Genomic DNA, 72,089 nt, shown 5'->3' with positions numbered 1-72,089 from the left:
ATGTACCTGTCCAGTTTTCTCAGCACCAGTTATTGAAGAGGCTGTCTTTTCTCCACTGTATATTCTTGCCTCCCTTATCAAAGATAAGGTGACCATATGTGCGTGGGTTTATCTCTGGGCTTTCTATCCTGTTCCACTGATCTATATTTCTGTTTTTGTGCCAGTACCATACTGTCTTGATTACTGTAGCTTTGTAGTATAGTGTGAAGTCAGGGTGCCTGATTCCTCCAGCTCCGTTTTTCATACTCAAGATTGCTTTTGCTATTCGGGATCTTTTGTGTTTCCATACAAATTGGGAAATTTTTTGTTCTAGTTGTGCGAAAAATGGCAGTGGTAGTTGGATAGGGATTGCATTGAACTTGTAGATTGCTTTGGGTAGTAGAGTCACTTTCACAATGTTGAGTCTTCCAATCCAAGAACATGGTATACCTCTCCATCTAGTTGTATCATCTTTAATTTCTTTCATCAGTGTCTTATAACTTTCTGCATACAGGTCTTTTGTCTCCTTAGGTAGGTTTATTCCTAGATATTTTATTCTTTTTGTTGCAATGGTAAATGGAAGTGTTTTCTTAATTTCACTTTCAGATTTTTCATCATTAGTGTATAGAAATGCAAGAGATTTCTGTGCATTAATTTTGTATCCTGCTACTTTACCAAATTAATTGATTAGCTATAGTAGTTTTCTGGTAGCATCTTTAGGATTCTCTATGTATAGTATCATGTCATCTGCAAACAGTGACAGCTTTACTTCTTCTTTTCCGATTTGGATACCTTTTATTTCTTTTTCTTCTCTGCTGTGGCTATAATTTCCAAAACGATGTTGAATAATAGTGGTGAGAGTGGGCAACCTTGTCTTGCTCCTGATCTTAGTGGAAATGGTTTCAGTTTTTCACCGCTGAGGACTTTGTTGGCTGTGGGTTTGTCATATATGCCCTTTATTTTGTTGAGGAAATTTCCCTCTATGACTATTTTCTGGAGGTTTTTTTTTTTATCATAAATGGGTGTTGAATTTTGTCGAAAGCTTTCTCTGCATCTATTGAGATGATCCTATGGTTTTTCTCCTTCAATTTGTTAATATGGTGTATCACACTGATTGATTTGCGTATATTGAAGAATCCTTGCATTCCTGGGATAAACCCCACTTGATCATAATGTATGATCCTTTTAATGTGCTGTTGGATTCTGTTTGCTAGTATTTTGTTGAGGATTTTTTCATCTGTGTTCAACAGTGATATTGGCCTGCAGTTTTCTTTTTGTGACATCTTTGTCTTGTTTTGGTATCAGAGTGTTGGTGGCCTTGTAGAATGAGTTTGGGAGTGTTCCTCCCTCTGCTATATTTTGGAAGAGTTTGAGAAGGCTAGGTGTTAGCTCTTCTCTAAATGTTTGATAGAATTTGCCTGTGAAGCCATCTGGTCCTGGGTTTTTGCTTGTTGGAATATTTTTAACCACAGTTTCAACTTCAGTGCTTGTGATTGGTCTGTTCATATTTTCTTTTTCTTCCTGGTTCAGTCTCAGAAAGTTGTGCATTTCTAACAATTTGTAGATTTCTTCCAGGTTGTCCACTTTATTGGCATATAGTTGCTTGTAGTAATCTCTCATGATTCTTTGTATTTCTGCAGTGTCATTTGTTACCTCTCCTTTTTCATTTCTAATTCTATTGATTTGAGTCTTCTCTCTTATTTTCTTGATAAGTCTGGCTAATGGTTTACCAATTTTGTTTATCTTCTCAAAGAACCAGCTTTTAGTTTTATTGACCTTTGCTATCATTTCCTTCATTTCTTTTTCAGTTATTTCTGATCTGATTTTTATGATTTCTTTTCTTCTGCTAACTTCGGGATTTTTTTGTTCTTCTTTCTCTAATTGCTTTAGGTGCAAGGTTAGGTTGTTTATTCGAGATGTTTCCTGTTTCTTAAGGTGGGCTTGTATTGCTATAAACTTCCCTCTTAGAACTGCTTTTGCTGCAACCCATAGGTTTTGGGTCGTCGTGTCTCCATTCTCATTTGTTTCTAGGTATTTTTTGATTTCCTCTTTGATTTCTTCAGTGATCACTTGGTTATTAAGTAGTGTATTGTTTAGCCTCCATATGCTTGCATTTTTTACAGATCTTTTCCTGTAATTGATGTCTAGTCTCATAGCTTTGTGGTAGGAAAAGATACTTGATACAATTTCAATTTTCTTAAATTTACTAAGGCTTGATTTGTGACCCATGGTATGATCTATCCTGAAGAATGTTCCATGAGCACTTGAGAACAATGGGTATTCTGTTGTTTTTGGATGGAATGTATTATAAATATCAATTAAGTACATCTTGTTTAATGTATCAGGTAAAGCTTGTGATTCCTTATTTATTTTCATTTTGAATGATCTGTCCATTGGTGAAAATGGGGTGTTAAAGTCCCTTACTATGATTGTGTTACCATTGATTTCCCCTTTCATGGCTGTTAGTATTTGCCTTATGTATTGAGGTGCTCCTGTGTTGAGTGCACAAATATTTACAATTGTTATATCTTCTTCTTGGATTGATCCCTTGATCATTATGTAGTGTCCTTCTTTGTCTCCCTTAATAGTCTTTATTTTAAAGTCTCTTTTGTCTGATATGAGAATTACTACTCCAGCTTTCTTTTGATTTCCATTTGCATGGAATATCTTTTTCCATCCCCTCACTTTCAGTCTGTGTGTGTCCCTTGGCCTGAATTGGGTTTCTTGTAGACAGCATATATATGGGTCTAGTTTTTGTATCCATTCAGCCAGGCTATGTCTTTTGGTTGGAGCATTTAATCCATTTACATTTAAGGGAATTATCGATATGTATGTTCCTATTACCATTTTCTTAACTGTTTTGGGTTTATTATTGTAGGTCTTTTCCATCTCTTGTGTTTCCTACCTAGAGAAGTTTCTTTGGCATTTGTTGTAAAGCTGGTGTTGGAGGTGCTGAATTCTCTTTGCTTTTGCTTGTCTGTAAAGGTTTTAACTTCTACACCCTATCTGAATGAGATCCTTGCTGGGTAATCTTGGTTGTAGGTTTTTCTCCTTCAACACTTTAAATATGTCCTGCCACTCCCCTCTGGCTTGCAGAGATTCTGCTGAAAAATCAGCTGTTAACCTTAAGGGGATTCCCTTGTGTGTTATTTGTTGTTTTTCCCTTGCTGCTTTTAATATGTTTTCTCTGTATTTAATTTTTGATAGTTTGACTAATATGTTTCTTGGCATGTTTCTCCTTGGATTTATCCTGTATGGGACTCTCTGTGCTTTGTGGACTTGACTATTTCCTTTCCAATATTAGGCAAGTTTTCAAATATAATCTCTTCAAATATTTTCTCAGTTCCTTTCTTTTCCTCTTCTTCTTCTGAGACCCCTATAATTCGAATTTTGGTGCATTTAATGTTTTCCCAGAGGTCTGTGAGACTGTCCTCAGTTCTTTTCATTCTTTTTTCTTTATTCTGCTCTGCAGTAATTATTTCCACTATTTTGTCTTTCAGGTCACTTATCCGTTCTTCTGCCTCAGTTATTCTGCTATTGATCCTTTCTAGAGAATTTTTAATTTCATTAATGTGCTGTTCATCACTGTTTGTTTGCTTTTTAGTTCTTCTAAGTCCTTGTTAAAAGTTTCTTGCATTTTCTCCATTCTTTTTCCAAGATTTTGGATCATCTTTACTATCATTATTCTGAATCCTTTTTCAGTTAGACTGCCTATTTCATCTTCATTTGTTAGGTCTGGTGGGTTTTTGCCTTGCTCCTTCATCTGCTGTATGCTTGTCTGTCTTCCCATTTTGCTTTACTTACTGTTTTGGGGTCTCCTTTTCACAGGATGCAGGTTTGTAGTTTCCGTTATTTTTGGTGTCTGTCCCCAGTGGCTAAGGTTAGTTCAGTGGGTTGTGTAGGCTTCCTGGTGTAGGGGACTAGTGCCTGTGTTCTGGTAGATGAGGCTGGACCTTGTCTTTCTGGTGGGCAGTTCCACGTCTGGTGGTGTGTTTTGGGGTCCCTGTGGCCTTATTATGATTTGGGGTAGCCTCTGTGCTAATGGATGGGGTTGTGTTCCTGGCTTGATAGTTGTTTGGCATAGGGTGTCCTGCACTGTAGCTTGCTTTTCGTTGCGTGGTGCTGGGTCTTGATGTTGAAATCTCTGGGAGATGTTTGCCATTTGATATTACATGGAGTTGTTTTGTAGTTTCAAATAAGGTGAGGAAAACACAATATAAAAAGATTAATTTATTTGAATATATACACATTTACATATTATATATCCAAAGCATAAATTCTAACTAATTTTTAAAAAAATGATGACCTTGGAATAAGTTTCAAAACATTTGTCTGAAAAGAGTTTAATATATTTGATATATGAAGACCTCATACAACTTTGATTTTCTAGTTTTACTGGTAGTCTGTTGAATTTGTCCTGATGACAATCCCCTCAGTTAGAAAAATTCCTTTCTTGACACCTGTGACACTAACTTTCCTAGTTTTCCATAAATATTTCTGGGAGTTCTGCCAACAAATGTCTCCTGCGTGCCTATTCTGTATCAAATACTGTTCTAGGTCCTGAGGAGATAGCAGTGAGCATAGCTAAGTCTGTTTTTGTGGACAGCACAGTTCAGCATGAAATAGTTCTTATTGGACTTTCTTGTATACTTTTCTCTGCATCTCCCTTTATTCTTAGATTTGTGACTTTCTGACCTTGACTATTTTTCACCTACTCTCTTTGGGCAAGCGCAACCACTCTAAACGTGTTATCCAGTGTCTGTACGAAGCTCACTGCAAAATCGGTCTCCAGCCTCAACCATTCTGGAACTAAAGACACAGCTTCAATGTTTAGTTCAGTTGATGTCCAAAGAAAGTGAAGGCCAATTAATTGGTGTCAAACGGGATAAAAGAAATGGAATTCTGCAGCTTACAGCAACTGAGAACTTTGGGGAATCACTACTTGGGATGTGGCGGTGAGATACCGGGTGATCTGAGTAGCTGTGTAATTGTGTGCAAGGAACCGACAATGATCATAGTCTCTGCTGAATATTGATCAGTGACATGTGGGTATAGTGCTGGGACAAATGGGTATTGGAGAGTGCCACAAGGTTCAGTGATATGTGAACAATATGGTCCATTATAAAGGGATATAATGTTGTTTGATGACTCAGACACATAAAATCTGTGATGGTTAGAGATTCAAGTGAGTGGTCAGAAATTAGTATTTGAAGATCAGGGATGTGGGGGTTATGGGAGGCATTATTCAGGGGCTCCCTATGTCAGTGACTGAAATAGTAGGGAAATCTGAGAATTGATCATTGTAGCCTGTGATCAAGAGTAACTAATTGGCTTTAAAATTCAGTGATAGTACAGTGAGGGGAAGGTCAGTTACTGTCAAGAGACAGTCAGGAGCCATTAAGATAAATGAATAAGTGCCTGAAGAACAATGATGGAAAAATAGAATATGTTACTTCCAGTTAGTTGGAAATATGGCCAAATAAATTATCACATTAAATGTTACTTGATTAACGTTTGGATTGTAAAGACACAAGCATCCATTTGCCCAGGTAAACCTGACCAAACTTAATGGTTGAGCATAATTCTAGTGTTGCCCACATGTCCACAGGTTGGATGGAGATCATGGCTCATCATGTTTATAAATGTCCAAAAGAAGCAGAATGCCACAAAACAGTGGGTCCATAGCACATCATCATAAAATGAATTCATAGAATAAAATGAACATAGTTAAAGAAGTTTCCATTTGTTATTTATATAGCTTTGTTTTTCAACATTTTCTTGACAAACAATATCAAAAGATTAGTAAATAATTATACACTCTTACTTGTCTGTATCACCAACATAAATGAACAACAACAACAAAAGACTTTGGCAAAATAAAAAAGGCATCATTAATGTTTGTGAAAAATTTACCACTGCAAAAATGTGCTTGATTGATGTGGTGATACTTAGCTATCTCTTCCACCTGGCAAGGGCAGGGGAGAGAAAGTGCATAAATAAACTGAAAGGATAAGTCTTTCATTTCCATTTACACTGAACACACAATGGGTTATTTATTAGGTTTATATATGGGGCAAATTAACTTAATACATATTTGTAGGGTGAAGGTTCTGAATAAGGAAAGCACAGAAAGTGTCAGTATGGTATGGTTTAATACCACTGTGGTCAGAAAAGATACTTGATATGATTTCTATCTTCCTTAATTTGTTGAGACTTGTTTTGTTGCCTTAACATATGATCTATCCTGGAGAATGTTCCATGTGCACTTTAGAAGAATGTATTCTGCCGTTGTTGGATGGAATGTTCTGTTAGGTCCATTTGGTCTATAGAGTTGTTCAATGAACACTAATTCACAAGTGTTGTTGAATGATCTATCCATTGTTGCAAGTGGGGGTATTAAGGCCCCTAATATTATTGTAGTGCTGTTTATCTCTCCTTTTAGTTCTGTTAGTACAAGCTTTACATATTTAGTTGCTCCAATGTAGGGTACATAAATATTAAACAATTGTTATATCTTCTTGAATTGATTCCTTTATCATTATATAATGACCTTCTTCGTCTCTTGTGACCAGTTTCAGCTTAAAGTTTATTTTGTCTGACATAAATATAACTACCCCTGCTCTCTTTTGATTACCATTTGCTTGGAATATCTTTTTTTCTATTTCTCCATTTTCAGCCTGTGTTTTAAAAATTCAAGTGAGTCTAATGTAGACAGCATATTGTGGGATTTTTTGTTTTTCTTATCCATTCAACCGTTCTGTATTTTCATGGAAGACTTTAACCCATTTATGTTTAAAGTAATTATTAATAGGTAAGGACTTACTATTGCCATTTTGTTAATTGTTTTCTGACTGTTTTGTTATTAAATTTGAATGACATTACTTAATAATATTGCTCTTCACATTTCCCTACATTTTTAGTTTAAAATACAACATGCTTATTTAATGCAGTGGTTTAATTTTGATGGCCACATGCCAATAAGAAACTTGAAGGAAACAACCAATGCTAATTAGCTGTGGTGGTTTTTGAAAAAATAAAAGGTACTAACTTTTTTTGTGATACACGGGCCTCTCACTGTTGTGGCCTCTCCCGTTGCAGAGCACAGGCTCCGGACGCACGGGCCCAGCCGCTCCGCGGCATGTGGGGATCTTCCCAGACCGGGGCACGAACCCATGTCCCCTAGCATCAGCAGGCGGACTCTCAACCACTGCGCCATCAGGGAAGCCCAAGGTACCAGCGTTTCATGATGGATTTGTCTGCCCAATGGTCAATAGGCATTCAGGGGGCCTTTGGTTTACTAGCACTAAACAGTCCTTCCACAGAAATAAAGGCTACCTGAAAGCCATGTCTGATTAGGGAAATAAAAGATGCCAGGTCTTCCATAATTAAGTTTCACAAATAGTCTTAATGAAACTCACCAGATGGAGTGAAATTAATGTTAATTGACAGCAAGACTGCCAGATAATTGGGTAGGGAGATTTAACTCTCAGAAAACTACCCCCCAAATTAAAAATCTTTCCCATGGGCTTAAAGAACAATCCTGTAGATAAAATAAAACATAAATCATACATCAAACACCTGACCAAACCATTTAGCTTCCTAGAAACAATATACTTGGCTTTACAGTGATTGAGGATAGAGACTTTAGCTCTGAGAACTTCCAAGCCACAAACTGGAGAACATTCAGAAATAAGCAATAGAACTTAATATGGCTAAAAATGCTGTTATAGAAATAAAACAAAACACTGTCCCTTACCATTGTAAATTTAAATAATATGAAAAGGAGGTGGAGTTAGAGGGAATATGGTGGGATTAGGAAGGACCAGGAATCTGTCTCCCTACCCAGACAAAAATTATGCTGGCAGAATCTGTAGGTGTAATGTGCCAAGAAGTCCACACTGAGGGACTTCCCTGGTGGCGCAGTGGGTAAGACTCCATGCTCCCAATGCAGGGGGCCTGGGTTCGATCCCTGGTCAGGGAACTAGATCCCACATGCATGCCACAACTAAGAAGCCGGCAAGCCACAACTAAGGAGCTCACTTGCTGCAACTAAGGAGCCCACCTGACACAACTATAAACCCAGTGCAACCAAATAAATTAATTAAAAAAATAGTTTTATCTGGAGAAGTCTGGTATCATATAGAGTATTACTGTCTTTAAAACAAAAAGAAGTCCACACTTAGGTATGGTTCAGAGCTAAAGTATTGCTATGTGGCAACAGCTGCCTTGCACTCTTTCAGGCACAGAGGCTACTCTTGCTCTTGAAGACCGCACAGAAAAGGCAGATGGATGTGAAACGTTGCTTGACAGCCTCAAGTGGTGTACCAAGACCAGCAAAAACACCTGTAATGATCCCCAGGATCCTGAAAGCCCCTGGCACCACAGTGGCAAGACAGTAACCCCCATCAGCATCACACTGTTACTACAGTGGATTGTTGCTCTCTGTGGAACCAGGCAGAATCAGAAATCTCAGGGGCTCTGATCCTCAACAGCCATTACAGATACTGCTCTGGGAAGCTGCTCAAAGCTTGCAGCCTGGCTGTGTTTCCAGTGTGGGACTAGCAGGGCTTTACAGGAGGTCCCGAAGTCTACCAGGTTCGCCTATTTGGGGATATCTACCTCTGTGCTATCTGTGCCAGGAGGGTCACCTTCCTGTCCAGGACCTGCCAGCTGCAAAGGGGCTTCCATGGGACAGACACTTGGCTTGTGGGCTCAGGATAAGACATTGCTCATCCTCTTATGGAGATCAGACATTGGATTTTGCTTTTTCCAAGGATAAGTCACCAAAACATGTGATGCAAATTGAAAAATAAAGGCCTGAAACCCTCAGTTCCATTTTAAATATGTGGATATAAAGCATTAATGCAGGGAATAAAGTTTCACAATTAAAATCGATGGCAACTTAATGGTTTCTGTTGCATACTTATGTACAATGCATTGCATACTTTCACTATAATCTTCTATACTTATTTTCCTATATCTTGTGACTATTCTCTGCTTCTGCACTGTTCCAATAATTTTGATATGAAAATAAGTTATACTACCAAATAAAAGACTGCTTTTGTCTCATCACTCCATTTGATTTCATCTCACCTACTGCTGAAGCATTTACAAGTAGAGTCATGCCCACACCAATGATGACTGGAAGTTTCCCTTAGGAATAGGGAGGGGCCTCTGCGAATTGAGCTCAATCTTATCTCAAGGTCCTTGTCAAAATTCTCCACTGACCCAGATGGGTTCTCAAACTCTGGCCCAAGTCATGCCCCCACAAACTCTGTACACTGGCAGGAGACTGCCTACTACTTGACATGGTGTCTTTTTAATGTCCTGACGCACGTGTGGTGAAGAATGCAGAATTCCATGCCTTTTGCCCATGATTAGGGCCAGATCATCTGCTGATCTCTAAGTCCTCTTTTCTCATAGAGGTCACCAAATGAAGTGATTCCATTACACGAGAATTCAGGATGCAGTTCCTGTGTTAAAAGGCATTAATGAAATCACCTCAAGTAGAGCAGGGAAACAGAACTCAGGGCAGCAGTGGCCATGAAAGGATGTATATGTGTGTGTGAGTGCGTGCATGCACGAATGTATGTGTGTTGTTAGTACTATCTTACAGTACTTCTTATAGTACTATCTTATAGTACTTGTAGTACTACATTATAGTGACTTCTCTTTAGAATATTTATACATCTGGTATGTAACTCCTACCCTGGATGGAAGAATCTGTAACAGAGAACCCAAGTGACAATACTCCAGTTTAGTTCAGACTTCCATCAGAGAGAAGCTCTGGGGGGAGGAGGGATAGTCACAGAGGGTGCTTTTCCTGCCTTTGTGGAAAAGCAATTTGCAGGGGACTGGACACTCAGAAAACGCTTGGGTCTGAGGCACGTAAACAGTGCACAGGCCTGAGGCTTCCAAAATTTCAGGAATGGTGTCATCAGATAAAAAGTAATGCCTTGAGAGTGTAAGGAACTCCCACCTGCCCATCACATCAAGGCTGAATCTCCTTTCAACCTAATTTATTATTTTGCTTTATTATCAGCTATAATATTGCTTTAAGCTTTTTTAAGGAACACAGACTTTTATTTTGATTTTTAATAATAGTAGTAAAATAATGGTTGGTTATTACTTATTGCTCATTTACTCTGTGCCAGGCGTTGTTTTAAGCGTCTGACTTATTGATAGATTAACTCAGAAAATGCCTCCAAAAAGGACTGTAGGTAATTACCATCATTATGCACTCCTCACAAATGAGGAAACTAAGAGACATAAAGGAGAACTGACTTGCCCAAGGTCGTACAGCCATACGGGAGGGACAAGGGAATAAATACACAAGTATTGATAGTAAAGCCAATGAGCTATGTGGCAAATTCAGAATCTGGGTCTCATAATATGCTGGGGATCCAAAATTCACTTTTATATATATATATAAATTATATAAATTATAATTTTTAAAATCACCTATATTGATGTGTAATTTATATAAGTATATGCATTTTTGATACCTTTTGATGAGTTTTGAAAATTTATACATCTTTGTAAACACCACCACAATCTGTATAGAACTTTCCATCATACTAAAACATTCCCTTGTTCCCCTACCCACTTAATTTTCACCCCCACCCACTAAATTAGATGATTTTCCTAGAATTTTGTATAAATAGAATCATACAGCTCTACTTTCTTGTGCCTGGCTTCTTTTGCCCAGCCTAATTTTATTATTAATGTTGTTATATGCATTAGTAGTTCCTTTTCATTGCTGAGTGATATTCCACTGTCAGGCAACATCACTGTTTATACATTTATCTGCTGAAGGACATTTTGGTTCTTTCTAACTTGGGGCTATTATGAATAAAGATTCTATGAACATTTTTATACAATTCTTTTTTAAAAATTTATTTTTTGATTTTGTTTTTGTATAATTATTTAAGTTTTCCTGGGGGTAAATAACTAGAATTGAAATTGTTGGTTTTAGGTAAGGTGTCATTACCTTTAAAAGGAACTATCAAATGGATTTTTAATGATATCACATTATAGTTTTAATTTGCACTTCCCTGATGACTAAAGCTTTGTATATCTTTTCTAGTACTTACTGGCTATCTATATATCTTCTATTATGAAATGTTTGTTTTAATCTTACCCTTTTTTTCCCCATTTAAACTGAGTTGTTTGTATTATTATTGCATTATGAACATTCTTTACATATTGTGGACGCAAGTCCTTTGAAAGACATATCTATTAGAGACATTTTCTCCCAATGTGTGATTTTCTTTTTTGTTTTCATAATAAAATCTTGAAAAGCAGACACTTTAAATTTTAATAAACTCCAATTTATCTTTTTTGCTTTTATGTCTCACACAATTCTTTGCGTTACATATTAAAAATCTCTGTGCGCTTCAAATTAGTTTCCATGTTTCCCAACAGAAATTTTGTACTATTAGCTATTTTGTTTAGGTTTATAATTTATTTTGAATAAACTTTAATTATGGTATAAACATCAAGGTGCATTTAAAATATACGATTATCCAATTATTTTATCATCATTTTTGAAAAAAGTCACCTTTTTCACATCAAATTACCCTGGAACATATGTCAAAAATTAACTAACAACTTTCAGTTACATTTCAGATCATTAGAGAGCAGGAAAAAGCACTGCTCCTATTCCTAAACAAGAAGACATACGGGAAGAGTTTAAATTTAATGACTTTTCTTGAATACATCAGATATCTGAGATTGCAGGGCAAAGAACTAGCCCAAAGTCTGGAGAGCTAGGTGGCTGCAGAGAGAAACAAGAACCCAAGCAGTTGCTTAACTGAGAAAGAGAATGCCAAACACCATATAAAATGATTGTAAAAAAGCTAAACAACATGCAAGATCAGATAGGTTATTTCAGCAGAGAGATATAAACTATGGTAAAATTTAAATGCTGGATATAAAAAACACATACAATAAATGAAGAATGCCTTCAAAGGGATTATCAGTATACTTGATACCACTGAGGAAGGACTCAGTGACATTGAAAAAGAGAGATAGAATATATACACACACTTTTATATATATTTGTAGAATATATACACACTTTTATATATATTTGTATCTGTGTATGCTTCAATACAGTATTTGTATTAGTGACCCAGAGATGATACAAAAGTACACAGAAAACATGGTTTGACTTTGTTGAAAAAAGACAGCTTAGTAACAATGGCCTTTCCTATATGCGCATGTCAGGAGGTAGCAGGAGAAAAGGAATGAGGTATAGGATTCTGAATTTTCAGATACTTCCTGTAAAAGGTTTACTTGTTATGAATATACATGTGGCAAATCATAGCTGATATCAGAATAGTTACTAAGTAAGGGGTACATAATTCTATTACAGTGCTGTTGACTTCCAATATACATACAAAACAAACATCTAAGTGGCATGCACACTCACATGGACACACATAGAGAACTCAGAAAATATTCACATACATTCAACACTGTGTAGTTTATGCAATTTCTTTCTTATTTTTAAAAATCTTATTCTAGTGAATATCTATGAACCAATATTGTTATATTTCATTAACTGTCTTAATATTACATATGAAATAGTTTTTATATAACATAAAGGCTATTATTTACCTTTCTCAAATTGATAAATTTTTCCCTTATTACAAACTCTGAGAGATATTAAACTTTGATGACTCACTGAAAGCTTTCACACATTCACAGCTCGATTATCAGATATTTAATGAGATATCATTTTTTGGGTAAAGGATTACCTATATATGTTGTAATGTTAAATATCTTCCCCTGATACTTACCTGACCAAGGAGGAAGAGTTGTGGGTAAAAACTATGGTCATTCAGGATGTTGTCAGGGGGTTTTCCTATGTGATATTTCTGATACACTACACTGAGTTCACATGTCCACAGAAATCACATTCATAGGCTTTGTTAACTGAGGGTTGGTGAGTAAATATCAGTATTAAGTATACCCAAACTGTAGAAGCCCAGCAGAGAACAAGTTTATTTCATCACAGCAAAATGTCTGTGTACATGCAGAAGAAAATTTCATTCAACAGTCACTCTTTGGCCCTGTTTCTTTCTACTTTGTACTCTTTCATCTTCCGTGCATGAGCCCCTTTGGTTTTGCTGGTGATAATCTCCACTCCATTCTGACAAGGGACAGGAGAAAACATTAAGAATTTGAGAGGTGTATTTAGTAAGACCTGTCATTGACTTCTACATTTCACTATCCAGAGGTTAAAAATATGATCTCATTTGGATGACAGTGTAGTTGAGAAATTTAGACTAGGTGTGGCATGAGAAAAAAGGAAATGGTCACTGGTGAACAATTAATAGTCATTATATGTCATATAGTTATTACCCTGTGTTAGTCAAACTGAGGTGTGACTTACAGTAGGATTCCCCACATCCATTACCCTGATTTCTTGTCTGTTCTCATATACTGTGAGGTCTCTATGTATTTTCTGCTTTACTGAGAAAGCTGGCTTTTGGCTAAAGGTTATCTCACATTTATTACATTCTCAATTTTCTCACTTTTGATTTCTCTGATGATGAATGAATTTTGATTTCTCTGATGAAGAATGCATTTTGATTGCTGGGACAAAGTTTTGAAATTTTCATTACATTCCCAGGGTTCTCCTGCAGTGTGAGTTTTCCAAGGATTGAATGCACAGAGTATTTCTTGTATTCATTATCTTTACAGCGTTTCTTTGCTGAATTGAATTCTCTGATCTACAATGAGGACTGCACTCAAGATGAGACTGCCTGTGTAAAATATATTCCAAGAATTTCTCTCTTGTGTAAGTTCTCTGATGTTTAGTGAAAGCTGGTATCTTGCAGAGGAACTTCCAAGTGTTCATTATATTCATAGGGGTTCTCTCCTACATGTTTTATTTTGTATTGCGAGACTTGATTTCCAGCTCAGAGCTTTTCCATATTCATTACATTTATATGTTTAGTTCTCTGTGTGGGCTTTCTGATGTTCTCTAAGGCTTGATTTCTGGCTGAAAGTTTTCCCACATTTATCACATTTATAGGGTTTCTCCCCAGTGTGAGTTCTCTGATGTACTCTGAGGTTTGATTTCTGGCTGAAAGCTTCTCCACAGTGATTACAATTATAGGGTTTCTCTCCTGTGTGAGTTCTCTGATGTTTTCTTAGGACTGACTTCTCACTGAAAGCTTTGGCACATTCACTACATTCATAGGGTTTCTCCCCTGTGTGAGTTCTCTGATGTCCTCTGAGATTTGATTTCTGCCTGAAAGTTTTTCCACACTCATCACATTTATAGGGTTTCTCCCCAGTGTGAGTTCTGTGATGTACTCTGAGGTTTGATTTCTGGCTAAAAGCTTCCCCACAATGATTACATGTATAGGGTTTCTCCCCTGTGTGAATTCTATGATGTCCTCTGAGTTGTGATTTCTGACCGAATGCTTTCCCACATTGATTACATTTATAGGGCTTCTCCCCTGTATGAGTTCTATGATGTTTTCTTAGACCTGACTTCAGTTTGAAAGCTTTCCCACATTCATCACATTTATATGGTCTTTCTCCTGTGTGAGTTCTCCAATGATTCCTTAGGCCTGACATATGGCTGAAAGATTTTCCACATTCATTACATTCAAAGGGTTTCTCCCCCGTGTGAGTTCTCTGATGTACTATGAGGATTGATTTATAGTTGAAAGATTTCCCACATTCATTACATTCAAAAGGTTTCTCTCCTGTGTGAATTCTCTGATGTATTCTTAGGCCTGACTTTGCACTGAAAGCTTTCTCACATCCATCACATTTATACGGTTTTTCTCCTGTGTGAGTTCTCTGATGTTTTCTTAGGCGTGACTTCTCACTGAAAGCTTTCCCACATTCATGACATTCATAGGGTCTCTCCTCTGTGTGACTTTTCTGAGGCTGAATCAGGCATGAAGTCATAGTGCAGGATTTTCCACATTCATTACACTCATAGGGTTTCACTGTTATTTGAGTTCTCTTATGTACATTGAAAGTTGACTGGTAAGCCAATGATTCTGTACATGTGCCATAGTCAGAGGACTGGTCTATTGTGTGAATTCTCTGATGCACTTGGAGGGTTGAATTATGGCTGAAATTCTTTCCATATTCAAAGGGTTTCACCCCTATATGAATTTTTTGCTGTTCTCTAATGTGTACTTTTTGGCTGAAAGATTTCCCTTCTGTGTCAGTTCTTTGAGTGATCCTACTGAAATTATTTCTGTTTTTATCAAGAGTATATTCATATTTATTAAACTCATAGTGACTCTTCTCCTCTGGATGATTGCTCTGAGAGATTATCAAGGTTGATTTATCATATTGGTTTTCCCCAAATTTACTGAATTTATAAGATTTCACTTTTGGGTGGGTATCCTTAGATGTAACAAGGGCAGTCTTTTCAAGAAAATCCTTTCCACATTCATTATATTCAAAAGTTTGCTGTAAAGTCTGAATTGTCTGATGCTGAATAACTTTGTCTTTATGTCCAAAGGCTTTCACACTTTTACTATAAACAAAAGATTTCTCTCCAGTATTAGTTCTGCGATCCTTAATACTGAGGAGCCAATTCTCACATACATTAAGCTCATAAGCCTTCTTTCTTGAATACTGACAGTGTGGGGTCAATGAGCTGAGAAGCAAGTAAGTAGACCCTGTAGTGTCAAATTTACAAGGCACTGTTTCTGCAGGGAAAATGTTTATGTCCAGAGTACACAGTTTTCTTGAAATTTCTTGCTCTGTAGTCAATGATTTGTTGACAAATAAAACTTGCCTCAAATGTTTGCCTTGGTTTTCTAGGCTCTCCTGTAAGAGTTCATCAGGTTGGGATTCTTCTAAAAGTGAGAAAATTAAAAATATTTAATGATATTTAACACACTTATTATGGAGTGAAATTTATATACATATCCCCCATTATGTATTTAACTCCTTGGTGTCTGGTTCAGTTTCCCAAAAATAAAGTAATTTCAAGTGTATATTCTCTCTTATTTTGTTGTTAAAAAAACTTTTTCTAGTGGAAAGACAGAGAGGAATCTAGAAATGAAATTACATCTATATTTGGTATCTTAAAGTATAATTTTCAAAACCAGGTAGAGAAGAGGATATAAAGGAAAGGAACAATTAAAAAAGAAGAATATATTTGAGAGAGTTGAATCCTGGGAACAGATGAAACAAAGACTGAAATGAATTCAACAAGGATTTTGCACTAATTAGATAACAAAAAGTATCAATGGAGAATTGCTTTCAGTGGCTTTATTGAGATAGAGTTTACATTAGGGAAGAACACCAGAGACTACATTCACAAACACAGATTACATTGATAACCATTAGTCTATATGATTCCAACTGGAGCTCCATTTTTCCATTCTACACATCAACACTAAAATAAATTTATCATGGGGAATTCCCTGGCAGTCCAGTGATTAGGACTCAGCGATTTCACTGCCATGGGCCCAGGTTCAATCCCTGGTCGGGGAACTAAGATCCTGCATGCCACATAGTGTGGCCAAAAAAAAATTATAATGGCACAAACTTTCTCATGTTGAAAGAAATAATCAGAAACAGAAACATAAATGTATTGGTGGAAGTGAAAAAACTGATGAGAGTTAAAGTAATTTTTCCACCTATATTGGAGCCACCTCTCTTTCCTGGTTCTGGTGCCTTGGTATTATATTAGGGTTGTTCAATAGTGAGTACCTCTTAATCATCAAATCTTTTAACCTTCCTCTTTTCAATTTGTTTACTCATTTCCCCCAAACCAGTCGTGCCCTGTCCAATCCTTAATTCTATTTTCCATCTATTTTTCCACATATCTAGTTTTTATTCACTGTAAGAATCTTAAGGATCATATGTTTCAAACTGGCCCTAGAAACCCTACAAGTATCCTTTATATTTATTTACCATAAATTTCCTGTGCATATTTGATTGCTATTGTCCTCCTGATACCCACGCTCCATGCAAAAATGTCTGTGACTCACAATTTTTAAAGTAAATAACCATCACCGAAATCAGGAGGCATCATAAAACTGATGGCAAATCCATAGTTAAATGAGCAGCATCTTCTCTCTTGGTTGTACCTAAAATAATGACTCACCATTTAATCAATAGCATCTTACATAATATAAAATATGTTTATGCAGCTTTGCTCACCTTTCCAAATACAACCCTCACTGTGATATACTTTGCATCTCTCTGTAATATAAATTTAGTGGTCCATAAAAAGCTCCATGCATAGGAATTACCTAGAGAGTTCTTTTACTAATATAAGGGTTCAGATCCAGCAACACCTACAATAGATGATTCAAAAGTCCCAGAAATTTGACTTGGACATTTACATTTGTGGATTGTGTTTTCTGAGTGAATCAGTATGAAATGCCTCTCTCCACCTGACTTTGGAATCAGCCTACAATGTTATTAAAAAATATTTATCATGTGACAAATACCCAGAAAGGAAGAGTGAAAAAGAGACCATTCTTTTTGGGACATTATAATCCAGGTGAGGAAAGGAGCTCATTCAGTAACTATATGCTACGTGGCACAGAATCTCATTTTCTTTTGACACATCCATCAAATGGGCTGAGTTTACAAAAGTAAGAGAAAAAGTATAGGCTAAAGTATTCCAAGATTATATTATAGAAGTAGGAATCTGAGCCCAAACTTAAAATGAGTAATAGTGCTTTCTTCTCTTTTTCTAGCTGAGGTTAGCTATTTTATTTGCTTTTGTTCCAAGAACCACCTTTTGGCTTTATAACGTTTTATAACTATAATGTTTTATCTTTATTACATTTCTTGCTTTGCTTAGTTTTCTTTTAAAACTTTATTGCTTTTAAAAATAAGTATATGGGGCTAAAATTGTTTCCTCTAAGGACCATTTGATCTATAGTGCAAAGAGTCTAATAAACATGTTTTTCATTAAAAAATAATTTCTGGATATTGTACAGTTTTAACTTACTCTTTTATAAAATAGGTTTTTAAAGATATATATTCATTATTAATTTTAAGATAGAGGGATTTAAAGTTTTCTCATATTGTTTGCAATTTATAGTGTTATTTGACAATAATATCTTTACTTTGTAGAATTTGCCTAAAATACTTTTACATTTTGTCAATGTTCCAAGGTCATTTAAAAGGAGGTTTATTCTTTGTTTTCAGAATAGTTATGTAGTGTGTTTGCATAGCTTTGTTTTCAGAACATAATAGATTCATTTTATAAAATATGCTATTTATAATGTCTAGACCAGAGGTTGGTAAACTTTTTCTGTAAGAGGCCAGAGAGTAAATGTTTTAGGCTTTGCTGGTTATTCACTCTCTATTGCAATAATTCAACTCTGCCTTGTAGTTTGAATATGTAAACAAATGGATATTGCTGTGTTCCAGTAAATGTTTCTTTACCAAAACAAGCAGTAGCCAGGATTTGACCTGTGGGCCATAGTTTGCCAAGCACTATTCTAGAGTCCACAGGCTACGGAATGAAATCAGAGAGGCATATTAAGGTTGACTATATCTAACGTGTTCCTATTTCTCCTTATAACTCTTGCAGTTTTTTGTTTTATGAATCCTGATGAATAACTTATTTGGTGTACTAATATTTTAAACTTTTATGTATCCTTTAAAAATTATCTTCTTTAGCATTATCAAAATATCCTTTTCTCACCTGTTTTTGACCTGAATTGAACTTTGAGATAAATAAACACTGAGTTGTTTTTATGTTTATAGTCTTAACAACTCATGACGATATTTTCAAACTTTCTAAATTATTTTCTAGGTGTATCTCTGATACAGTATGATAGCATTTTCTCTTAATAGGTGTATTAAGATCCATTTACATTGGTAATCCATATGTCAGATATGTTTGTCTTACTCTATGTGTGTTTGCATAGCTTTTGTGCAGAAAATGTTTAACACAGCAGGCCTGAGACTGCTACCCTTAGAAAGGCTTGTTTACAAGATTAGCCCTTAGCTGGCATCTGGGAACTTAGATTTTGAGATGGTTCCCAAGATTCCCAGAACTGCTAAGAGGGACTCAATGAGCCTAAACTGTTTGTACAAACCATATATTTATGCTGAACACCTAGTTTCCATCTGAAAGCCTACAATTTTGATACATGCTAGACAGAGGGTGCTTACATGAGCAGCCCCCAGTGAAAACTCTGGGCACCTCATCTCAAATGAACTTTCCAGGTACATATTTCACATGTGTTGTCACACCTGGTTTTCTCTCAACTTTGCCCCATGCACCTTTTCTCTTTGTTGATTTTGATTTGTATAATTTCACTGGATAAGTCTTAGTTATGAGTATGCCTATATGCTGAGTCCTCCAAGGTGAGTTAATGAACCTGATGATGATCCTGGGGACCCTTGATATACAGCTTTATAAGAAACTTTTCTAGTAACAGATCTGTTTTCTTTGCTCTGTCAAATGTAAACAATACGGAAGGTTGCAGTTTGCTCTAGTTTTTATGCTTTCTAATTATACTATGCAATCATCTATTTATTTTGATTGTATATAGTAATTTATTATTATATAATGATAAAATTTGTTTATTTCTCTCTTCTGATCTGTTTACTCCCAATTTTAGTTGTTTTATTAACTTTTCTTTGTTTTTATCTTTTTACTGTTAAATATACAACCATTACTTAATTTTTCAGCTTCAAAGGGTACACTTAGCTCCCATTTTTTAAAGATGAGAATATCAACATACTTACATTACATTCCTTTCTTTAGTTGTCCCCCTTCTACTTTTTAATAGATCTATTATTTCTAATGTTTCAAATGTGAAGGCCTCTAATGGGAGAGTGCTGAAAAACATTTCAAACTGCTCAGTTCTAGGTGATCACTTTGGATCTAATTTTCTTGGATGCCTTCTGCCAGTATTCAATAACTCACCTGGGGAACTTCTGTTTACAAATTCTTTCTCTAATAACCACGGATCTTCTCCTTGTTCCAACATGAAAATCAGTTCTGGTTTTGTAAAGCAGTACCCTGTAAAAGGGAAATACTTTAGCACTTGAGTTAGCTGCATAGGTTTTACTGTTTCTGAATGTGAAGAAAGGTATAGCTTCAGAAATGGTACATTGAGGGTGCTTGCTAGAATTTTTTTGGGGGGGCAGAAATGACAGCAAAAAACATTTTCTTACACTCATAACGGATCCCTCTTCTTAAACCCTTAAGTCACAAGCCTAAATAACATTAAGTTCTAAAATAGTCAATGTCTGTGCTTCAAATGAGATTTTGTAAGGACCAATTTCATACCTGACCATAATGGAGTGAAAGGAACTGATTTACCCGTCATATCAGACATCTAAAAAAACCCATACAAACTATATGAGATGGGTTTTAGACTTTGGAAAACAGGCAGTACAGACAGGGATACTTGAGAATAGAGAAACAAATGAGGTGAGCCCTGTGCTTATCACAGCTTATTGCTTGGAGAGTTTTCAACCCATAATGCAAAAAGAGACCACCAAAACAGAGCCTAGCTGATTCAGTAAGTTAAGGCAACAGAAGTGGATTTTAAGGCAGTCATGAAAACTAGGATTTGTAAAATAAAATACAAGAAAAGAAAGATACAGTGTATTTCTCTATCTGATATGCAGAAGGATCTCCTGAGTACTTGAAAGTGTAAGGAAAACACTTGAGGTTGGGGGGAAGACCAGTGAAAAAAGAGTAGCCTGAAGTATTACCAAAGCACACAGAGAGGTAGGAACTTCTGTTTCTGTTAGCCAGGGTAGAAAAACTTCCTAATCCATGGCCAATTGGGTAGAATAACCAGAAGGGTATTTATTGACTTGGTAGAGGAGCCAAATTAGTCCAAGAGTAAAGTGAGCTCTGAATCCAATATAACAAAGCTTAAAGCAAACCTTGAAAGGATCAAATTAATTCCAAGTAATTTAACTACATCCCAGAAAAGGCCCCAAAATATTTAAAATAATACAACAAAACTAGCACCTAACAATATAAAATCCACAACATTTAGCCCTCAATAAAAAATTACTAGGTATGAATAAAAGGGACATATGACTGTACTCAAGGAGAAAAATCAATCAGTAAGCCACAGAGTAAGAAATGACACATATAAAATTAATAATCAAGGCCATTAAAACAGTAAATATACTCCATGATGAGAATAGAAAGGGAATTTATTAAAAAAAGAAGTTCCTAACAGAAATTCTAAATATGAAAAATATCTGAAATGAGAAACCAACCAAACAACAAACAAAAAAACACTGGATAGGATTAATAATAGTATATATACCACATAAGGAAGGCTAAATGACCTAAGGTAGATAGATAACTTTAAAGTATAGAAATAAAAACTATGAAAGAAGAAACCCACAGTGAATAAAGACTGGAAAATAATAAACAGAGTTATCTCTGTGACCTGTGGGATAAAGTTATGTAACATGTGTGATTAGCATTTCAGAAGGAAAAATGGAGGATGGAAAAAATAAGGGGCAAAGGTTCAATTATTGAAGAAGTGTATAAACTGACGGATCCAAGAAGCTAACTGAATGCCAAGGAGAATAAACATGAAGAAAACCACACCAAGATACATTAAAATTAAATTGCTAAAACCAGTGATAAAGAGAAAATGTTCAATAGATAGTGAAAGACATAATATGTACAGAGAAAAAAAAAGAATGAATATCTACTTCTTGTCAGAAATTATACAAGCCAGAAGGCTATTAAGTGAAAATTTTAAAGTACTGAAAGCAAAAAAGTCAACCTAGAATTTTATGCTTGGCAAATATGTCATTTTCAAACAAACAAAAATTGAAAGAATTTATCACCAACTGACATGTGTTACAGGAAATTTAATTCTCTAAAAGAAATTCTTCAGACAGAAGAAAAATGCTATCGGGTGGAAATTTGGATTAATACATAGAAAAAAGAGCACCATAATCTGGAAACAAGAGGATAAAAATAAACTTTTCTCATTTTCAGAACTCTCTTAAAAAATAATAAATTGTGTTTTAAAACAATAATGTACTGTAGGAAATGGGAACTAGCGAGAGTTGGGAATGTTAGGGATTTTAAAACTTATGTAGATCAGGCATGCAGAGCTGCTGAGGAATTTGTCAATATTTACTATGAGACAATGGACAAAAGAAGATGGGCACTAACCAGGCTCTATCTGGACAAGGCCACTTTAATATGTAATGGAAATGTTACAGGACTGGAAGCCCCAATTTTTTTGAGATACTGCCTTCTAGTGAGTTCCAGGTCAATATGTTAGATTGCCAGCCAGTTCATGAGCAAGCTACTCAGGCCCAGACTACAGTTCTTGTTGTGACCAGTGGAACTGTGAAGTTTGATGGAAACAAACACTACTTCAACCAGAACTTCCTGCTGACTGCTTAGTCTTCTAACAATACTGTGTGGAAGACTGCAAGTGACTGCTTCCATTTTCAAGATTGGGCTAGTAGTCAAAGGGGGCAAAGTCCATTCACTTTTGGTCCATTAGTTCCAGCAACAGAAATTTATGTGAATTAATTAATTTCATTGTAGAAGCACTAAAAACTAGTATGTGCTGAAACTAAATTTCTTTAATATTTTTTTTATTCCTAGCAGCTGCCAGTTTGAATTGTTGCCCTTAAGAGCTTTAATGCTAGTTTTCTACAAGCCTTATATAAGTTTCACTAATGACATTCTTACAGTAATATTAAAGCTATGATTTCTGTACTAACATACTCACTGTGAGCCCGGCATATCGCAAAAATGAAATCCTTTTATTGTACTGTCTATGGGATACCAGCACAATGTAACCTCTCTGGGAGGATGTGGAGGTTTTTTTTTTTTAGTTAGTTAATTTTGTAGTACAACATGTACCTATCTTTGGTAAACAGTGGTAATGCAGTTTTAATATAAGGCTTTTTCAATCAGTTCAATGAACACATTACTAATTTAGGTTTACATAACTACTCTGACATACTAGAATCTCACGTAGAGATGTTCAATAGTCTTTTTATGTTAAGAAATGCGGGTTCTTTAAATGTCGGCTTGTTTTCCTATGAAGTGAATTGATCTACTACAGAGGTGTAAAATGTTCTGGATTGATACCTGAGTGCTGAATACACTCAGTGGTTTAAAAGCAAACTTCTTAAAAACATTTTTCTTGGCAGCTCCAGGTCTGTAACTTTAGGTAGTGAATGGTAGGTAGTAGGACTAATAGCTCTAATGGGAGAATGTGGAGTGAGAACTGTAGAGATCAGAGGTTGGCCAAAAGTAAGGCACGGTATCAAATGGTATACTTTTGGTACTTGTTTTCTATCTCCTAAAAATGTAGCCTAATTTTAGGATTTAAGCCATTAAGGTAAGTATCCTTACCAAATGGTCATGAATGTCACTTTTGTTCTAAGAATTATTTTTAAAGGTTTTTCCAATTCACCTCATGCTTATCACCAACAAATGTCTCAATTTATTCAAGAACTTATGGGGGTAAAATGTCAGCAATAAGTTTGATCCTGCAGCAGGGTCTGACAGGAAAGTTGGAAACAAAGCCATTGCTCTCTCTTTGGGGCCCTTCTAAGTCTTCCACATGAACTTCAGGCCAAAAGTCTCATATGTACTACCCACCCCCAAAGTGAGTGATTTGTTCCCTGTGTTTACACTGTCAACTGCACAATCTTTTTACTAAAGTTAAAATCATCTAATCTCATCATTTCTTCTTCCATATGGCATTGAGCAAATAAATCTGTTATAAAACATGTTTCTGTTATGTGGCTAACACTTTGTCTTTTTAGAGAAAATAAAGAACAGCAGATCTTCATAAGCCCACATACTTCAAAAGAACCAACTGATTGATTTTACATCTCAACATCTAAAGAAAAATAAATCTAGCTTTGTTTTTGGTTAAACTTTAAGTGTCTTTCTATTTTTGAATTTACTGTTTTCATGTTTTTACACTAGATGTGCCAGCTTTGTTTCTACAATGCAGCTAAAAGTTTATGTTTCTTGCCACTTAATTTGAAAATCAGTGATTCATTTTCTCTTGTTCCAAACTACACATTACATTTCTGATATATTAACAAAATAGAATTAAGTAGAAGAAGGGGATGGAACTGATTTTAGACCACACCTTCTTGTAGTACTGACTAAAACTTACACGTTATATTCTACACAAAGTGAGTTTATTCTAATTTTAGATTGGCTTTTTAAAACCACAGCTTTAGCAGCAACAATCAGATTGCCCAAACACTGCCCTTTCCCTTAAGGAGAACAGTCTCAGGTAAAAGCTGCATATAACTAGCAATAATGGAATTGAGTGGTTGTATACTGTTCATGAATTGAATGTTTTACGACTTGTATATGAATTGCTTTTTCCAAATTTGGAAAAATTTCAGCCATGTTTTTGAAAATTTTTTTAGCCTTTCCTTTTCTGACTCCAAAGACACAAATGTTAAGAGATTTTGTTGTAGACCCATAGTTCCCTGATGTTCTGCTCATCTGTATTCTATTTTGTTTTTCCTCTGTAATGATTGAGCCATTTCTATTGTTCCCTTATAAAGTTCAGTGATGTTTTTCCCCTCTTTCCTCTCCATTCTGCTGTGCACATGCACTGAGGTGTTTTGTTTTTTTTTTAATAAATGTTTTATTTTAGAATAGCTTTAAATTCACAGAAAAGTTGCAAAGAGAGAAAGGAGAATTCCTGTATAACCTGCACCCAATTTACCCTACTGTTAACATCTTACATTACTAGCAGATTTGTCATACCTATTAATATAATATTGATACATTATTAAATAGAATCTATATTCAGATTTCCTTGGTTTTTTTTAACCTAATAATTTTTTTTCCTGTTCCACAATTCCATCCAGGATACCACATTACATTTAGTTATCATGCCTCTTTAGCCTCCTCTAGACTGTAAGTGATAATCTTTTTTGGTAATCTTGACAGTTTAGAAAACACTGTAAAAAGGTCCTTCAGTTTGGGTTTGTCTGATCTTTTTCTCACAGTTAAAAATGGGGTTGTATTTTTGGGAGAAAGACCACAGTGGTAAAATGACTGTCATTCTTACCCCACCTTATCAAGGGTACATGCTATCAATATGACTTATCATTGATGAGAACCTGGTTGAGGTAGTGTGTGCCAGAATTCTCCAATGTAAAGTTACTCCCCACCCCCACCCCTACCCCCATGCATAATGTACTCTTCATTTTTTTAAATTTTTAAGTTTTTAATTTTTGGCCATGCGGCATGCAGGATCTTAGTTCCCTGACCAGGGACTGAACTCATGCCCCCTGCAGTGAAAGTGCGGAGTCTTAACCACTGGGTTGCCAGTTAAGTCCCCATATTGTACTCTTTAGAAGGAAGTCACTAGGCACAGCCCACTAAACGGGTGGGGAATTCTGCTCCACCTCCTTGAATGTGGAGCAATTACATAAATTATTAGTAATTCTGTGACAGAGATGTTTCTGTTCTCTCCCATTTATTTATTTACTTAATCACATATCAGTATGGACTCATAAGTAATTTATACTTTGTGTTATAAACCAACACTATATTAATTTACTGCTCAAATTGTTGCAGCTTTGGCTATTGAGAGCTCTTTCAGTTTGGCTCCTATGTTCTTTGACATACCCCCATCATTCTGTTTTTGAGTATTTCCTTAAGCTCCTACATACTCATCTTCTATGTTCCATGCCCCCAGAACCAGCCACTTCTCCATAGTTGCTTCCTTTTATTGGAGAATTGTACTAGAAATCACTTATAGATCTATTTCATTTTCTATTTCTTTATAATTTTGTTTTGGAAAACAATGGGTTTCTAGGAAGCTGACCATTTCATCTATGTTGTCCAATCTGCTGGCATATAATTACTCATAGTATTTCCATAATTATTTTATTTCTGTGGAATTGGTAATACTGCCTCACTTTCATTTCTAATTTTAGTTAATTTGAGCCTTCTTTTTTTCTTATTCAATCTAGCTAAGGTTTATGCATTTCATTACCTTGTCAAAGAACCAACTTTTGGTTTCATTGATTTTCTCTACTGTTTTTCTATTATTTATTTTATTTAACTCTTTTCTAATCTATATTATCTTCTTCTGCTGGCTTTAGGTTTAGTTTGCTCTTCTGTCTCTCAGTTCCTTAAGGTGTAAAGTTAGGTTATAGATTTGGGATCTTTTTTTCTTGTTCCGTATATGTGTTTACAGCTACAAATTCCCACCTTAAGTGTTACTTTCACCATATCCCATGAGTTTTGGTATACTGCGTTAACATTTTTACTCTCTCAAGGTATTCTCTAATTTCCCATATGATTTCTTCTTTGACTCATTGGTTTTTAAGAGCATCTTATTTTCTATATATTTATGACATTTCATTTTCTGTCTGTTAATGATTTCTTGGTTTCATTAATTTTGATTGGAACAGATACTACATATGATTTCAATCTTTTTTTTTTTTTTTGCGGTATGTGGGCCTCTCACTGTTGTGGCCTCTCCCGTTGCAGAGCACAGGCTCCGGACGCGCAGGCTCAGCGGCCATGGCTCACGGGCCCAGCCGCTCCGCGGCATGTGGGATCTTCCCGGACCGGGGCACGAACCCGTGTCCCCTGCATCGGCAGGCGGACTCTCAACCACTGTGCCACCAGGGAAGCCCGATTTCCATCTTTTAAAGTGTGTTATAACTTGTTTTGTGGTCTATTCTAGAGAATGATTCATGTGCACATAAGAAAAAAATGTGTAGTCTACTGAACTTGGGTGGAGTCTTCTATATATCTGTTAGGTTCAGTTGGTTTATGACGTTGCTCAAGTCCTTTACTTAATTTTCATCTGGTTGTTTATTCCCTTATTGAAAGTGGAATAGTGAAGTGCTTACTACTGTAGAATTGTATGCTTTTCTCTTCGATTCTGTCAATGTTTGCTTCATATATTTTGAGACTCTGATGTTTGGTACATATATGCTTATACATTCTTTTTGGTGGATTGACCCTTTTATCAATATATAATGTCCTTTTCTGTCTCTTGTAACCATTCCTGACTTAAAGTCTACTTTGTCTGATAATAGTATAGCCTCCCTTACTGTCTTTTGGTTACTATTTGCATAGAATAACTTTTCCCATCTTTCATTTTCAACCTAAATGTGTTTTTAGATCTAAATTAAGTCTCTTATAAGACAGAATAGAGTTGGATCAATTATTTTAAAATTCATTCTGGCAATCTCTATCTTTTGATAGAATTAATCCATTTACACTTAAAGTACTTACTGACAAGGAATGACTTACTTCATCTACTTGGCTACTGGCTTCTGTTATGTATTATAGTTTTTTTGGCCTCATTTCCTCCATTACTGGCACCATTTGTGTTTAGTTGATTTTTGATTTCCATCTCATTTCTGTTTATGTATATTCTGTAGATTTTTTTTTATTATGGTGGTTATATACATAGCTATAACAATTTAATTTAAATTGATGTCAATTTAATTTCAATCATAAAAAACTCTAGCGCTCTATCCTCTACCTTTATGTTACTGATCTCACAAATTAAACCTGTATACATTGTGAGCCCAATAACAGAATTATAATTATTTTTATGTATTTGTTAAATTTTGAAGAAAAAAAAAGTGTTGCTATATACCAAAGTTAAAATAATACTGGCTTATATATTAGTCCATGCCTTTGCCTTTACTGGAGATGCTAGATGCTAGTCACCATCTAGTATCCTTTCATTTCAAAGAAATGAAATGAACTCCCTTTAACATTTCTTATAGGGCAGCTCCAGTGGTAATGAACTATCTCTGACTTTGTTTATCTTAGAATTTCTTAATTTTCCCCTCAATTTTAAAGGACCATCTAATGGATATAGAATTCTTATTTGACATTTCACTTCTTTCAGCACTTTACATATATTATCCCACTGCCTTCTGGTCTCCAAAGTTTCTGGGGAGAAATAGGGTGATAATTGTATTCAGGGTCCCTTGTAAGTGATGAGTCACTTCTCTCATTGCTTTCAAGATTTTCTGTATGTACTGTGACAGAGTATGTGCCTCAGTTTTGGTCTTTTGGGGCTTACACTTGCAGTTCATTGAGCTTGTTGGATTTGTAGATTCATGTATTTCATCAAGTTTGGAGTTTTTAGCCATAAGTTTTTCAAATAACTTTCTGTTCCTTTTTCTCTCTTCTCTTTTGGGACTCACATTATGTATTCATTGTCCCTCTTGAAGGTATCACACAAGTCTTTTGGTCTGTTCACTTTTCCTCATTCTTTTTCCTTTGTGATTCTCAGATTAGGTAATTTTGACTATCCTACCTTCTAGTTCTTTTTTCTGTCTTTTTGTCTCTTGTTGAAGTCCTATAGTGAATTTTTCATTTCAGATATTATACTTCTCAACTGCAGAATTTCTGTTTGGTTCCTTTTAATTTTTCCATCTTTTTGTTGTTCTAGTTTTATATTGTTTTCCTGATGTCCTTTAGTTCTTTTCCATGTTTTCTCTTAGCTCTTTGGTCATATATATATATTTTTTGCAGTATGCAGGCCTCTCACTGTTGTGGCCTCTCCTGTCATGGAGCACAGGCTCTGGACGTGCAGACCCAGTGGCCACGGCCCACGGGCCCAGCTGCTCCATGGCACGTGGGATCCTCCTGGACTGGGGCACGAACCTGCACCCCCTGCATTGGCAGGCGGACTCTCAACCACTGCGCCACCAGGGAAGCCCTCTTTGGCCATATTTAAGACAGTTATCTTAAACTGTTTGTCCAGCAAGTTTAATGTCTGGGTCCCTCAAGGGTGGTTTTGCCTGTCAAAGAATTTTGTTCCCTTCAGTGAGCCATGTTTACCTGTTTCTTTGTATACCTTGTGATATTCTGTTGAAAATTGGGCATTAGATTATTATAATTTGGCAACTCTGGAAATCAGATTCTCCTCTTCCCCAGGGTTTGCTGATTTTATTAACTGTTGGATGCTGTAGTAGTTCATCTGTCTTGAGACTTTTCCAAACTATTTTTTTGTAAAGTTAATTGCTTGTAGTGTGTGATCACTGAACTCTCCATTCCTTTAGTTCATGCTCAACTAATATTTTGACAGATTTCCTTGTTAGGAGCTAAAACAAAACTGCCAAAAACAAACAACACAAAACTGAGAACCACCTCTCCCTGTCTTCGCAAACTGGATCTATTTTGTGGCACTCCTTAACCACTTACCTAGGTTTGCTTTATGCAAAATATATGCCTGAGGGGGAAGCTTAAGGTCTTCTCGAGTCTTTTCTGCCACTTTTCCTGCCTGTACTCTGTATTATGTGAAACAGATGAACACCTTGCATCAGTTCTTTAGGTATCCCCCCCTGACAGGCCAGAACAGACATATACAATAATTTGCAAATAAGGTATGTTCTGCTCCCTCTGGTTTGAGGGAGGACCTGGGAACTGTGAAGCCAACTGCTCAAGACCAAGACCACCAATGCACTGGACAGTGTGAAGGGCAAGAACTAGTAAAAACACTAAAAAATTTTCTACCATTTTGTAGATGACTTTTTCTTGATTGTGTATTTGTTTAGTTGCTGTAAACCTTCATTTTTCAGAGTTCTGACAAAATTGTTTAAAAAATTGTTTCTATGGGGGAATGAAAGCTTGGAGTTTTCTAGTTCACCATTTTGCTGACATCATTCTCTCTTACTATTAAATTTTAAGGGCTCTTTGGATAATTCTGAGTACAAGTCCTGAGTACAAGTATTTGATTAGCAAATTTTCTTCCAGTCTGTGGCTTGTGTTTTCATTCTCTTAACAGTGTCTTTTAGAGCACAATTTTAAAATTATAATGAAATCCAACATATCAATTTTTTTACTTTCATGAATCTTCTTTTGGTGTTGTATGTAAAAAGATATCAAGAACCCCAGCTCACAGATTTTCTCCTCTGTTTTTGGCTTCTAGATGTTTTTGTTATGCATTTTACATTTATGTCTATGATCCATTTTAAGTTTATTTTTGGGTAAGATATGAGGCCTGAATTTGAGGTTGTTGTTTTTTATAACATATGGACATTCAATTGTTCTAGTACTATTTGATGAAAGGCTATCCATTCTCCATTAAATTGCCTTTGCACTTTTTGTCAAAATTCACTTGATTTTATTTGTGTGTATCTATTTGAGCTCTTCATTCTGTTCCACTGAATAACAAGAGTATTCTTTCACCAATATCACATACCTTGAAATTGGGAAATGTCATTCTAACTTTATTCTTTTTCAGATTTATTTTGGCTATTGTAGATCCCTTGATTTTCCATATAAATCTTAGAATCAGTTTATTGATAAAAACTTCCTGGGATCATGATTGAGACTGCCTTGAATCTATAGATCAAGTTTGAGAAAACTGGTATCTTAAGTTGTCCAATCCATAAATACAAAACAGCTCTCCATTATTTAGATGTTCTTTGATTTCTTTCATCAGTGTCTTGTAGTTTTCTGCAAACACATCTTATATTTTGTCAATTTATCTTTAAGTACTTCCTCTTGTTTTCAGTGCAATTTTATTGTTTTTTTTTAAACAAGTTTCAATTGTTCATTTCTAATATACAGGAGAGCAATAACTTTTGCAAAAAAGGCCATGGATCCTGTAAAATTGCTACATTTGCTTATTATTTCCAGGAATGTTTTGGTATATTTTAGGGAGGTTTCTATATAGAAAATGTCAGGTGTCAATAAAGACAGTTTTATTTCTTCCTTTTCAATCTGTATACTTTCCTCCCCCTTTTCTTACCTTACTGTACTAGTCAGGAGTTCCAGTAAGAGTGGTGAGAAATTAACCCCTGCCTTATTCCCTAACTTAGAGGGCAGGTGTTCTGACTCCCACAACAAGTATGTTGCTAGCATCAGATCCTTCATACATACCCTTTCTTAGGTCATACTCTCATATTGCTCATGTTTTGAGAGTGGTTCTTTTTTTCCCCATGATTGGTGTCTTAGTATGTTCAGGTTGCTATACCAAGAATGCCATAGACTGGGTGGTCTATAAACAACAAACATTTCTCATAGTTCTGGAGGCTGGGAAGTCCAAGTTCAAGGTGTCAGTAGATTCACTGTGTGATGTGGGCCCATTTCTTCGTTCACAGATGGCTGTCTTCTTGAGGTATCCATATGATAGAAAGGGTGAGTAAGCTCTCTGGGGTTCTTTTTATAAAGGCACTAGTCCCACTCATGACGGCTCTGCCCTCATGACCAAATAACCTCCCAGAGGCCCCACCACCAAATACCATCACTTTGGAGGTTAGGATTTCAACATGATTTTGGGGGGATACAAACATACAAATGCATTGTAAATTTAGTAAAATTAAAAAAAAATATTCCATTGATATGATCGTACAGTATTTCTTACTGTCTTTTATTGTAACTCTTATTTATTGGTTTATAAATGTAGAACCAGTCTTGCATTTCTGGAATGAAACCCATTTAGATATATCACCCATTTATATATTGCTGGATTTGGTTTCCTAATATTTATGAAAGATTTTTAGATCTAAGTTCATGAGAAATATTAGCCTATAGTTTTCTTTTAGTTTTCTCATTGCATATTAGAATTCTAGGCTCATGAAATGGTGGGGAATTGTTCCCTGCTCTTTACCTTCCTTGAAGAGTTTGTATAGAATTGGTGTTATTTCTTAAAAGTTTGGTAGAATGCACTGGTGAAATCATCTAGGTCTGGTGTTTTCTTTTTTAGATGGTTTTAAACTCTAAGTTAAATTTCTTTTATAGATATAGAACTACTCAGGTTAGTTATTTTGTCACAAGTACATTTGGAAGTTTGTGTTTCAAGGAATTGGTCTATTTTGTCCAAATAATCAACTTTACGGGCACAGAACTGTTTGTAGTATTATACTTTTAGTGACTAAGGGGTCAGCAGTGCTGACTGCTCTTTCATAACTGGTATTGGTAACTTGTGTCTTTTCTCTGTTAGCCTAGGTAGAGATTAATCAATTTATTGATCTTTTCAAAGAACTCATCTTGTTTTAATTTTCTCCATTCTTTTCCTATTTTCAATTTCACTGATTTATGCTCTAATTGTTATTGTTTCCTTTTTCTGCTTGCTTTAAGTTTAATTTCCTTTTTCTAGTTTCCTAAGGTGGATACTTTGGTTACTGATTTTACATATTCTTTCCTATTATGTGCACTTAGTGCTATAAACTAACTTCTGAGTATTGCTTTAGTTGCAACTCATTTCATTTTAAATGAAACATTATTTTTCATTTAAAAAATTCTCAAAATTTCTCTTGTGATTTCTTATTTGATCCATGCATCATTTAGAAACATGTTGGCTAATTTCCAAATATTTTGGAGTACTCCAGCTATCTTTCTGTATGTGATTTCTTATCTACTTCTGGTGTAGTCTGAGAACATATTTTTAATTTCTATACTTTTAACTTTGTTAAAGTGTGCTTTTTGATCTAGAATCATTCTATTTTGGTTAACATTTCATGTATACTTGTGAATTAAGTGTATTCTCTTGTAGTTGGAATAGTCTGTGTGTGTGTGTGTGTGTGTGTGTGTGTGTGTATGAGTAGATCCAAATTGGTTGATAGTGCTGTTCAGGTCATCTATATCCTTACTAATTTTATGCTTTCTTGATCTATCAATACTGACAGAGCAGAGTTTAAGGCTCCAACTCTAATAGTGGATTTGCCTATTTCTCTTTCCAGTTCTATCGGTTTTCCCCCCCTGTATTTTGAATTTGTTGTCAGGTACATAAATGTTTAGGACTGTTATGTCTCCTTTAGAGAATTGACCTCAGTATGCAATGTTTCTCTATCTTTGGTAATCTTCCATGTTTTGAAGTATACTTTGTCTGAAATTAGTATACTTACTTCAATTTTCTTTTGGTTGGTGTTAGCATGGCATATTTTTCTATTTCTCTTTACTTTTAAGCTATCTGAGTCTTTGTGTTTAGATTACCCTCTTGTAGCCATTCATTTTATATGAACCCATTTTATTTCTTCTCTTAGTGTATCATTTACACTTCTTTTAAAATCTTTTTAGTGGTTGCCTAGTGTTTACAGTATACATTTTAAAGTAATCTACATCCACCTTACAATAACACTATAACAATGCCACTTCACATGTAGTGCATGCACCTTATAACAGTGTATTCCCTATGGTCTTTGCCATCCCTTCTGCTACTGCTGTCATTAACTTATCCATATGCTATAATCACCTAATACCTTGTTACTGTTGTTTTCAATTGCATCCTGAACATTCTAAGCATTGTTATGTGACTGGATCTTCTTTATCTTCTGTTATAGCAGGCTTCCTCTGACACTGTGGCAGCTGGAGAGGGAAATACTGTTTCTCACTGCCACGTGAGGTTTGAAGTCTAGGTTCTCCACTTGGCCTCTCTGGACGCCATGGGGTAGGGACTGGACCCACTTTTTGCTGCTAGTCAGTGCTGGAAGTCTTGGTTCCCCATCAGGCCTTCTCTGCCATCACCCTATTAGAAAGGTGGAGTGGTACCTTGTTACAGCAGAATGAGGGATGTCAGTCTTTACTAATGGAGGTGGGCTTCACTTCTTTCCATGGTGTTTTAGCTGAGGTAGGGCAGTTTTCTAAAATTTTCTGTCTTTCTATGCTGCTCCTTTCCTTTTCCCTGTCTAGAGGGAACAGCCTTTACTTGGGCTTTTTTTGCCTGTGCCCATTGGTGTTTCTGGGTTGCTTGTTTTATACAGCACCCAAGCTCAAATATGTTAGACAAAAATAAAACTGAGGAAACTTTTTTCTTGGGTTCTGAGATCACTAGCCAGTCTGTTTCCTTCTCTCCAGTGTCCAAAGTCTTATGTTTGTTTTATATATAATGTCTAGGGTTTTAGTTGTATTTAAGGGGAGGAACAGGGTATGTCTAATCAATCATATCTGAAACTATCAGTCTCCAGAATTTTCATACTTAAAAACTGCTTTTAAATTTTTGTGTAACTTTTAAATATGTAAAATATTTATGTAGTTCAAAAATCCACACTGTATAAAAAGATATATTCAAAGGCTCATATCCATTCCTGTCCCCTCCATTCATTCTCTTCCTTCCCATTTTTATTACTTTCTGATTTTCTTCCAGTATTTCATTTTTGCAAATATAAGCAATTACATATATTCCTGTCTTTCTTACTCAAAAGATAACTTTTAATACACACTGTTCTGCTTCTCTCTTTTTGACTTAATATATATTGAATATTACTCCTTACCTGTTTAAAAACTCTTCCTATACTATGGTTGCTTAACATTCATTTGTGGGTAGATGTAACCCAAGTTTAAGTCAACTAGTCAATGATGAACATTTGTGTTGTTGATGTTTTATCAACTATGCTATGATGAATGACCCTGTGTATGTATCATATTATACCTGTGCAGGTATAGCTTTAAGATAGATTCCTGGGGACGAGATTGCTGGGTAAAATCTAATACATCTGGAATTTTTTTTAGTGCCAAAAATGTACACTTATTAAAGGCAGATCTGATTGTGTTACTATTTTATTTAAAACCTTTAATGGCTACCCATTGCTTAAAAACTTCAGAATATGGCCTCAATATATTCTCTTGGTCCTCTTCCACATCTTATACCATATATCTATTTTTTTATATAAATTTATTTATTTTTGGCTGTGTTGGGTCTTTGTTGCTGCTTGCGGGCTTTCTCTAGTTGTGGTGAGCGGGGGCTACTCTTCGTTGTGGTGTGCAGGCTTCTCATTTCAGTGGCTTCTCTTGTTGCAGAGCACAGGCTCTAGGCATGCGGGCGTCAGTAGTTGTGGATCACGAGCTCTAGAGGGCAGTCTCAGTAGTTGTGGTGCACGGGCTTAGTTGCTCCGTGGCATGTGGGATCTTCCCGGACCAGGGCTCGAACCTGTGTCCCCTGCATTGGCAGGCGGATTCTTAACCACTGCGCCACCAGGGAAGCCCCCATATGTCTTCTTGCTTTCTTCATTCCAGCCTCACTAATTTATTTTTAGGACCCTGTGCTCACTATCTTCTCTTCTACCAAGAATCTTGATGCCTGTTCTCTGCTTGGAATACTTACATTTTTTATTTCACTTCTTCCTACACTTTCCTTAGAGCTTTCCTCAAGCATCACTTTATCGTAACATTTCTTTTTGAGTTTGAAAAACTTTATAAAATAGTAAATAGTCCAATGAACACCTCTCCTGATATATCCTTCATCCAGTATCAACAAATATCACACCTTTTTATTTATTTTTATTTTTTTAGTTTTAGGCTGTGCTGTGCAGCATGCAGGATCTTAGTTCCCCAACCAGATATCTAACCCATGCCCCCTGCATTGGGGTCATGGAGTCTTAACCACTGGACTGCCAGGGAAGTCTCATATCACACCGTTTTTATGGAAAGATTTCATTGCACTCCCTAAAGTCAAGTACTGCTATTAGAGAAACTGCATTGCATATTTTTGCTTCCTGATGCCTATCAAATTTACAGTTACATTTGGTTATATAATTTAAGTTTCCCTCTCAAAATGTTGAGCTCCCTGAAAGCAGAGATGGACTGCATTTTGTTCACAATTACTTTTCTAGTGCTGAAGGAGAAATCTATAGCACTAAATGATTACATTAGAAAACAGGAAACGTCCAAAACAGTCTCACATTAAGAAACTACAAAAGAGCACAACAAACCAACTTAAGCAGAAGGAAAAAAATAAAATGCAGAAATCAATGAAGTTAAAAACAGAAAATGACAGAGAAAAATCAATGATAGAAGAAGCTGGTTGAAAAGAGCGATAAAACTGACAAATTTTATTTTATCAATATGATGAATAAAACAGGAATATAAATACAGATCTTACAGACATTAAAATGAAAACAAGAGAGCAGTATGAGCAACTCTGCACTTATAAATCTGACAAATTAAATAAAATGGGCTAATTGCTAGAAAGAAAAGCAAAAATACCGTAGTTCATCCGATAGAGACAACTTAAAGAGTCTTGTAACTATTAAGGAAACTGAATTTGTAAGTTAAAGCATCCAGAAAGGATATCTCCAGGCCCAGGTGCTTTTGCTAGAGAATTCTACCAAACATTCAAAGAAGAATAAACAAAACTACACAATCTCTTCCAGAAAATACAACAGGAGGAAACATTTTCCAACTAATTTAATGAGGCCAGCATCATCCTTATATAAATCCTAGACAAACACAGTATAGAACTGTAGACCAATGTTTCTCATGAATAAAAATGAAAAACTACTTTAAAAATATTAGCAAATATAATTGAGCAATAAATAAAAAGAATTATATGACATGACCAAGTAAGGTTTATTCCAAGTATGCAAGGCTGGTTTACTATTTGAAAATCAGCCAGTGTAGTCTACCATGTTAATGGCGTAAATGAGAAAACCCACATAATCATAGCAGTAGATACAACAAAAGTATTTGACAAAATTCAATACCCATTCATGAAAAATACTCTCTGAAAACTAGGAATAGAGGAAACCTTCCTCAAGTTGATAAAGAATATCTGTAGAAAATCTGCTAACATCACTTGGTGAAAGACAGAATGCTTTTCCTCTGAGGTTGGAAACAAGGCAAATGTGTCTGCTCTCATCACTCCTAAGCAAGTTCATCAAGGTCTCAGCATAAAAGAACAACATATAAAAATGTTTCTATAAACTAGCAAATGATAAGGAGACAGAAATTTAAAATACAGTAACATTTACAATTACTCAAAATAAAATATTGGGGTATAAATCTAACAAAACATGTATAGGACTTTTATGCTGAACACTAAAAAACACAGATGAAAAAAATCAAAGATATAAATAAATATATTAGGAACTTTTAATGGCAACACAGCAAAGATGGTAGCTTAAAAAATTGATAATTTATATATTTTTAATATAATTCCTATCAAAAACCAAGCAAGCATTTAAAAAACGTAATGACATTATTCCAAAATTTATATGTGAAGACAAAGTAACTAGAATAACCAAAACAATACTGAAAAATAAGTATAACATGGGAAGCAGTACTCTACCTGATTTAGAGAACCCAGAAAGAGATCCACCCAAGGACACCAAAATGATTTTTTGACAAAGTTGAAAAAGAAACTCAATGAAAGAAAGATAATGGTACATGAACAAATGGATAGGTTAATAAATGATCTCAACTTAGGGACTTCCCTGGTGGTCCAGTGGCTAAGACTCCACGCTCCCAATGCAGGGGGCCTGGGTTCGATCCCTGCTCAGGGAACTAGATCCCACATGCCGCAACTAAGAGTTTGCATGTCGCAACTAAGAGTTTGCAAGCTGCAACTAAAGATCCCATATGCTGCAACAAAGATCCCACACACGGCAACGAAGATACCCAGTGCAGCCAAATAAATAAATAAGTAAATAAATATTTTTTTTTCTTTTTTTTTTTTGCGGGCCTCTCACTGTTGTGGCCTCTCCCGTTGTGGAGCACAGGCTCCGGACGCGCAGGCCCAGCGGCCATGGCTTACGGGCCCAGCCGCTCCGCGGCATGTGGGATCCTCCCGGACCGGGGCACGAACCTGTGTCCCCTGCATCGGCAGGCGGACTCTCAACCATTGCGCCACCAGGGAAGCCCAATAAATAAATATTTTGAAAAATGATCTCCACTTAAACTTCACTCCCTATAAAAAATTAACTCAAAATGTAACACAGATTTAAATATAATGTAAAATGATGTAATTTTTAAAATTTGGAGAAAACCACTGGACCAAGGACTTGGTGAAGTGTTCTTAGGTACACACGCACATACAAAATCCAGATAAATTGGACTTTGTCAAAATTAAAAATTTAGGCTCTGCAGAAGACCTTACGAAGAGGATGAAAAACCAAGTTACCCCTTTGCAGCCTTTACCATCAAGTACCCCAAGAGGTCTCACTGTTGCAACAGACACTTGCAAGTTTCTTCACTGAGGACACCTACGGTCTTTGCTTATGGTTATCTTAGCTGATGGGGGTGCCTGGAGCCCATGCTGCTACAATGCTCTAGAGCAGGAGATTCTATTGTGCTCCCTTTGGGGCTGGAGCCACTACAATCCCCCACCCCTCCCTGGCAACACCATGCACATGCTTGAGCTCTGGACTCTAGTGTTGCCACTGTGCATGCCTGTACTCTGACACCAAAAGGGATCCCCTTTGCTGAGACATCCCTCTGCAAGAAAAAAGGAGAGCAAGAGGAATCAAGCAACCTTTGCCAGCAAGAACCCTAGCAGTCCTTGCCCTTGCTACAGATAACTGCAGCATTTACTGTCAAGGACCCCCATAGTCTTTGCGAATGCTGACCTCAGTTGATAGAGCTGTCTGAAGTCCACAACTGGCACCCAACCCAGCTGCCCCCTTCATATCATCCACAGGTGAAGGTCTTTCCCTACTGAATCTAGTCTGTAAAGTCTGGAAGAGGTAACTATTCCTTCATCAGCAAAAACATCAATGCAAAGTTACAAGGAACGTGAGAAATAATGGAAACATGACACCACCAAAGGAAAACAATGTATTTCCAGTAGCAAACTCCAAAGATATGGAAATCTACAAAATGTCTGACAAAGAATTAAAAATGTTTTAAAGAAGATCAGCAAGATAGAAGAGAACACAGATAGACAACTCAATGAAATCAGGAAAACATTACATGAACAAAATGAGAAGTTAAACAAAGATATGGAAATCATAAAAAAATAAAAAAGTTTATTTAAAGAAATTATGGCTATTTCTAGAAACATACAACCTACCAAGACTGAATCAGGAAGAAATAAAATCTGAACAGAACAATAATGAGCAAAGAGATTGAATCAGTAATCAAAAACCTCCCAACACAGACAATCCCAGGACCAGGTGGCTTCACTTGACAAATTCTACCAAATATTAAAGAAGAATTAATACCAATTCTTCTCAAACTTTTCCAAAAAATTGAGGAAAAGGGAATACTTTCAAACTCATTCTATGAGGTCAGCATTACCCTGATACCAAAGCCAGAGATGGACACCAGAAGAAAACTATACACCAGTATCCCTGACAAATATAGATGCAAAAATTCTCAAGAAAATATTAGTAAACCAAATTCAAGAACACATAAGAATGATTATACACCATTATCAAGTGGGATTCATACCTGAGATACAAGGATGGTTCAACATATGCAAATTAATAAATATAATATATCACATTAATAAAATGAAAGATAAAAATCACAGGATCATCTCAACAGATGCTGAAAAAGAATCTGACAAAATACCACATTTTGTCATAATAACAATCCTTGGCAGATTGGGTATAGAAGGAACATACCTCAGCATAACAAAGGCCATATACAACAAACTGAAAAGCTTTTTGTCTAATATCAGGAGCAATATAAGGATGCCCACTCTCACCACTATTATCCAATATAGTATTGGAAGTTCTAGCTACAGCAATTAGGCAAGACAAAGAAATAAAAGGCATCCAAATCGGGAAGGAAGAAGCAAAACTTTCACTATTTCCAGATGATATAATTCTACATTTAGAAAATCTCGAAGACTCAACCAAAAAACTGTTGGAACTAATCAACAATTTCAGTAAAGTTTCAGGGTACAAAATCAACATACATAAATCAGTTGTATTTCTCTACACTAAGAATGAATGAAACATCTGAAAAAAGAAATAAAACTATTCTATTCACCATAGCACCAAAAACAATAAAACATGTAGGAATAAATTTAACCAAAGGAAGTAAAAAATCTCTACAATGAAAACTACGAGATTTTGTTGACAGAAATCCAAGAAGACACAAACAAATGGATCTGAGTTCATGGATCATAAGAGAACAGACTTGTGGTTGCCAAGGGGGAGGAGAGGACGGGGAGGGATGGATTGGGAGTTTGGGATTAGTAGATGCAAACTATTATATATAGAATGGATAAACAACAAGGTCCTCCTGTATAGCACAGGGAATCAATATCCCTATGATAAATTATAATGGAAAAGAATATGAAAAAGAATGTATATATACGTATAACTGAATCACTTTGCTGTACAGCAGAAATTAACACATTGTAAGTCACCTATACTTCAATAAAATAAATTTTAAAAAAGAATATTGTTAAAATGTCCATACCACCCAAAGCCATCTACAGATTCAATGCAATCCCCATCATAATGCCAAAGGCATTCTTCCCAGAAATAGAAAAAAATCCTAAAATCTGTATTGACTGGCAAACGGCCCTGAATAGCCATAGCAATCTTGAGGAAAAAGAACAAAGCTGGAGGTATCACACTTCCTGATTTCAAACTATACTAAAAAGCTATGGTAGTAAAGACAGTATGGTACTGGCACAAAAGTTGACAGGCCAATGGAAAAGAATAGAGATCCCAGAACTAAACCCCTGCTTATATGGTCAACTAATATTTGACAAGGTAGCCAAGAGCACCCAATGGGAAAAAGATAGTCTCTTCAATAAATGGTGCTAGGAAAACTGGAGAAACACATGCAAAGCAATAAAACTGAAGACCTGACTTACACCGCTCACAAAAATTAACTTGAAATGGATCAAACATTTAAACATGAGACCTGATACTATAATACTCCTAAAAGAAAACACAAGGAAGGGCTTCCCTGGTGGTGCAGTGGTTAAAAATCTGCCTGCCAATGCAGGGGACACGGGTTCGAGCCCTGGTCCGGGAAGATCCCACAAGTCGTGGAGCAACTAAGCCCATGTGCCACAACTCCTGAGCATGCGCTTTAGAGCCCGCACCCCACAACTACTGAACCCTGTGCACCACAACTACTGAAGCCCGTGCGCCTAGAGCCCATGCTCTGCAACAAGAGAAGCCACTGCAATGAGAAGCCTGAGCACTGCAACAAAGAGCAGCCCTTGCTTGCTGCAACTAGAGAAAGACTGCATGCGGCAACAAAGATGCAATGCAGCCAAAAATAAATAAATAAAATAAATAAATTTTTAAAAAGAAAAAGAAAACACAAGGAAGAAGATCCTTGACAATGGTCCTGGCAATACTTTTTTTAATAGGACACCAAAACCACAAACAACAAAATGTAAAAATCAACAAATGGGACTACATTAAACTTAAAAGCTTTTGAACAGCAAAAGAAACAATTAACAAAATGAAAAGACAACATACAGAATGGAAGAAAAATTTTGTAAAACATGTATCTGATAATATCCAAAATATATGAAGAACTCATACAACTCAATAACAAAAGAACCCAATTAAAAAATGGGCAGAATACCTGAATAGATATTTTTCTAAATAAGACATATAGATGGCCAACAGATGCATGAAAAGATGCTCTATGTCATAAATCATGAAGGAAACGCAAATCAAAACCACAATGAGGTATCACAACACACCTGTTAGAACAGCTATTATCAAAAGACAAGAAATAAAAATTGCTGGTGAGGATGTGGAGAAAAAGGAACACTTGGTGCACTGTTGGTGGGAATATAAATTGGTACAGCCATTGTGGAAAAGTGTATGGAAGCTCCTCAAAAAATTAAAAAATTGAACTACCATATGATACAGCAATTCCACTTCTGGGCATTTATCTCAAGGAAACAAAAACACTAACTCAAAAAGATATGTGTACCCCCATGTTCATTGCTGCATTATTTACAGTAATCAAGATATGGAAGCAACCTAAATGCCCACTGATAGATGAATGGATAAAGAAAATGTGGTACACATATACAATAGAATATTCGGCCATGAGAAAGGAGGACATCCTGCCATTTGATTTATGACAACATGGATGGACCTTTAGCACATTATGCATTATGCTAAGTAAGATAAGTCAAACAGAGAAAGGCAAATACTGTATGATGTTACCTATATGTGGAATTTTTAAATGCCAAACTTATAAAAACAGAGAATAATATCATAGTTTCCAGGCGATGGCGGGGTAGGGGACAGGACAGATGTAGTTTAAGGGTACAAACTTGCAACGAGTAGTAAATAAGCCCTAGAGATATAATGCACAGCACAGTAAAAAGAGGAAACAATGTTGTATTATAATCAACAAATTTGCTAAGAGACTATAACTTAATTACTCCAACTACAAAAAAGGATAATTATATAGTGTGATAGAGGTGCTAAATATCGTTACAATGGCAAACATACTACCATATATAAATGTATCAAATTAACAAGTTGAATACCTTAAATTTATACAATGTTATATGTCTAATATATTTCAATAAAAAAGTAAAAAGAATAAAAAAGGAATTATGGCTAAAAAGTTCTCAAATCTTGGGAGGGAAATGGACATCCAGATTCATGAAACTCAAGGGCCCCAAATAAGATTAACATAAAGTACATTGAGACTCATCATCAAATTGTCAAAAGTCATGGACAAGGAGAATTTTGAAAGCAGCAAAAGTGACTCATCACATAGAAGGGAACTCCCATAAGACTGTTAGTAGATTTCTCAGCACAAACCTTGCAGGCTGGGACAGAGTGGGGTGTTACATTCAAAATACTAAAAGAAAAAACCTGCTAAACTAGAATACTACACTTGGCAAAAGTATCCTTTACAAATGAAGAAAAATAAAGTCTTCTCCAGACAAAGAAAAACCAATGGAGTTTGTAACCATTAGACCAGCCTTATAAGAAATGCTTAATTAAGGGAGTTCTTCAAAACGAAATGAAAATACATTAAAGAGCAACACAAAATAGTCTCACTGATGAAGGCAAATAAATAAATACAGAATAATGTAGCACTGTAATAGTTAAATTACTTTTAATGATAATATAAAAATTAAAAAATAAAAATTAGATAAAGATTATATAATAGGTCCGTAATATGAAAAAGAAGCAAACTCTGACAACAAGAACATAAAGTGTGGAGTTTTTGTGTGCAGCTGACATTATCAACTTAAAATAGACGGTTGTAACTACAAAATATTTTTGCAAAAGTCAAGCTAACTAAAAACAAAGAAAAAAACCTACAATAGATACACAAAAGATACTGCGAAAAAGAATCAAAGCAAATCAACACAAATTATTAAATAATAAAGGAAGACAGCAAGACAGGAAGAGAGGGACAAAACAATTACAAGAGACACAAAACAATGAACAATATGGCAACAGTAAGTCCTCACTTATCAATAATGACTATAAATATAAATATATTAAATGCTCAAATCAAAGACAAAGATTACCTGAATGGATAAAAAACAAGTTTCAGAGATGTGCAATCTACAAGAGACTCATTTTAAATTTAAAGACAAATATAGGCTGAAAGTGAAGGGATGGAAAAGGCTATTCCACAGAAATGGTAACCAAAAGAAAGGAGAGAACAAGTCCCTCCCACCAGGAAACTTGCACAAGCCTCTTAGATAGTCTCATCCGCCAGAGGCCAGACAGCAGAAGCAAGAGGAACTACAATCCTGCAGCCTGTGGAACAAAAACCACATTCACAGAAAGATAGACAAGATGAAAAGGCAGAGGGCTATGTACCAGATGAAGGAACAAGATAAAAACCCAGAAAAACAACTAAATGAAGTGGAGATAGGCAACATTCCAGAAAAAGGATTCAGAATAATGATAGTGAAGATGAGCCAGGACCTCGGAAAAAGAATGGAGGCAAAGATCGAGAAGATGCAAGAAATGTTTAACAAAGACCTAGAAGAATTAAAGAACAAACAAACAGAGATGAGCAATACAGTAACTGAAATGAAAAGTACACTAGAAGGAATCAACAGCAGAATAACTGAGGCAGAAGAATGGATAAGTGACCTGGAAGATAGAATGGCGGAATTCACTGCTGAGGAACAGAATAAAGAAAAAAAAATGAAGAGAAATGAAGACAGCCTAAGAGACCTCTGGGACAACATTAAATGCAACAACATTTGCATTATAGGGGTCCCAGAAGGAGAAGAGAGAGAGAAGGGACCCAAGAAAATATTTGAAGAGATTATAGTCAAAAAACTTCCCTAACATGGGAAAGGAAATAGCCACCCAAGTCCAGGAAGGGCAGAGAGTCCCATACAGGATAAACCCAAGGAGAAACACGTCGAGACACATAGTAATCAAACTGGCAAAAATTAAAGACAAAGAAAAATTACTGAAAGCAGCAAGGGAAAAACGACAAATGACATACAAGGGAACTCTCATAAGGTTAACAGCTGATTTCTCAGCAGAAACTCTACAAGCCAGAAGGGAGTGGCATGATATACTTAAAGTGATGAAAGGGAAGAACCTACAACCAAGATTACTCTACCTGGCAAGGATCTCTTTCAGATTCGATGGAGAAATCAAAAGCTTTACAGAGAAGCAAAAGCTAAGAGAATTCAGCACCACCAAACCAGCTCTACAACAAATGCTAAAGCAACTTCTCTAAGTGGGAAAGACAAGAGAAGAAAAGGACCTACAAAAACAAACCCCAAACAATTAAAAAAATGGTAATAGGAACATACATATCAATAATTACCTTAAACGTGAATGGATTAAATGCTCCAAGCAAAAGACACAGGCTTGCTGAATGGATACAAAAACAAGAACCGGGCTTCCCTGGTGGTGCAGTGGTTGAGTCCTCCTGCCGATGCAGGGGACACGGGTCCATGCCCCGGTCTGGGAGGATCCCACATGCCGCGGAGCGGCTAGGCCTGTGAGCCATGGCCGCTGAGCCTGCGTGTCCGGAGCCTGTGCTCCACAATGGGAGAGGCCACAACAGTGAGAGGCCCGCCTACCACAAAAACAAAAAACAAGACCCATTTATATGCTGTCTACAACAGACCCATTTCAGACCTAGGGACACATACAGACTGAAAGTGAGGGGATGGAAAAAGATACTCCATGCAAATGGAAATCAAAAGAAAGCTGGAGTGAAAATACTCATAACAGATAAAATGGACTTTAAAATATAGAATGTTACAAGAGACAAGGAAGGACATTACATAATGATCAAGGGATCGATCCAAGAAGAAAATATAACAATTATAAATATATATGCATCCAACATGGGAGCACCTCAATACATATGTCAACTGTTAACAGCTATAAAAGAGGAAATCGACAGTAACACAATAATAGTGGGGGACTTTAACACCTCACTTACACCAATGGACAGATCATCCAAAATGAGAATAAATAAGGAAACAGAAGCTTTAAATGACACAATAGACCAGACAGATTTAATTGATATTTATAGGACATTCCATCCAAAAACAGCAGATTACACTTTCTTCTCAAGTGCGCATGGAACATTCTACAGGATAGATCACATCTTGGGTCACAAATCAAGCCACGGTAAATTTAAGAAAATTGAAATCACATAAAGCATCTTTTCTGACCACAATGCTATGAGATTAGAAATGAATTACAGGGAAAAAAACGTAAAAAACACAAACACATGGAGGCTAAACAATATGTTACTAAATAACCAAGAGAACACTGAAGAAATCAAAGTGAAATCAAAAAATACCTAGAGACAAATGACAATGAAAACACGACGATCCAAAACCTATGGGATGCAGCAAAAGTTCTAAGGGGGAAGTTTATAGCTATACAAGCCTACCTCAAGAAACAAGAAAAATCTCAAATAAACAATCTAACCTTACACCCAAAGGAACTAGAGAAAGAAGAACAAACAAAACCCAAAGTTAGCAGAAGGAAAGAAATCATAAAGATTAGAGCAGAAATAAATGAAATAGAAACAAAGAAAACAATAGCAAAGATCAATAAAGCTAAAAGCCGGTTCTTCGAGAAGATAAACAAAATTGATAAACCATTAGCCAGACTCATCAAGAAAAAGAGGGAGAGGACTCAAATCAATAAAATTAGAAATGAAAAAGGATAAGTTACAACAGACACCACAGAAATACAAAGCATCCTAAATGAACAACCTGGAAGAAATGGACAAATTCTTAGAAAGGTATAACCTTCCGAGACTGAACCAGGAAGAAATAGAAAATATGAACAGACCAATCACAAGTAATGAAATTGAAACTGTGATGAAAAATCTTCCAACAAACAAAAGTCCAGGACCAGATGGCTTCACAGGTGAATTCTATCCAACATTTAGAGAAGAGCTAACACCTATCCTTCTCAAACTTTTCCCAAAAATTGCAGAGGAAGGAACACTCCCAAACTCATTCTTTGAGGGCACCATCACCCTGATACCAAAATCAGACAAAGATACTACAAAAGAAGAAAATTACAGACCAATATCACTGATGAATATAGATGCAAAAATCCTCAACAAAATACTAGCAAACAGAATCCAACAATACATTTAAAAAAAAAAAAAAGAAAGAAAGAAGTGGCTATACCTACAGCAGACAAAACAGACTGTCTCTAGAGACAAAGGAAATCATCATATAATGATAAAAAGGTAAATTCCACAGAAGGTATAACTATTATAAACATATGCACACCCACTCTAGAGTGTGCGTGCGTGCATGTGTATGTGTGTGTGTGTATATATATATATATATATATATATAGAACATCACCCAACAGAAAAATATACATTCTTTCAAGCACACGTGGGTCATTCTGCAAGATAGATGTTAGGTCGCAAAACAAGTCTTAACAAATTTAAGAAGACTGAACTCATTCTAAGTATCTTTTCTGAACTAGAAATCAACGACAGCAAGAAAATAAGAAAATTTACAAATATGTGGAAACTAAATAACATACTCCTGCACAAATATTGGGTCAAAAAGGAAATGAAAAGGGAATTTTAAAAGTATCTTAAGAAAAACAAAAACATGCTAAAACGTATGAGATGCAGCAAAAGCAGTATAAGAAGAAAGTTTACAGTGATAAACATCTACATTAAAAAAGAAGCATATCAAAGAAACACTTAACTTTAAATCTCAAGGAAGTAGAAAAAAGAACTAAGCCCAAAGTTAGTGGGAAGAAGAAAATAATAAAGATTAGATTAGAAATAGAGAACAGAACAATATAAACTAAGAGTTGTTTTCCTGAAAAGCTAAACAAAATCAACAAACCCTTAGGCTAGACTAAGGGTAAAAAATAGAAATTCAAATAAACAAAATAAAAAATGAAAAGAGGAGATATTACAATAGATGCCTCAGAAATAAAAAGGATCATATAGGACTATTATGAACAACTATGCCAACAGATTTTTTTAACATCTTTATTGTAGTATAATTGCTTTACAATGGTGTGTTAGTTTCTGCTTTATAACAAAGTAAATCATTTATGCATATACATATATCTCCATATCTCTTCCTTCTTGCATTTCCCTCCCTCCCACCCTCCCTATCCCACCCCTCTACGTGGTTCCCACCCCTCTATGTGGTCACAAAGCAACAAGCTGATCTCCCTGTGCTATGCGGCTGCTTCCCACTAGCTAACTATTTTACACTTGGTAGTGTATATATGTTCATGCCACTCTCTCACTTTGTCCCAGCTTACCCTTACCCCTCCCCGTATCCTCAAGTCCATTCTCTAGTATGTCTGCATCTTTATTCCCATCTTGCCCCTAGGCCAACAAATTAGATAACTGAGGTGAAATGGATAAATGCCTAGAAACATACAACCTGTCAAAACTGAATCATGAAGAAACAGAAAACCTGAACAGACCTATAAAAATATAAGAAGACTTAATCAGTAATCAAAACCCTCCTGAGAAAGAAAAGTCCAGAGCCAGATGGCTTCATGGTAGAATTCTACCAAACACTCAAGGAATTAATACCAATCCTTCTTAAACTCTTTTAAAAAATGGAACAGCCCAAGGACCTACTGTATAGCACAGGGAAGTCTACTCAATATTCTGTAATAACCTATCTGGGTAAAGAATCTTAAAAAGAATGAATATATGTATATGTATAACTGAATCACTTTGCTGTAAACCTGAAACTAACACAACATTGTAAATCAACTATAGTCCAATAATTTTTTTTAAAAAAAGGAACAGGGAACATTTCCAAACTCATTTTATGAGGTCAGCGTCACCCTGATTCTAAAACCAGAGAAAGACATGGCAAGAAAACTATACACCAATATCCCTAATGAATAAAGATTCAAAAATGCTCAACAAAAGACTAGCAAACTAAATTTAACAGCACATTTAAAAGAACTTAAACCACGAACAAGTGGGATTTATCCTTGGGACACAAGGATGGTTAACTATATGCAAATCAATCCATGTGCTTCATCACATTAAATAAATGAAAGAAAAAAGATCTCAAAAGATGTAGAAAAAGCATTTGGCAAAGTTCAACACCCATTCACGATTAAAATTCTCAACAAAATAGGTATAGAAGACAATTTCCTCAACCTAGTAAAGGCTACATATGAAAAGCCCACAGCCAGTGGGGGAAAACTAAAAGTTTTCCTCTAAGATCCAGTACAAGGCAAGAATGCCCACTCTCACTTGTATTCAACATAGCATTAGAACTCCTACCTAGGGCAATTAGACAAGAAAAAGAAATAAAAGACATCTAAATAAAAATATAAGAGGTAAAAAACTATCTCTGTTTACAGATGACAAAATTCTATATGTAGAAAACCCAAAAGACTCAACTGAAAAAAACATTAGACCTAATAAATAAATTTTGGAAAGTTAGAGGATACAAAAATCAACCTACAAAAATCAGTTGTGTTTCTATACCAACAATGAATTATCCAAAAAGGAAATTAAAAAATACTTGGGAATTAACTTAACCAAAGAGGTCAGAGACTTGTACACTGAATATTATAAAATGTTGAAGAAGGAAATTAAAGAAGATAAATGGAAAGACACCCCATGTTTACAAATTGAAGAAATAAATACTGTTAAAATGTCCATATGATGCAAAGTAATCTATAGATTCAATGCAATCCCTATTAAAATTTCAGTGGCATTCTTTATAGAAATAGAGAAAACTATTCTAAAATTCATATGGAACACAAAAGACCCTGGATAGCCAAAGCATTGTTTTTTCTTTTTAATTTTGTTTTTGAATTTTATTTTTTTATACAGCAGGTTCTTATTAGTCATCAGTTTTATCCACATCAGTGTATACATGTCAATCCCAATTGCCCAATTCATCACACCACCACCCCAACCCCCCGCCACTTTCCTCCCTTGGTGTCCATACATTTGTTCTACGTCTACGTCTGTGTCTCAATTTCTGCCCTGCAAACCGGTTCATCTGTACCATTTTTCTAGGTTCCACATATATGCGTTAATATATATTTGTTTTACTCTTTCTGACTTACTTCACTCTGTATGACAGTATCTAGATGCATCCATGTCTATATGTACCACCATGTATATATGTACCACATCTTCTTTATCCATTTGCCTGTCGATGGGCATTTAGGTTGCTTCCGTGACCTGGCTATTGTAAACAGAGCTGCAATGAACATTGGGGTGCACGTGTCTTTTTGAATTACGGTTTTCTCTGGGTATATGCCCAGTAGTGGGATTGCTGGATCATATGGTAATTCTATTTTTAGTTTTTTAAGAAACCTCCATACTGTTCTCCATAGTGGCTGTATCAATTTATATTCCCACCAACAGTGCAAGAGGGTTCCCTTTTCTCCACACCCTCTCCAGAATTTGTTGTTTGTAGATTTTCTGATGATGCCCCTTCTAACTGGTGGGAGGTGATACCTCATTGTAGTTTTGATTTGCATTTCTCTAATAATTAGTGATGTTGAGCAGCTTTTCATGTGCTTCTTGGCCATCCGTATGTCTTCTTTGGAGAAATGCCTATTTAGGTCTTCTGCCCATTTTGGGGTTGGGTTGTTTGTTTTTTTAATATTGAGCTGCATGAGCTGTTTATATATTTTGGAGATTAATCCTTTGTCCGTTGATTCGTTTGCAAATATTTTCTCCCATTCTGAGGGTTGTCTTTTGGTCTTGTTTATGGTTTCCTTTGCTGTGCAAAAGCTTTGAAGTTTCATTAGGTCCCATTTGTTTATTTTTGCTTTCATTTCCATTACTATAGGAGGTGGATCAAAAAAGATCTTGCTGTGATTTATGTCAAAGAGTGTTCTTCCTATGTTTTCCTCTAAGAGTTTTATAGTGTCCTGTCTTACATTTAGGTCTCTAATCCATTTTGAGTTTATTTTTGTGTATGGTGTTAGGGAGTGTTCTAATTTCATTCTTTTACATGTAGCTGTTCAGTTTTCCCAGCACCACTTATTGAAGAGACTGTCTTTTCTCCATTGTATATCCTTGCCTCCTTTGTCATAGATTAGTTGACCATAGGTGCATGGGTTTATCTCTGGGCTTTCTATCTTGTTCCATTGATCTATGTTTCTGTTTTTGTGCCAGTACCATGTTGTTTTGATTACTGTAGCTATGTAGTGTAGTCTGAAGTCAGGGAGTCTGATTCCTCCAGCTCTGTTTTTTTCCCTCAAGACTGCTTAGCCAAAGCAATCTTAAGAAAGAAGAACAATCCTGGAGGCACCACACTTCCTTACTTCAGTATATATACTATAAGGCTACAGTAATGACAACAGTATGGCACTGGCATAAAGACAGACTTACAGACCAATGGAACAGTACAGAGAGCCCAGAAACATATCCAAACATCTACAGGCAACTGGTCTTCAACAACAGTGCTAGGAACACAAAATGGGGGAACAGTCTCTTCAATAAATTGTGCTGGGAAAACTGGACATCCACATGTAGAAGTCTAATCTGGACTCTTGTCTAATACTGTACATAAAAATCAACTCAAAATGGATTAAAGACATAAATGGAAGACCTAAAATCATAAAACTCCTAGAAGAAAACATAGGTAAAAAGCTCCTTGACATCAGTCTTGGCAATGGTTTATATGACAACAAAAGCACAGACAACAAAGGCAAAAATAGACAAGTGAGACTGCATCAAACAGAAAAGCTCCTGGACAGAGAAGGAAATAATCAGCAGAATGAAAAAGGAAACTCAAAGAATGGGTGAAAATATTTGCAAATCATAATAATAATTATAAGGAGTAAATATTCAAAATATATAAGGAAGTCATACAACTCAATAGCAAAAAAGCAAATAAAAATGGGCAAAGGACCTGAGTTGACATTTCTCAAAAGAAGCCATACAAATGGCTAACAGGAATATGAAAGTGTGTTCAACGTCACTAATCATCAAGAAAATGCAAATCGAAACCACAATGAGGTATCATCTCACAGCTGTTAGAGAATGGTGATTATCAAAAAGACAAAAGGTAAGTGTTGCTGTGGATGTGGAGAAAACAGAACCCTTGTACACTGTTGGTGGGAATGTAAATTGGTACAGCCATTATGCAAAACAATAGAGTTTCTTCAAAAAACTAAAAACAGAACTACCTTATGAGCCAGCAATTCCACTTCTGGGTATATATCCAAAGTCAGTGAAATCAGGATCTTGAAGAGATATCTGCACTCTGTTTTTACTGCAGCATTATTCAAAATACCCAAGATTTGGAAACAATCTAAAAATGTCTATTGGCAGATGAATGATTAAAGAAGATGTGGTATATCGACACACAATAGAATATTATTCAGCCACATAAGGAAGGAAATCCTGACATTTGCCCCAACATGAATAAAACTAGAGGACGCTATGCTAAGTGAAATAAGCCAGAAACAGAAAGACAAATACTGCATGATCTCAGTGGAATTCAAAACAGTCAAACTCATAGAAACAGAGAGTAGAATGTTGGTTTAAACGGGTTGGCGAGCTAGGGAACGGGAAGATGTTGGTCAAGGGGTACAAAGGTCAATTAACCAGAGATGAATAAGCTATGGAGATCTTATATACAAATGTGACTGTAGTTAACAATACTATACTGTATACTTGAAATTTGCCGAGAGAGTTGATCCTAAGTGTACTCACAAGCCCCACCCCCCACCTCCAAAAAATGGGAGCTATGTCAAATGATGGGTATGTTAATTAGTTTGACTGTGGCCATTATTTCACAATGTATACATATATTAAAAAAAAGTCTTACACCTTAGATATATACAATCTTTATTTGTCATTATACCTCAATAAAGGTAGAAAAAAATATGCAAAAGCCATGAACGCTTACTATTTAAGAATATATAGATGGCATATGAACACATGAAAAAATATTTAACATCACTAGCCATTAAGGAAATGCAAGTTAAAACCAAGATGAGATATTACTATATACCTATTACAACCATTAATACAAAAAATAGTAACAAGTACAAGGAAGGATAAAAAGTATCAATAACTGGATTTCTCACAAACTGTAGGTGGAAATGCAAAATGGTACAGCCATTCTGGGCAGTTTCTGTTTTTTTTTATATTACGGTATAGCTGATTTACAGATTATGTAAGTTTCAGGTGTACAACACAGTGATTCACAATCTTTAAAGGTTACACTCCATTTATAGTTATTATAAAATATTGGCTATATTCCCTGTGTTGTACAATATATCCTTGTAGCTTGTTTTATACATAGTAGTTTGTACCTCTTAATCCCCTACCCCTGTCTTACCCTTCTCCCCACTGGCAACCACTAGTTCGTTCCCTCTGTGAGTCTGTTTCTTTTTTGTTATCTTCACTAGTTTGTCTTATTTTTTAGATTCCACATATAAGTGATATCATACAGTATTTGTCTTTCTCTGTCTGACTTATTTCACTAAGCATAATACTCTCCAAGTCCATCTATGCTGTTGCAAATAGAAAAATTTCATTCTTTTTTTACGGCTGAGTAAATATTCCATTGTGTATCTATACCACATCTTTATCCATTCATTTGTTCATGGACACTTAGGTAGCTTCCATATCTTGGCTGTTGTAAATAATGCTGCTGTGAACATTGGGGTGCATGTATCTTTTTGAATTAAAGTGTTTTAATTTCCTTTGGATATATACCCAGGAGTGGAACTGCTGGATCATACTAGTAGTTCTATCTTTAGCTTTTAGAGGAGCCTCCATACTGTTTTCTAGTATGCAGCTGCACCAATTTATATTCCCACCAATAGCATACAAAGGTCCCCTTTTCTCCACATGCTTGCCAACATTTGTTATTCGTGGTCTTTTTGATAACAGAGTTTGACAGTCTCTTAAAGAACAAAACACATACTTACCATACAGCTCCAATCACGCTCCTGGGCATTTATCCCAGAGAAATAATAATTCATTTTACACAAAAATCTGAACATGAATGTTCATAGCATCTTTATTTATAATAGCCAAAAATTAACAACCAAAATGTCCTTTAATAGATGAATGACTAAACAAATTATAATACATTCATTTATAAACTGGAATACCATTGTAGTAAAACAAGAAATAAACTATCTACACACTACAACTTGGGCAGATCTCAATCTCAATATATCAAATACTGTATGATTCCATTTATATAACATTCTGGAAATTACAAAATTATAGAGATGAAGAACAGATTAATATTTGGCAGAGATTAGGCATAGTGTGGGAGAGGGGATGGGTATGAAAATAAAGAGGTAGCATGAGAGAAATCCTTGTGGTGATGGAGTAGTTAGTTCTGTATCTGGATTGTGGTGGTGGTTACATGAATCTCCACATATGATAAAATGGCACAGCACACCAAAATCACAACTAACTGCTGAATAACCATTGATAAAAAAGACTGGAATCTACAAGAAAAAGATATTCTACATCCAAAGACAAAGAAGAAACCTTGAGATGGTAGCAGGGGCACACTCACTATATAATTGAATCCCATGTCACCCAGGTGGGTGACCCACAAACGAGAATAATTATATAGCAGAAGTTCTCCCACAGGAGTGAGAGGTCTGAGCCCCATTCCAGGCTCCACAGCCTAGGGGTCCGGCATCGGGAGGAGGAGCCCACAGAGCATTTGGCTATGAAGGCCAGTAGGGCTTGACTGCAAGAGCACAATAGGATTGGGGGAAACAGAGACTCCACTCTTGGAGGGCACACACAAGGTCCTGTGCACACCAGGTCCCGAGGCAAAAGTAGTGACTCCATAGGAGCCTGGGCCAGACATATCTGCTGGTCTTGGAGGGTCTCTTAGGGAGGCTGTGGCTCTCTCTGGGGTCATAAAAGCTGGTGGCAGACATAGCAGAGACGTACATGAACTCTGGCTGGAGGCAGACATTTTGGGTCCTTAGCATCAAGACCTGGCTCTTCCCAACAGCCTGTAAGCTCCAGTGCTGGGACGCCTCAGGCCAAACAACCAACAAGGGGGGAATAAGCCCCATCCATCAGCAGATAGGCTGCCTAAAAACTTCTTGAGCCCACAGTCTGGGCTGCCCACAGCCCTTGACATGGTCCTGCCCACCAGAGGGCCAAGACCCAGCTCCACTCATCAGTGGGCAGGCACCAAATGCTCCTGCCAGGAAGCCCACACAAGGTTCTAGACAAACCTCACCTTCCAGGGAGCAGATACCAGAAGCAAGGAAATTATGATCGTGCAGCCTACAGAACTGAGTCCAAAAACACAGGTCAGAACCTACCCTGGGACGAGCTGGTCCCAGCCTTTGGGTGATGGGAGGGGAGTATACTGCTGGGACACATAGGACATCCCCTACAGAGGCCCACTTATCCAAGGTCGAAAACGTAACTAAGCTACTACATTCATAAAGATACAAGTATTAATTTAAACAAAATGAGATGGCAAAGGAATATTTCCCAGATGAAGGAACAAGATAAAATCCCAGAAGAACAACTAAGTGAAGTGGAGATAGCCAATTTACCTGTGTAAGGGTTCAGAATACTGATCATAAAGATGATCCCAAAAGGTAGGAAAAGAATGGACACACAGAGTGAGACGTTATAAGAAATTTTTAGCAAACAGAAAATATAAAGAACCACCAAAGAGAGTAGAATAACATAATAACTGAAATAAAAAATACACAATTAGGAATTAATAGAATAAATGAGGTAGAAGAATGAATCAGTGAGCTAGAAGACAGAGTGGTGGAAATCACTGCTGCAGAACACAAAAAGGAAAAAAGGATGAAAAACAATGAGTTTAAGAGATCTCTGGGACAACGTCAAACACACCAGCATTCACATTATAGGGGTCCAAGATGGAGAAGAGGGAAAGGAAGGGACTAAGAAAATACTTGAAGAGATAATAGGTGAAAACTTTCCTAACATGGGAAAGGAAACAATCACCCATATCCAAGAAGCACAGAGTCCCATACAAGATAAACCCAAGGAGGAAAATGCCAAAACACACAGTAATTAAACTGACAGAAATTAAAGACAAAGAGAAAATATTAAAAACAACAAGGGAAAAGCAACAAATAACATACAAGGGAATCCCCATAAGACTAGCAGCTGATTTTTCAGCAGAAACTCTGCAGGCCAGAAGGGACTAGAATGATGTATTTAAAGTGCTGAAAGGGAAAAACCCATAACCAAGAATACTCTACCCAGCAAGTATCTCGTTCAGATTTGATGGAGAAATCAAAAGCTTTACAGACAAGTGAAAGCTAAGAGAATTCAACACCACCAAACCAGCTTTATAACAAATGCTAAGGAACTCCTCTAGGCAGAAAAGGCCACAACTAGAAACAAGAAAATTACAAAATGGGAAAGCAAACATACAGTAAGGTAGGAAATCATCCACGGCACAATTATGATATCAAAACCAGCAATCGTGAGAGAGAGTAGAAGTGCAGGATATTTGAAATGCACTTGAAATTAAGAGATCAGCAACTTAAATCAATCATGTATATAGATATATAGACTGCTGTATAAAAACATCATGGTAACTGCAAATGAAAAATCTATAATAGATGTACACACGAGAAAGAAAGGGGAATCCAAGCCACAAGAGAGAAAAGACGAAAGGAAGAAGAAAGACCTATAAAAACAAATCCAAAATAATTATCAAAATGGCAATAAGAATGTACATATCAATAATTACCTTAAATGTAAACAGATTAAGTGTTCTGACCAAAAGACATAGGCTGGCTTAATAGATACAAAAACAAGACCCATACGTATATTGTCTAAAAGAGACCAACTTCAGATCTTGAAACACATACAGACTGAAAGTGAGGGGATGGAAACAGGTATTCCATGCAAATGGAAATCAAAAGAAAACTGGAATAGCAATACTCATATCTGACAAAATAGACATTAAAATAAAGACTGTTGGGGCTTCCCCGGTGGCGCAGTGGTTGAGAGTCTGCCTGCCGATGCAGGGGACACAGGTTCGTGCCCTGGTCCGGGAAGATCCTACATGCCGCAGAGCGGCTGGGCCCATGAGCCATGGCGGCTGAGCCTGCGCGTCCGGAGCCTGTGTTCCGCAATGGGAGAGGCCACAACAGTGAGAGGCCCACGTACCGCAAAAAAAAAAAAAAAAAAAAATTAAATTAAATAAAGACTGTTACAGGAGACAAAGAAGGACACCACATAATGATCAAGGGATCAATCCAAGAAGATATAACAAGTGTAAATATACATGCACCCAACACAGAAGCACCTCAATATATAATGCAAACATTAATAGCCATAAAAGGAGAAATCGACTGTAACACAATAATAGTGGGGGACTTTAACACCCCACTTACATCAATGGACAGATCATCCAGACAAAAAATCAATAAGCAAACACAGGCCTTAAATGGCACATTAGACCTGATGGACTTAATTGATATTTTTAGAGTATTCCATAAGAAAGTAGAAAAATACATATTTTTTTTAAGTGCACATGGAACATTCTCCAGGACAGATCACATGTTGGGCCACAAAGCAAGCCTCAGTAAAGTTAAGAAAACTGAAAACGCATCAAGCATTTTTTCTGACCACAATGCTATGAGATTTGACATCAACCACAAGAAAAAAAACTGCAAAAAACACAAAAACATGGAGGTTAAATAATATGCTACTAAACAACCAATGGATCGCCAAAGAAATCAAAGAGGAAATCGAAAAATACCCAGAGACAAATGAAAATGCAAACATGACAATCCAAAACCCATGGCATGCAGCAAAAGTAGTTCCAAGAGGAAGTTTATAGCGATACAAGCTTACCTCAGGAAAGAAGAAAAATCTCAAATAAACAGCCTAACCTTATATCTAAAACAACTGGAAAAAGAAGAACAAACAAAACCCAAAGTTACTAGAAGGAAAGAAATCATAAAGATCAGAGCAGAAATAAATGAAAGAGAAACTAAGAAAACAATAGAAAAGATGAATGAAACTAAAAGCTGGTTCTTTGGAAAGATAAACAAAATTGAAAAACCTTCACCCAGACTTATCAAGAAAAAAGAGGAGGGCCAAAATCAATAAAATTAGAAATGAAAAAGGAGAATTTACAACTGACACCACAGAAATACAAAGGACCATAAGAGTCTACTACAGGCCAACAACATGGACAATAAAATATACCAATAAAATGGACAACCTAGAAGAAATGGATAAATTCTTTAAAGAGTACAATCTCCCAAGACTGAACCAGGGGGAAATAGAAAATATGAACAGACCAAAATATGAACAAACAACTACTGAAATTGAATCTGTGATTTAAAAAGTCCAGGACCCGATGGCTTCACAGGTGAATTCTATCAAACATTTAGAGAAGAGTTAACACCTATCTTTCTGAAACTATTCCAAAGAATTGCAGAGGGAGGAACATTTCCGAACTCATTCTATGAGGCCACCACCACACTGATACCAAACACCAAACAAAGACACCTCAACAAAAGAAAATTACAAGCCAATATCATTGATCAACATAGATGCAAAAATTCTCAACATAGTCTAGCAAACCAAATCCAACAATACATTAAAAGAATCATACATAATGATCAAGTGGGCTTTATCCCAGGGATGCAAGGACTTTCAATATCCACAAATCAATCACTGTGATACACCACATCAACAAACTGAAGAATAAAAAACATATGATCATCACGATAGATGCATAAAGAGCTTCTGATAAAATTCAACATCCATTTATGATAAAAACTCTCCAGAAAGTAGGAATAGAGGGAACCTACCTCAACATAATAAAGGCCATATATGACAAGCCCAGAGCTAATAATGTCATACTCAATGGTGAAAATCTGAAAGCATTTCCTCTAAGATCAGCAACAAGACAAGGATGTCCACTCTCACCACTTTTATTCAACATAGTTTTGGAAGTCCTAGCCACAGCAATCAGAGAAGAAAATGAAATAAAAGGAATCCAAATCAGATAAGAAGAAGTAAAATTGTCAGTTTCCAGATGACATGATACCATCCATAGACAATCCTAAAGATGCTACCAGAAAATTACTGGAGCTCATCAATGAATTCAGTATAGTTGCAGGGTACAAAATTAATACACAGAAACCCATTGCCTTTCCATACACTAACAAGGAAAGATCAGAAGAAATTAAGGAAACTATTCCGTTTATCATCGCATCAAAATGAATAAAGTACCTAGGAATAAACCTACCTCAGGAGGCAAAAGACATGTACTCTGATAACTCTAAGACGCTGAGGAAAGAAACTGAAGATGACATAAACAGATGGAAAGATATACCATGTTCTTGGACTGGAAGAATTAATATTTTCAAAATGATGATACTACCCAATGCATTTTTCACAGAACTAGAACAAAAAAACATTTTAATTTGTATGGAAACACAAAAGACCCCGAATCTTGAGAAAGCAATCTTGAGAAAGAAAAACAGAGCTGAGGAAATCAGGCTCCCTGACCTCAGACTATACTACAAAGCTACAGTCATCAAAACAGTACGGTATTGGCCCAAAACAGACATACAGATTAATGGAACAGGATAGAAAGCCCAGAAATAAACCCACACACTTATGGTCAACTAATCTATGACAAAGGAGGCAAGAATATACAATGGAGACAGTCCCTTTAACAAGTGGTGCTGGGAAAACTGGACAGCTACATGTAAAATAATGAAATTAGAACATTCTCTAACACCATATACAAAAACAAAATGAATTAAAGATCTAAATATAAGACCAGATACTATAAAAATACTAGAGGAAAACACAGGCAGAACACTCTTTGACATAAATCACAGCAATATTTTTCTGGATCTGTCTCCTACAGTAATGGAAATAAAAACAAAAATAAACAAGTGGGACCTAACTAAACTTAAGAGCTTTTGCACAGCATAGGAAACCACATACAAAATGAAAAGACAACCTACAGACTGGGAGAAAATATTTGCAAATGATGCTACTGACAAGGGATTAATTTCCAAAATATACAAACAGCTCATACAATTCAATAAAAAAACCCCAAACAACCTAATCCAAAAATGGGCAGAAGACATAAACAGACATTTCTCCAAAGAAGATATACAGACTGCCAACAAACACATGAAAGAATGCTCAACATCACTAATCATTAGAGAAATGCAAATCAAAACTACAATGAGATATCATCTCACACCAGTCAGAATGGCCATCATCAAAAAATCTAGAAACAATAAATGCTGGAGAGGGTGTGGAAAAGGGAACACTCTTGCACTGCTGGTGGGAATGTGAACTGGTTGAGCCACTATGGAGAACAGTATGGAGGTTCCTTAAAAAACTACAAATAGAACTACCATATGACCCAGCAATCCCACTACTGGGCATATACCCTGAGAAGACCATAATTCAAAAAGAGTCATGTACCAAAATGTTCATCGCAGCTCTATTTACAATAGCCCGGAGATGGAAACAACCTAAGTGCCCATCATCGGATGAATGGATAAAGAAGATGTGGCACATATATACAACGGAATATTACTCAGCCATAAAAAGAAATGAAATTGAGCTATTTGTAATGAGGTGGATAGACCTAGAGTCTGTCATACAGAGTGAAGTAAGTCAGAAAGAGAAAGACACATACCGTATGCTAACACATATATATGGAATTTAAGGGAAAAAAATGTCATGAAGAACCTAGGGGTAAGACAGGAATAAAGACACAGACCTACTGGAGAATGGACTTGAGGATGTGGGGAGGGGGAAGGGTGAGCTGTGACAGGGCGAGAGAGAGGCATGGACATATATACACTAACAAACGTAAGGTAGATAGCTAGTGGGAAGCAGCCGCATGGCACAGGGATATCAGCTCGGTGCTTTGTGACCGCCTGGAGGGGTGGGATAGGGAGGGTGGGAGGGAGGGAGACGCAAGAGGGAAGAGATATGGGAACATATGTATATGTATAACTGATTCACTTTGTTATAAAGCAGAAACTAACACACCATTGTAAAGCAATTATACCCCAATAAAGATGTTAAAAAAAAAAAAGGCAAGCCAGAGCTAGAGAATACAACATTTGCAAAACATATATCTGATAAAGATCTAAACTCCTTCAACTCAACAATAAGGCACAAACCAAAAAACTATACAAAAAAATGGGCAAAAGATTTCATGAGACACTTCATTAAAGGAGATTATGAATGGTTAGAAAGCACATGAAAAGAAGTTCAACATTGTTAATTACCAGAGAAATGCAAATTAAAATCCAATAAGATGCAACTAGAAATGTTGGTAATCAAAGAGCAATGATAACTCTCAGACATTGCTTATAGGCATGAAAAACAGTAGACCCAACTTGGGAACATTTGGCACTTTCTGAATAAGTTACATATAAACTTACCAGAAGACCCAGTAAGCCCACTCCTAGGTATTTACACAAGAAATGAAAAGATGTTGACACAAAGACTTATATGTGAATGTTCATAGCAGCTTTTTCATAACAGCCCCAAACTGGAAAAACACCCATGTGTCTATGAACTGAAAGGATAACAAACTGCAGTATATGCACACAAAGGAATTCTACTAAGGATAAAAAGAATAAACCTGTGATACACACACACACACACACACACACACACACACACACACACACACACGAGTCTCAAAAGCATCATGCTAAATGAAAGAAGCCAGACAAAACACAGTATATACTTTACGAATTCATTTATATAAAATTCGAAAAAAGGAAAAGCTATTGAAATAGAAAACAGATCAGTGATTGCTTGGGGTCTGAGAAGTAGGAATGAAAGGAGGGGACTCACTGCAAAGGGGTACAAGGAATTTTGGGGGGATGATGAAAATATTCCAAATCATGATTTTGATGATGGTAATCTACTGTATAATCTTTTAAAACCTATTGACTTGTACATTGAAAAGTGCTAAATTTTCGATTTAATATTCGTCAACAAAAGTGATTAACATTTAAAAAGAGAAAAAACTGAATTTGCATTCCTGAGGAAGTCACATGGTAAGGTCTGCTCACCCACTGAGACGAGGTGGCTGTAGTTCTCCAACATCACATCTCTGTACAGGGTCCTCTGAGCAGAGTCCATCTGCCACCACTCCTCCTGGGTGAACTCCACAGTCACGTCCTTGAATGACACTGATGCCTGTTAACAACATATTTCTAATCAATCTGAGGGTTCAGAATTGGGACATGGAAAATATTTTTGAAAACTAACTCCTACTATGTTTACTGTTTATTTAATTTTTATTTTTTAGTGGACTATAGTTGATTTACAATGCTGTATTAGTTTCAGGTGTACAGCAAAGTGATTCAGTTATGCATATACATATATCTATTCTTTTTCAAATTCCTTTCCCATTTATGTTATTACAGAATATTGAGCAGAGTTCCCTGTGCTACACAGTAGGTTCTTGTTGGTTATCTATTTTAAATATACTAGTGTGTATATGTCAATCCTAAACTCCCAATTTATCCCTCCCTCCCCACCTTTCCATCCATGTTGCTGCAAATGGCATTATTTCATTCTTTTTAATGGCTGAATAGTATTCCATTGTATGTATGTATATATATATATATATATATATATATATATATATACCACATCTTCTTTATCAGTTCATTTGTTGATGGACATTTAGGTTGCTTCCTTGCCTTGGCTATTGTAAACAGTGCTGCAATGAACACTGGGGTGCATGTATACTTTCGAACCATGGTTTTCTCCAGATATATTTTTACTGTTTAGAGTTTAAAACAAAATGCTATAAAAGATGACTAACTCTGCCTTTGCTCTATGGCAGGGTATCTTCAATTTGGCACTACTGACACTCTGGACCAGATAATGCTATTTTTGTGGAAGACTGCCCTGTGTATTTTAGGATATTTACCAGTATCCCTGTTTTCTACTGATTAGATATCAATAGCATTCCCAATCATGACAATCAAAAATATCTCCAAATACTTCCAAATGTCTCCTGGGAAGCAAAATCACCCCTAGTTAGGAACCATCGTTCTATATGAATAGTGGACAATATCTTCAGCGACAAAACAAAATACCCAGTTTAAGAGATGACCTATACTAAGGCAAAGCAACAGCGATAAAGAATGGGAAATTAATACACAGAGATGCTGCACAAGCAAGTGGGTAGATGCTGATGCCATACACAGAGACTGGAAGAATAAGTAAGAATCAGAGGCTGGGTCACAGGGAGCAGATGTTGTTCAACTGCACTCAAAACACCCGTGGAACATATGGAATTATTTATTTCATCGTTGGCTGCAAGATTCTGGAACGGAGAAGGGAAATCTAAAATGAAAATAAGGATCTAGGAGACAGTCATTAAGATGGTAACTTAAGTCATCAGGGAAAAAGGGCTGGTTCAGAAAGGACACAGAAACTTTAGGAAAGAAAAGGAGCAAGTACAAAATTCAAGGGAATAGCAAAATTTGAAAGGCAGGTAGAAAGATAGGCCAGGAAGGCTGAGAAAGAATTTCTAAGTGGTAGAAAGAGAAAACAGAAAGATTAGAGTACCAGAAATTAAGAGACGAGAGAATTACAAGCAAAAATTATTTCTCTAGTTCAAGGGAATAAACTGAACACACACATTTACATCCCCTGCCTCCAAAAACACATTCAGGTAAAATAAAAAGCTTTTATAGCTATAAAAGTATGACAAAAGAGGAATTCAGAGAAACGTCCCAGCACAAGGCCAGAATTTTGAACAAATTCTGGAAGATAGAGGGTAAGGTAGTATTGATTAAAAAAATAGAACAATATTGCCCACAATCTAATATAAATGTAGAAGTGGGTAAAAGGAACAGGGCACTGGTGAAAGCCCAGAAAGACGTCCAAGCTTAAAATGAAGAAACTGTGTAGTAGGAGAAATGATAAACAGAGTCAATTTCCTATTTGAATACAGGTGACATCATTTAAATGAGTGAGAAATGGCTAGATACAAATGTCATCAGAATAACTAGATGGCCATCTGGGAAAAGACTGATCTATATCTCACACCACAGAGCAGGATAAAATTAAAATGTATTCGAGATTTAACTGTAAAAAATAAAATCATACTCTAAAAGACTACACAGAGCAATTCTTTTATAAGGTCAGAGTGGGAAATGCCCAACTATGACTAAAAATCCAGGAAGCATAAAAGAAAAAACTGCTAAACTTGACAACATAAAAATCAAATGCCTTCGAAAGACCCTGAATAGCCAAAGCAATTTTGAGAAAGAAGAACTGAGCTGGAGGTATCATGCTCTCTGACTTCAAACTATACTACAAAACTACAGTCGTCAAAACACTATGATACTGGCACAAAAACAGACATACAGATCAATGGAACAGGATAGAAAGCCCAGAAATAAACCTACACACTTATGGTCAACTAATCTATGACAAAGGAGGCAAGAATATACAAGGGAGAAAAGACAGTCTCTTTAACAAGTGGTGCTGGGAGAATTCGACAGCTACATGTAAAATAATGAAATTAGAACATTCTCTAACACCATACACAAAAATAAAATGATTTAAGATCTAAATGTAAGACCAAATACTATAAAACTCCTAGAGGAAAACACAGGCAGAACACTCTTTGACATAAATCACAGCAATATTTTTCTGGATCTGTCTCCTACAGTAATGGAAATAAAAACAAAAATAAATAAATGGGACCTAACTAAACTTAAGAGCTTTTGCACAGCACAGGAAACCATGAACAAAATGAAAAGACAACCTACAGACTGGGAGAAAATATTTGCAAATGATGCTACTGACAAGGAATTAATTTCCAAAATATACAAACAGCTCAAACCAAACAACCTAATCAAAAAATGGGCAGAAGACCTAAACAGACATTTCTCCAAAGAAGACATACAGATGGCTAACAGGCATATGAAAAGGTGCTCAATATCACTAATTATTATAGAAATGCAAATCAAAACTACAGTGAGGTATCACCTCACACCAGTCAGAATAGCTATCATCAAAATATCTACAAATCACAAATGCTGGAGAGGGTGTGGAGAAAAGGGAACCCTTCTACACTGTTGGTGGGAATGTAAATTGGTGCAGCCACTATGGAGAACAGTACGGAGGTTCCTTAAAAAACTAAAAATAGAGCTACCATATGATCTTGCAATCCCAATCCTGGGCATATATCTGGAGAAAACCATACTTCGAAAAGATACATGCACCCCAATGTTCATTGCAGCATTTTACAATAGCCAAGACATGGAAGCAACCTAAATTTCCATCAACCAATGAATGGACAAAGATGTGGTGTGTATATATCTACATATATCTATATATATGCAATGGAATATTACTCAGCCACAAAAAAGAATGAAATCATGCCATTTGCAGTGACATGGATGGACCTAGAGATTATCATAAGAAGAAGAAAGACAAATATAATATCCCTTATATGTGTAATCTAAAAAGATGATACAAATGAACTTACTTACAGAAGAGATATAAACTCAAAGACGTAAAAAACAACTTATGGTTATCAAACGGCAAAGGGGGGGAGGGATAAATTAGGAATTTGGGATTAACATATACATACCACAATATATAAAACAGATAACCAACAAGGACCTACTGTATAGCACAGGGAGCTATACTCAATATCTTGTAATAACCTATAACGGAAAAGAATCTGATAAAGAATATATATACCGTATATATATGTATATGTATATATATGTATATACATTTGTATAACTGAATCACTTTGCTGTATACCTGAAACTAACACAACATTGTAAATCAACTATATTTCAATACGTTTTTTTAAATGCCAAAAAAGTTCACCACAGTTAAAAACAAAAAACAAATGCCTTTATGGCAAAAATTTTAAAAACATGAGCAAGGCAAAAATATGAAAAACTAGGAAAATTGTGCAATTTATATCACTGAAAAATGGCTATAAAGATATATTGGATATATTAATTAAAATCAGCACATCAACAGGAAAACAGTAAGAAATAAACAGTTCAATAAAAAATATAGATGAATTACAAACAAAAAAGATGTTCTACCTCACTCGTGAGAAGAGGAAAGCTTGTAAAACTAAACTTGAGTTATCATTTTTAATCACATTAGTAAAAATTCAAAAAGTTTGATGGCACACTCTATTTGTAAGGTTGTGGAGAAGAAACACACACTCCTAGACTGTTGGCTCTACCTTAAATTACCTTCAGAATCTGACCACTTGAAAGCAACTAACACCCTTAAATGATCATCATTTATTGCTAGGATTACAGAAATAGCCTCCTATATTGTTCCTGCTTTCACTACTACCCCATTAGAGTTTATCTTCAAAATGTAGAGTTATTCTTTTAAACTGTAAGTGAAAACTATCCTTTTGACTCAAAAGAATAAAAATGAAAACCCTCAAAACCCCACATTGCGAGAGATAATGTGTTAATGTATTGGAAGACATTTTGATCAAGATGTTAATTCTCCCCAAATTGATCGATATTACAGATTCTATAGTCAGTGCAGTCAAAATCAAAATCTCAGCAGGCTTTCCTGAGATAGACAAGCCAATTTTCAAAACTTTCTATAGAGAAGCAAAGTACCTAGAATCTCCAAAACACTCCTAAAAAAGAACCAAGTTGGAAGACACATATTATCTGATTTCAAGAGTTACTATAAAGAGACACTCATCAAGGCAACGTGGTATTAGCAAAAGGATTAAGGTCATCAGATGTTAACAGAGTCCACATAGATATAGAGAATAGACTTGTGGTTGCCAAGGGGGAGGAGGGGTGGGGGGCGGAAGGATTGGGAGTTTGAGATTAGCAGATGCAAGCTTTATATATAGGATGGATAAAGAACAAGGTCCTACTGTATAGCACAGGGTACTATATTCAATATCCTGTGATAAACCATAATGAAAATACAAAAAAGAATGTATATATATGTTTAACTGTGTCACTTTGCTGTACAGCAGAAATTAACACAACATTGTAAATCAACTATACTTCAATAAAATTTTTTAAAAAATAAAAAAAAGAAGCGAACAGAATCCAGAAACAGACCCAAACATAGGTTGCTAGTTGATTTCCCTCAGAGATGCCAATGCAATTCAATGGAGAAAGGATACTCTTGTCAACAAATGGTGCTGACAGCTGGGTATGCAAAGGTAGAAAGCGCAAACATGGCAAGTGCACGTTCCTCTACTCCCAATTCCTCTATTCTGTTCTGCCAGCACAGAATACTAAGACCCTCAGACACAGAAATTCTTAGTTTTAGATTGGGCCAACGAGAACATACTTTGTCCTTTTCTGATTGGCAAGCTTTATACTGAAATAAAATTTTAAAGTTGATCAAAAAAGGAAATTATTGATATAACATAGATTTTGAAATCCTAAGAGAATACTATCAACAAGCTCATGAAAATACATTTAAAAACATAAATAGGGACTTCACTGGTGGTCTAGTGGGTAAGACTCTGTGCTCCCAATGCAGGGGGCCCAGGTTCAATCCCTGGTTGGGGAACTAGATCCAATCCCGTATGCATGCTGCAACTAAGACTCTGCGTGCCACAACTAAGAGTCCGCATACCACAACTAAAGATCCTGCATGCCACAACAAAGATCCAGTGTGTCACAACTAAGACCCTTCAGAGCCAAAATTTAAAAATAAATAAATAAAAATGAACAATTTTCTATGAAAATGTAATGAGGAAAGTTACACTAAAAAACACCATACAAATCCATCATAGACTTATGACCAATAAATTAATCAAAATCTTCATGCAAAAAGTCTTCATAAGGCCCTAATTTATAGGTGAGTTTAACAAAATCTACATGTAACACAATTTTCTCATCTAAATTATTATTAAAGAAAAGGAGCAGGAAAATGTCCCATTTCCTTTTATGAGACTATGACCATGATACCATAATTGGACACAGAAACAAGAAAGCATAGTCTAATCCAAGTTGTGGATACAAAAATAAAAATCCTAAATACAGTATTAGCAAAAAGTCCTAGGAAGATATGTAAGAAGCAACTTACCACACTTATTAGCAATTAGGGTCTACACAGGGATTTAAGTTAACATTAGAAAATCCATTATACTGTTTACGGTATTTATAGAGTAAAGGAAATAAGCTATAGCTTTGCTCCAATAGATACACAAAATGTAATCAATGTAATTTAATGCACATTCATGACTAATGTGAAATCTTAACAAACAGATATCTGGAGGCAACCTTCTTACCCTGACAAAGGTAACCTACCAAAAGCTGACAGCAAACATCACAATTAATAGTAAAATAGTGTATATTATCCCTCAAGATTGACTTGATCTATTTTTATTTCTTTTTCCATTTAATGCATGGATGCTTCTTAACCTTATAAATCCACAAAAATGCAAAATGGGGAAAGAATAAAGAGCTCACCTGAGGTATGTTCATTTTCTGCTCTTGGGAGAGTAGAGAACTGTGGTTCAGCTGAGGGGACAGAAAGATGGGTGTCATGAGACATAACCTGTCTTATAGCTCCTAGATTCACTCCCCAAAATCTCAGCACCCCAGTTGGGGATCATCTTCCTTATAGGCATAGGGCCCTCTCAGCCTTGAAAAGGCACTAGAGTGATCACATACAGGTGGCACCACCTGTCTTTGTTTGACTCTGAGATGACCATGAGGATTAAATCTGCAGTTTTTAACTGAGTGAATGTAAACTCTTCTCAATCATTTTAAAAATAATGCATGTGTCCTAACACAAGTAAATAAAAACAACAGAAGATTAGCTGAATTAAATACACCAAAGGATAAGACACTATACTTTCATTAAAATTAACGTAGCAGAACAATACTCAGTATGCACCATTTATCTATTTTTCTTATTAATATTATTCACCCGCTGGTATATACAATCTACAGAAAGCCTAATAAAAGAGATGGGATGCCTTAAGGCAGGAAATTTTAATTGTTTCAGCCGTGATATATTTGTCAAAAGGCCCTTTTGGTGACCTACCTGTGAGAGGGCGAAGTGGACTGTTTTCCTGATTCTGTCACAAACAAACTGGATTTCCCTGGACAAGTCACTGAACTTTTCAGGCCCGATGTCTTTAAAGATTTCAAGAGAGTTAGAAATAGATGACCTTGGAAAACCCTTCACATATCATCATTCTGGGATCCTGTGAGGTCAGCATATCACTAGTGTCACATGTGGTGACAGACACACGTGACAGCAACACAGCATCTTTGGGGGGGGCATTTAAGCGGAGTGGAGACAGCATTTCCTCCCTCTGCCTGGTTATCCCTTACCCCCAGACCTCACCCTCACAAGCTCTCCAGCAAAATGGCCTTTCCTGAATAGCCTGCCCCTGGACCAGTTCAGCTCACCTTGCTCTTCTCAAGGCTGGCCCAAACCCCCCACTGTCACATAGTCTGGTGGCTTCTGGAGATGGATGGGGTCATCACCAAGACTGGCTCATTCTGAGCAGGGAGATTAAGAACAGCTTCTGATCTTGCAAATCTAGGATCTGCTCCTTTCTGGGCTCTTCTGTCTCTGCTCTGAGGCTCTGGAACGAGGTCTAAGGTCATAGGGGTGCTCTCTTCCAGGTAAGACTCCTGTTAACAGAGACTCCCTGTTAACAGAGACTCCCTGCTTCCTACTTCACAAGGGTCACTTTGTTTCAAGGTAACTGAGTCGTGGATCCAAGAAACAATTCATTTTAGGAGCAAAAACCTAATTCTTGGAATTCATTATAATACCAGACTTAAAAGACAGACAGCCTGACAATGCAGAAGGGGCCAGCGGCCTCTGTCTGCCCCAAGTGACCTGAAGAGACACTAGAAATCCCAGAATACATTTTGACACATGGTAGGATTCCATCTACATTCACTTTCCCTTATACTTCTGGGAACCAGCGACAGGCCTCTTTGCTAAGTGCTGTGAAGGCTACAATGTCGGTATGAGGTAGGTGTGATATTTAGACAAAGCCTGAGGCTGTAAGTAAAGCACACCTGCCCTTGAATCTAAACTCCCTCACTACTAGCTTGTGTCCTGACCACACTGTTCCACCAACCTGAGCCTCGGTTTTTGTTAAAGTGGTAGTGAGAAAACATAAAGCCGTCCAATGAAAAGAATAAAGTGTCTTCCAACTATAATAGCAGTTGTCACTTACTCAGTGCTCAGTATCTGGCACTAGTCTAAATGCTTTACAAGTGATGACTTAGATCTAAGTTTCAAAACAACGCCACGAAACAGTCATCATTAGTATCATTTTCATATGAAATACCTCTTACCCAGGTTCCTTCTGTAACCCTGCTTACAGGTGACAGACCTGTAATTTACCGGGCCCTTCTGCTCCAGAGCTGGGGCTCTCATCGCAGACCCCTGGCCACCGTCAGCACTATAAATTCACTTTGCCCCCTGCCGCCGACATGGGCTTTTTTTCCCCGAGCACACGGTCCCCACACACCCAGGCCTACACTGAGCACCTGCTCTTAACCGGACCAGCCCGACCTGTACCCCGGGAGCCCGAGGGCCGGGGTCACCCCCTACCGGCCTCCCCCAGGCTGAGGGCCCGCCCGGGCGCATACACCGGCGTTGGTGGGAGGGAGTCCCAAAGATTTTCCGCTTCCATCCCTAGGCACAAATGCACCCCTCTCAGCTGGTGCCCCCGCACTCTCACCCCAGGTGCGCACCCTTCACTTTCCGAGCCGACTCCCAGCTTCCCAAACCTCCTCCCTGGAGTCTAGAGAAGACGAAAGAGGAGGCGGGGATACAGCCGCACACGCGCAGAAGCAGCCCAGAATCCCCGTCCCAGAGTGCCGCGCGGTAAAACAGAAGGATTCAAGACTACATTTCCCATAGACCTCCGCGTCCACTGCTGCGGTCACTCTTTAGGCGTTTACGCATTTTAGAAAGCTGAAGGGCGATGTCTTACAAGTATCCTGCCCAGCCTCTCAAGGATCCTGAAAAGAACGGGTTAAATATCAACTTAAATGCCAGATGCAAAGGGTGGTCCTCTATTGGCTCCCAATTGAACCAGCAGTTTTTTCATAAGTCATTTGGAGACAGTTGGGGAAACTTGAATATGGATTGGATATTGAAAATGTTAAAATTACCATTACGTAGGTAAAGTGTGAAAAATTTTGAGTTACGTAAGAAAATTGGTTTTGTAAAAAAAAAAAAAAAGGCAGGACGACTGAGGTATTTAGTATTGAAATTAAATAGCTGTAAAATTATAATTTTGTAATTTTTCAACTTGGGACCTCTACACTGTTTCTATACAGCCAACAGACCCATTAACACCTAAGCCCCGTGCTGGCACCCCTGGAGCCCAGTGTGGAGGTTCTACTGGAGGTCAAGGCAGTGCTGCAGGTATACATGTATTGATATATAAGGAAGCTGTTAGTTTTTATGACTCAACATTGTTTTCAGATGAATTCTATTATTGTTTCAACAAATTTTGTTAATTAAATTACGTTGATCTTGGATTTCTGTGCACATAACAAGTTTGCTTGCTTTTTGCTGACATACGTAATTCTTTGTCATTCTTTAATGAATTACAAATAACAGCACAAAAATGCTGGTCAAACTGTATTAAATCAATATTACATTAAATCAATCATAATAGACTTTAACATAAATTTCACTAACGGAAAGAAAGTGGTCACTACATATGTTCATGGAACAAATATTTATTGAAAACTTGCTGTGCGATAGACATCATTCTAGACGCTGGGATAACAACATCAGATAAAAGATATTAAATTCCCTATCCCCATGGAGTTTATGATCAGGGTTGTTGTCAGGGTCACCTCAAAAAACACATGTCAATTGTCAAGAAACAAAAGGACACTTGAGTTTAATAAACGGGGGCTCCAAAAACATGGGTAGGGTTGGTGAAGCATCCTGTAACTGATGATGGTAGGGACCCATTATCACCATCAGGCTTATAGGGAGGGTAAGTAATATTACCAGAGCCTGGCAGAAAAGGCTACACTTATGAGAGCTGTGGCCTTAGGAAGAGAAACATTGTAATGGCCATTACATGGCTCTGCACAGCAAGCCAAAATTATAAATACACAAACCTCACTTATTTTCTTCCCTCTAATGTCCTATCCTCTCTTAAGCATTTGTAAACTCTATTCAGTACCTATTCCTAGAACTTCATCCACATCTGTCTCCTCCAGACATCTTATTCCAGTCTTATTCTTGTCTAGCCCCCTTCTACCCGTCAACTCATTGAGCTTTGGACATGAATCAGTATAAATCTAACCTCAGGACACAGCTCTTCTTCACAAAGTGAACTACTAAATATACCTCCTTAAAATTTGCCCCTGGGCAGATTTCTTATCACTACACATTTGAGAATCACTCCTAAGTGAGACTGTAATTGCAGTAGCCATAACTTCCAATGATGCTACCATACATTGTAGATCCAGTTTGAAGGAGATTCAACTGGTAGATGGCACAGGTCTCCCTTAGGGACTTTTGGGGAATGATTAATTGTATATACTTGTGTTATATACTTGTGTATATACTTGTGTTAAGTTACGAGAAATTTTGTCAAAAGGACCCAGTCTCTCCTTTACTTGAAGCCTCCTGTCTATAAAGTAGGATATATCAAGGACTGAGAAAGAGGATCTGAATCCCTCTTATGATGACTTGTGTGTCCTGCCCACGAGACACAGAATTTCATATAGGTATATATGTCAAGAAGCATCTTTGTAGGGTGCCCATCTATTCTATTTCACAGACTTCATTATTGAAGAGCCACCACCACAGATGTATTCAGGTTACCACAAAAGATGGCTGCACATCAAAAAAAACTTAGAGAGTTTTAAAAAATATTTATCAGGATCTCGTTAGAGAAATACATATTTCATTGGTATGAAATGCAGCATGGGCTGCTCCTGAGTCCATCGTGGGTATACGCATATTGATAAATTTGCCCCTATCTAAACATAATTCATCCCTCCTGGTTTAATACCCCAAGGATCCACCCAAATATATGCGACCAAGTTTCTGCTTGTACTACTGAGCAAGATCATTTTTTAAAAATTGAAGTATAGTT

General features: G+C 36.4%; 1 protein-coding gene and 1 pseudogene across 1 annotated transcript; one reads left to right on the top strand and one right to left on the bottom strand.

Moving 5' to 3' along the window:
- Positions 1–12,969: 12,969 nt before the first annotated feature.
- On the bottom strand, positions 12,970–69,668 carry ZNF782 (zinc finger protein 782). Its single transcript, XM_022558912.3, has 6 exons — positions 69,310–69,668; positions 68,033–68,124; positions 67,453–67,503; positions 61,057–61,183; positions 19,874–19,969; positions 12,970–15,821 (listed from the first exon to the last, which is right to left on the bottom strand). The coding sequence occupies exons 1-6, from the start codon at positions 69,389–69,391 to the stop codon at positions 13,942–13,944; spliced, it is 2,328 nt and encodes a 775-aa protein (XP_022414620.1). The 5' UTR covers positions 69,392–69,668; the 3' UTR covers positions 12,970–13,941.
- Positions 19,964–23,853, top strand: LOC149748911 (NTF2-related export protein 2 pseudogene; annotated as a pseudogene).
- Positions 69,669–72,089: the final 2,421 nt, after the last annotated feature.

Source organism: Delphinapterus leucas, chromosome 6 (genome assembly GCF_059928025.1).
Source record: "Delphinapterus leucas isolate spDelLeu-1000000601 "Yukka" chromosome 6, BTC_Dleu_Yukka2, whole genome shotgun sequence".
Lineage (NCBI taxonomy): Eukaryota > Metazoa > Chordata > Mammalia > Artiodactyla > Monodontidae > Delphinapterus > Delphinapterus leucas.
This window is presented reverse-complemented; position numbering and strand designations above follow the sequence as displayed.

Excerpts from the sequence above, each read along its gene's own strand:
- ZNF782 (XM_022558912.3), bottom strand. The coding sequence starts at position 69,391 with ATGAGAGCCCCAGCTCTGGAGCAGAAGGGCCCGGTAAATTACAGGTCT. Across the intron at positions 68,125-69,309 it reads GGGTTACAGAAGGAACCTGG|ACATCGGGCCTGAAAAGTTC; the intron begins GTAAGAGGTATT and ends AAATCTTTAAAG. Across the intron at positions 61,184-67,452 it reads AGAAAATGAACATACCTCAG|GCATCAGTGTCATTCAAGGA; the intron begins GTGAGCTCTTTA and ends TGTTGTTAACAG.